The sequence below is a fragment of the Papaver somniferum genome, chromosome 3 (genome assembly GCF_003573695.1).
Source record: "Papaver somniferum cultivar HN1 chromosome 3, ASM357369v1, whole genome shotgun sequence".
In the NCBI taxonomy this organism is placed as follows: Eukaryota; Viridiplantae; Streptophyta; class Magnoliopsida; order Ranunculales; family Papaveraceae; genus Papaver; species Papaver somniferum.
In genome coordinates, this window is record NC_039360.1 from 73,209,187 (window position 1) to 73,281,275 (window position 72,089).

Consider the following 72,089-nt stretch of genomic DNA (forward strand, 5'->3'; position numbering starts at 1 on the left):
TTCTTACTTCACCAAATTCTGCACCCACCACTCCCAAGTCAATTTTCACCCCTACACAAAAGTCCAATCCCCAACCCCCTATAGTTAAAAAACTTTATCAAGAGGACATGGACAAAAGAAGAGCTCAAGGACTCTGCTATAATTGTGATGTTGTCTATAGACCTGAGCACTTTTGTAAGGGCAAGCAGAAGATTTATATGCTACAAATGGATAATTCTGAATCTGCAGATACTGAGGAGTAAGAAGAAATATTTGAAGAAGCTAATGAATCTCCAATTCAGTCTGATGTAGAGATATCTCTCCATGCACTCACAGGCAATGCCACTGGAGAGACAATTAGAATTCCTGGTATCATCAACAAACACAAAGTTTCCATTCGTATTGACACTGGTAGCACCACCAGTTTCATTGACAGCAAGCTAGCAACTTCTCTCAAGTGCCACATTGAACCAAATGCTGCCATGATGGTCACAGTTTCTAATGGTGACAGAACAGTGAGTACTGGCATTTGCTCAAAACTTACCTGGAGCATGCAGGGCCACACTTTTGTGGAAGATCTCATAATTCTGCCACTAGGAGGTTGTGACATAGTTTTTGGAGCTGACTGGCTCAAAACTTTAGGTGACGCGCTCTTCAATTTTTCTACCTTAAGCATTTCTTTTAAATACAAAAATAAGAAGATCACATTACATGGGAGCTCTCCAAAACCTTTAGTGTTTATGACAAGTGGTGTTGCAATTAAGAGGTTCCTCTCTACAACCTCTCATGGCTTGGTGGGTCATTTTTTCTCAATTTCAACAACTATTGCACCACCCACTCCTGAAATAATTCGTCCTTTATTACGAGAATTCTCAGACATATTCCAGAAACCTACTCAACTACTACCCAAAAGAAGCTTGGATCATAAAATCCCCCTACAACCCAACTTCATGCCCATCAACCAAAGAGCTTACAAATGCCCATATGTCCAAAAATGAGTAGTGGAGCAAATTGTCATATAAATGCTTCATTCTGGCATCATTCAGCCAAATCATAACCCTTTTGCTTCACCTATCATTTTAGTCAAGAAAAAAGATAACTCTTGGAGATTTTGTGTTGATTATAGAAAACTCAATAGCATCACAATCAAGGATAAATTTCATATTCCCATTGTTGATGAACTATTAGATGAGCTCAAAGGATTTAAATTCCTCTCCAAGATTGATCTTAGGGCTGGTTACCACCAGATCTGGGTCAGTGATTTGGATATCTTCAAGACAATATTTATAACCCACCAAGGTCACTATGAATTCAAGGTGATGCCATTTGGCCTCACAAATGCCCCTGCTACATTCCAGGCTTTAATGAATGAGATATTTCAGCTATTTTTGAAGAAATTTGTTTTAGTATTCTTTGATGACATCCTCATTTACAGCTCTAGCATGGAGGAACACTTAGAGCATCTAAAAACTGTTTTCTCCTTGCTCAGACAACATCAACTTTTTGCGAAGATGTCAAAATGCAGCTTTGGTCAGTCCTCATTGGAGTATCTGGGTCACATTATTATACCCGAAGGAGTGTGTGCTGGTCCTAGTAAGATTGCTTGCATGCTCTCTTGGCCCTTACCTAAAACTATTAAAGAGTTAAGAGGTTTTTTGGGATTAATTGGGTACTACAGAAAATTTGTGCAAGGATATGGATCCATCAGCAAACCATTAACTGACTTACTTAAAAAGAATGCTTTTTTATGGAATCCAGCTGCTACAGTTGCTTTTAAGGAACTAAAACAAGCCATGAGCAACACTCCTATTTTGGCACTTCCTGACTTCACTAAACAATTTGTGGTGGAAAGTGATGCCAGTGATTCATGTATTGGCGCAGTGTTACTTCAAGAAGACAAGCCTATTGCTTACTTCAACAAGCCTTTAGGCCCTAGAGCAAGAGCTCTTTCTACTTATGAAAAAGAGTTTCTAGCCATTGTCCTACCTGTTGAAAGGTGGAGGCATTATTTACAGGGCAATAAGTTCATCATAAAGACTGACCACCAGAGTATTCAATATTTTCTTCAACAGAAAATAACCACTGCCTTACAACAAAGGTGGCTGATAAAACTATTTGGTTTTGATTATGAGATACAATATAAAAAGGGAGCTGCAAATGTGGTTGCTGATGCTCTTTTTAGAAGATCTCATGACTCAGCAACTTGCAATTCCCTATCTGTCTCCACTCCATCTTGGGTGCAAGAGGTTCTCAACTTCTATGCACATGACCAAACATCAGACTCTCTCATTTCTCAGTTACTTCTTAATGCTGCTAGTATGCCACATTTCACCTACAAGGAAGGCATTCTGAGATACAAAAATAGACTTTACATTGGCACTAGAGGTAATGTCAGACAAAATCTATTGCACTCATTCCATGTTTCATCCGTGGGAGGTCATTATGGCATGAATGCCACTTATGTTAGAGCCAAGAACCAATTTTACTGGCCAGGAATATTAAAAGATATATTACTCTTGGTGTCCCATTGTGACATTTGCCACAAGAACAAAAGTGATCACACCAATGCTGCTGGCTTACTCCAATCACTGCCTATTCCTGCTCAACCATGGCAACACATTACTATGGATTTTATTGATGGTATCCCTGTCAGCAACAGAAAGAGTGTCATTTTGGTCATTGTTGATAGGCTCACAAAGTGAAAAAGCGGGGGTCTAACAACAACACCCAATATTTCGCTTAGCAATCTGTATGGACTAACTCCGAAATACTTTGCTAGAGAATCAACTAGACAGTCAGACTCAATCTAGATAAAAGTATCTCAAGGAGTTAATATCTCTCTCTTGTTTTTGATATTACTCAAGCTAATAGAAATCAGCGAGTCCTAATCAAACACAAGGAATACTTGGACTGTACCAAAGACCAATGTCCAAAGATCAATCAATATCAATCAACAACCAAAGGTCGGATTTCCAATTGATGATCACAAACGCACAACCTGTACTATTTCAATTATATAACAAATATAATACGGAAATAGAAATAACACAGACACCAGAATTTTGTTAACGAGGAAACCGCAAATGCACAAAACCCCCAGGACCCAGTCCAGATTGAATACACACTGTATTAAGCCGCTACGGACACTAGCCTACTCCAAGCTAACTTCGGACTGGACTATAGTTGAACCCCAATCAGTCTCCCACTAATTCAAGGTACAGTTGTACTCCCTACGCCTCTGATCCCAGCAGGATACTACGCACTTGATTCCCTTAGCTGATCTCACCCACAACCAAGAGTTGTTGCAACCCAAAATCGCAGACTTGATAATAAAAAAATCTGTCTCACACAGAAAAGTCTATCAAAGGATAAATCTGTCTCCCACAGAAAAACCCTAGGTTTTTGTTCCGTCTTAAGATATGAAATCAAGGTGAACATGAACCAACTGATAATCCCGTCTTATATTCCCGAAGAACAGCCTAGATTAATCAATCACCTCTCAACAGTCTTACTTGAACACACAAGAGGACGTCGATGAATCACAAACAGTGAGACGAAGATGTTTGTGACTTCTTTATCTTGCCTATCGGAGAACTCTCACGATCTCAAGCCAATCAAATATTGTACTCGTACGATAGAAGATGCAAGATCAGATCACACAAATACGATAAAAGTAGTATCACACAGACGTGTGGGGATTAGTTTTTACCAATGCTAGATGTCTCATATATATAGTCTTCAAATCAGGGTTTTTCCTTAGTTACAAAGAAATCAATATTCACCGTTAGATGAAAACCTGATTTAGATTCAAGCTAATATTTATCAACCATTAGATCGAAAACTTAGCTTGTCACACACACTTGAGATATACGTTTACTGGGTTTGTGAAAACCGTGCCCAAACGTGTATGTGTATGTTAGTTCAACATAGTAACCCAAAAGGTCAACCATATGAGCATTTCATATTAACCTTGTTTTTCTTCACCATAACAAGTTCAATTGACTCAATGAACTAGTTAGAGAGTTGTTCAATTGCTATGAGATCTTATGTAACTACACAAGACACAATTGAAACAAAGATGATTCAATTCGATTGAATCGGCTCATTAACTTTATAGCCACGGTTTGCATACTGCATTCCTTAGTATTTTAAGTTTCATGTTCAGAGCAATCTTTAGATCATAACCCACTCAAGTACGCAAACAAGTTCGCGGACTTAAGACAACCGGCAGAGTTTTCCAAACTCAGCAGAAAATCTCGGCAAGGAGACTTCCGCCAGTTCGCGGACTAAACACGCAAACGACTTTTCGGAAAATCCCAGCAGAAATTCTCGGCAAGAGAACTTCCATCAGTTTGCGGACTTGACAAAGCCAATTCCTCCGATTTCTCTCAATCAACAAAGTTCGCAAACTTCGGATTAAGGAATAGGACTTATGCACATATGTGTTTCCACACAACGCTTATATCCATCATTGGTTATATAGACCTAAACTCTCATTCCAACCACTTAAACATTCTTAGAGGATGTTATATAGTTGTTACACTATTTCTCGTCAAAGCGATTTTCAAAGTGATTGAAACATTATGACTTTCGTCATTAGGTGAAGATAAACCCGATCAAAGCGAAACGCTTTACCAACACATGATTTCGACATATAGATAGGTGAGATATACTCGGCTCGAAATATCAAATGTGTATGATCCAGTCTATATAGCATACGACTTTTGTCTCATAAGAAGTAGGAGATAGAAGAGATAGACTTTTGAGTGATAGATAAGTTCAAGTCTCCACATACCTTTTTGTTGATGAAGTTCCACGGTTCCTTGAGTAGATCTTCGTCGTTGTATGATGAATCGACATGAAGTCCTTGAGCTCAACTACACTTTTCTATCCTAGTCCGAGACTTAGCTATGTAGACTAAAAATCAAGACTCATAGTTTTGATCACTAACATTGACAAACATGCTTGAGATAGCAACGCATGCGAGGCCGACCGAGCTATGCTCTAACAATCTCCCCCTTTGTCAATTTTAGTGACAAAACTATTAACACATATGGAATACAAAAAAAAGATAAACTTTAGTGGCTCCTATTCCATAGTCTAATCTTCAACGTTCCCCGAAATCTTCGTCCTTCCAAGTACTCCAATGATCCCAAAGGTTGTAAGTTTAGTATCACCATTGTTGAAGATTCGTAGCTATAACAATGAGAGAAATCGAGATTCTCGATCATCATTATACAGTGACACAGTATTATTACATAACATCAAAGTCCAATTGCATCACGACTTTAACAATAATACTACGGTGATATGTATCACTCCCCCTTAGTCAATACTCCATCTCACATGGAAACCACTCCCCCTTATACAATGATCCGAAAACCATATGTATATGTAGTAGAACTACACATTAATTCTCCCCCTTTTTTTCAATACAATTGGCAAAGGTACAAGAACGGGTTCCTAATGAAATTTCCGAGAAGAGACGTTTCATAGACTAAAATAAGAAATACATACCAACTTAATTTAGATGCAATCATAAAGCCGAAGCTAAATGCATTCATCAAATAGTTTTAAGATATAAGATAACCCCTATAAAATTCCACAGCCGCGCACCCCGAAAGATATTACCATTAAGCACAAGTTCAAAAGAACTCTCCCCCATTTGATGTCATTCCCGAGAGAACAACAAGAGCGACCTTAATTTCGAAAGAAAAGAAGGATTTTTAATTGGACACCAAAAACCATAGGAAAATTATTTTCTATATCCAAAACTCAATCAAATTAATCACAAGTAAACCCATGATTAATTTAATTGGAATACGCAACTAAATCAAACCACAAAAGTGATCAATTTAATTGATTGTGCTCAACATAGGTAAACTTACGGAGCTACGACTAAGGTAATCATACGGAGATGACTAACTTAATCATTCACATACTCAACATAAGGAAAACTTTACGGAATATACGACTACATCAACCAATAGAACATAGTTAGTATAGCCGTTCATATACTCAACACAAGAACTTGTGGAATATATGAAAACTCAACTAGACTAATTACAAGATAACCCATAATTAATCTAATTGGAATACAAACAACCAAACTAATCACGAAGGTAATCAATTTAATTATAAAAAGTTTTGCTCGACAAAAGAAGACTTTCAGAGCAAATAACTAAATAACCAACCAGATGATTAATTTAGTTCATAATGCTCAACATATAGCATCTTATGAAACAACCAACAAAGCCAATAAGAATAATCGACTTAGTTGTATCGTGCTCAACATAAGACACACAATGGATACTTCACGGTAATACAAAAAAAATGGATCAATAAAGATCAATACCGTGGAATACATACAAGGATCTATTCTATCTTTCCATCACTATATGCATAATGACATAATAGACTTTATCCTTGTCACACAAAAGATTTTACCCTATTTTTCGTCAAATAAATGACTGCAGGCATAACTTTTGTATTTGTCAAAAGTCCATTCGTCCTTTCATCAATACGAATACCAATTTATGAACGACTTTATTTTTGACAACATATGGGACCTTCAAGTTCACGTATGCAAACAATACATATCCCATAAACAATTGCAATATCACAAAATCATAAAGATTAATACTGCAATAACAATCTTTGCTCTCAGAAGGTAGAATCAATCATTTTCGCACGGATTTATACCAAAAGTGGTTACCAAAAGCGTATAAAAATATTTCCTTAAGAAAGAAGAACATACAAAGTCATTGACGACTATGCACCATAGTTCACATGAAATGATTGTGAACACTCAAGAATATATAGCAATGTGAACTACCCATTCTCGAACTTCCTTCTTTGTGATTCACCAACATCACTCTTGTAAAACAAAAAGCTTAGAATAGGATTTCTCCAAGAATCCCAGTGCCCAAGTCCAAGAGAATAGAACAAGTGCAACGAAACGGAGCAAACACTAAAAAACAAGAGACAGGACAAAGACCAATATTAACTCATCCAAATTCAACAATTCTCATTCTTTGTGGGAATTCAATAAGGAAGAGAATGCAAAAAAATGAGGTAAATCCGAGTTCGGACGAAGAAGTTACGGCCAAAACAAGTTTACCGAATATCGACGTCAAGTATGCATACGGGTTTGCGAACTTAAACCCCTGGATTTTGATTTTGAATGTTGTTATGCATACTTGGTATGTGTACCATGTAGTCCAAACATCCCGAACTATTATTTTCAAACCTAAACATTTAAGAACCTTAAACACAGATCAAGTTAGGTAGAAATGAACGATAAGCAAGATTATTATAAGTATTCTAAGCAAATAAAAGTACAAATCTTGCTCAAGTTTATAGACATACCTTTTTAGATGAATCCAATCGAATTCTACCGCCTTACCGAACATAATCGTGTGCCCCAATTCTTGTGCTTCCCTCACCGTATACAAAGCAGGGCATTCCTTGGTGAGGATGCACTTCCAACACAATCAAGTTGCGTTGGGGTGAAAAAGTCTTGCTCACCACAAGTGACCTTTGGATTATCATGAAAGAGATCACTTTTAGAACCTTTCACATCCAATTCCATTTTTCCAAAAAACTTGTTAAGTTCCAACATCATGGATACTGCCTTTTCCATAGTCATGGATTTTCTGGAAGATCATTCCTTTTCACACTCAAAACATATCATTTCTTTCGGTATCCACTTCTGAGTGCGTTTAGGAACAGTGGAACCTTCTTCCCATCACTCTCTTCTAGAATTCTTGGAAGAGAATTGGATTGACTATTCTTTTGCAAGTTAGTCTTTCTCCAATTGGGAGCATCGGATCTTGTCTTCGTCTTTACGAAGTTATCCTTTTGATAACCATTACGATTATGAAAAGGATTCGTACGACGTTTATAGGCAAATCTAGGTCTATCATAGCACTGATTCCTTTGCCTAAAGGTTGGACAATTACAACCTGTAACGTTAAGAGGATCAGTCTTAACGTATGATCTTGGTTTCACAACTTCTTGTGATGCCCAAACAAGAACATCATGAAGTTTCTCATTCCTTATACGGAAACGACATCTCCTTTCCAGGTGACCTTTATTTCCGCAATAGTGGCAAACATAAGGAATGTTCTTACCTCGATCCGTGTGTGTCTTTGGAGGTTGATAAACTTTGCTCTTTTGAACCTTAACTGCAAGGTATTTCACTTTTCCATCAGTGGAAACCTTTTGTTGAGAAGAATCACTAGCCTTGACAAATTTTACCTCTTTGCTAGTACTTGGAGCATCTATTCCCTTATAGCCCAATCCTCGTGTATCACGATGATTTTTACTTGCTCCTAGCATAGTGGTTAATTTGCTTGAACTAGTATTGAACTTTTTCAAGTCATCTTCCAACATCTTGATTTTATCAAGAGCAGCAGCTAAATCAGCCTCAAGGCGTTTTTCTCGAGTGAGATAAGCGCTTTCTCTGTCGTCAAAAAATTTGTTGAGAGTTAAACCTTGCTTCAGATTCTGCAAGTTTCTCTTCCAACAAAAAGTACTTTTGATAAAGATTGTCACATTCAAGTGACTTCATACGTAGGTTTTCCTCATAATTCTTAAGGATCGATTCGCAAGAACGATTCGAAAAATAAACACCTGCGTAACATCTTCTCAATTTCTTGTTTTCTCGACAGAGAGGAATCAGAAGAGGTGAGACATGAGAAGTTGTAATCTTTTTCATTCTCCATGAATCCAAAAACTTAACATACTCCGAGACTTCCTCATATACATCTTTATCAATATCTGAATCACCTTCATCAGAAAGTTCATCCAATTGTTCTTCTAGGAGAGTTTCCCAATCAACAGTTTTTACATCAAGAGAATGTTTAGATATTGACTTAGATGTGACAGTTCTCTCAGTTGAATCCAAGCTTTTAGAATCATCTGGTAATTTCTGAACTGGTACGTTATTAGAGATAGACTAGTCCATAATCAGATCGCTACAAACACAGACTTATAATGTCTTTAACGTGTTTGCCTGCTCTGATACCAATTGAAAAAGTGGGGGTCTAACACCACCACCCAATATTTCGCTTAGCAATCTGTATGGACTAACTCCGAAATACTTTGCTAGAGAATCAACTAGACAGTCAGACTCAATCTAGATAAAAGTATCTCAAGGAGTTAATATCTCTCTCTTGATTTTATTTCTACTCAAGATAAAATCAATAGCGAGTCTTTATCAAATACAAGGAATAACTTGGACGGTACCAAAGACCAATATCCAACGATCAATCAATATCAATCAACAACCAAAGGTTAGATTTCCAATTGATGATCACGAACGCACAAACTGTATTATTTTAATTATATAAAATATAATGCGGAAATAGAAATAACACAGACACCAGAATTTTGTTAACGAGGAAACCGCAAATGCAGAAAAAACATGGGACCTAGTCCAGATTGAATACACATTGTATTAAGCCGCTACAGACACTAGCCTACTCCAAGCTAACTTCGGACTGGATTATAGTTGAACCCCAATCAGTCTCTCACAAATTCAAGGTACAGTTGTACTCCCTACGCCTATGATCCCAGCAGGATACTGCGCACTTGATTCCCTTAGATGATCTCACCCACAACCAAGAGTTGTTGCAACCCAAAATCGCAGACTTGATAATAAACAAATCTGTTTCATACTGAAAAGTCTATCAAAGAATAAATCTGTCTCCCACAGAAAAACCCTAGGTTTTTGTTCCGTCTTAAGATATGAAATCAAGGTGAACAAGAACCAATTGATAATCCGGTCTTATATTCCCGAAGAACAGCCTAGATTAATCAATCACCTCTCAACAGTCTTACTTGAATACACAAGAGGACGTCGAGGAATCACAAACAGTGAGACGAAGATGTTTGTGACTTCTTTATCTTGCCTATCGGAGAACTCTCACGATCTCAATCCAATCAAAGATTGTACTCGTACGATAGAAGATGCAAGATCAGATCACACAACTACGATAAAAGTAGTATCGGTCTGGCTTCACAATCCCAATGAGGTCTTTAAGTCGTTAACCTGGTTTTAGAGAAGAAAACCAAAGGTTAGAGGAGAATCGACTCTAGCGAGCGCACTAGTATCACACAGACGTGTGGGGATTAGTTTTTCCCAATGCTAGATGTCTTCTATATATAGTCTTTAAATTAGGGTTTTGCCTTAGTTACAAAGCAATCAATATTCACTGTTAGATGAAAACCTGATTTAGATTCAAGCTAATATTTCTCAACCGTTAGATCGAAAACTTAGCTTGTCACACACACTTGAGATATATGTTTCCTGGGTTTGTGAAAACCGTGCCCAAACATGTACGTGTATGTTGGTTCAACATAGTAACCCAAAAGGTCAACCATATGAGCATTTCATATTAACCTTGTTCTTATTCACCATAACTAGTTCAATTGACTCAAATGAACTAGTTCGAGAGTTGTTCAATTGCTATGAGATCTTATATAACTACACAAGACACAATTGAAACAAAGATGATTCGATTCATTTGAATCGGCTCATGAACTTTATAGCCACGGTTTGCATACTACATTCCTTAGTAATATAAGTTTCATGTTCAGAGCACATCTTTAGATCATAACCCACTCAAGTACGCAAACAAGTTCGCGGACTTAAGACAACCGGCAGAGTTTTCCAAACTCAGCAGAAAATCTCGGCAATGAGAGTTCCGCCAGTTCACGGACTAGGTTCCCGGACTAAACATGCAAACAAGTTTTGGAAAATCCCAGCAGAAATTCTCGGCAAGAGAACTTCCGTCAGTTCGCGGATTGAGTTCGCAAACTGAGTTCGCGGACTTGGCAAAGCCAATTCCTCCGGTTTCTCTCAATCAACAAAGTTCGCAAACTTCGGATTAAGGAATAAGACTTATGTACATATGTGTTTCCACACAATGCTTATATCCATCATTGGTTATATAGACCTAAACTCTCATTCCAACCATTGAAACATTCTTAGAGGACGTTATATAGTTGTTACACTATTTCTCGTCAAAGAGATTTTCAAAGTGATTGAAACATTATGACTTTCGTCATTAGGTGAAGATAAACCCGATCAAAGCGAAACGCTTTACCAACACATGATTTCGAGATATAGATAGGCGAGATATACTCGGCTCGAAATATCAAATGTGTATGATCCAGTCTATATAGCATACGACTTTTGTCTCATAAGAAGTAGGAGATAGAAGAGATAGACTTTTGAGTGATAGATAAGTTCAAGTCTCCACATACCTTTTTGTTTATGAAGTTCCACGGTTCCTTGAGTAGATCTTCGTCGTTGTATGATGAATCGTCATGAAGTCCTTGAGCTCAACTACACTTTTCTATCCTAGTCCGAGACTTAGTTATGTAGACTAGAAATCAAGACTGATAGTTTTGATCCCTAACATTGACAAACTTGCTTGAGATAGCAACGCATGCGAGGTCGACCGAGCTATGCTCTAACACAAAGTATGCTCATTTCATTGCTCTGCAACACCCTTATACAGCTGCTTCTGTGGCTCAAGCATTCCTCAATACTGTATTCAAGCTGCATGGACTATCATCTTTTATTGTGTCTGACAGAGATAAGGTTTTTACTAGTCATTTCTGGAAGGATTTATTCCAAGATTTGGGCACTTCCTTGAACCTGAGCACTTCCTATCACCCCCAAACAGATGGGAAAACTGAAAGGGTGAATGCATGCCTAGAGAATTACCTGAGATACCTCACTGGCCATAAACCAAGCAACTGGAGTCAATGGATAGTACTAGTTGAATGCTGGTATAACAAAAGCTTTCACAGAGGGTTGAAGATGTCTCCATTTCAAGCCTTGTATGGGTATGTTCCTCCACACATGGCCTTCCCTACTACTGCCACTACTTCTGTAGTTGCAGTGGAAACTTATTTAAAAGACAGAGCCTCTATGCTGGACTTACTGAAAGAATATCTTCAGAAGGCACAAGAAAGAATGAAGTTATATGCTGATGCTTCTAGGGTTGCAGAACATTTGAAGTGGGGGACTTGGTCTACTTGAGGCTCCAACCCTACAGACAGGCCTCTATTGCTTTAAGAAAAAACTTCAAACTCTCGGCTAAGTTCTATGGTCCATTTCCAATACTGCAGAAGGTGGGAAAAGTATCTTACAAATTGGAGTTTCCATCTAACTCTCGCATTCACCCAGTGTTCCATGTTTCTCAGTTAAATAAACACATTGGCCTCAGGTACACTCCTTCCCCTACACTGCATGTTGTTGATCTTACAGGAGACATAATCATGCTGCCAGAAAAGGTGTTGAGCCACAGAACTGTGCTCATTGGGAAAAAACTAGTTCCCCAGGTGCTCATCCAATGGACCAATTCTTCTCCAGAAGACGCTATTTGGGAGGCCATTACAAATATTAAGGCTCACTATCCACGGTTTATCCTTGAGGACAAGGATCCTGTTCAGGGGGAGGCAATGTTGCATTCTCAGCAGTAAGGGTTGTCCTGTTGGTCTGCATGTAGTAACTGTCTGGGTGTATTTAGCAATCCTGATATTGGTTAATATTGTCCACTCGATAAGGGACGTGTGTTCTTCATCCATTAAGTAGAATTAGGGCTAATTATTGGGTATTTATATTGTAAGAGAACCCTGTATTGATCCTATCTGAAATTGAATGAAGTAAACGTATTTGGCTGCGCAGATTTGCATAGAGTTTTAGCCTAAATCTTCGATTCAGGAGGTGTTCAACACCATTTTATCCCCATTTTTCAATGGTATAAAAACTTTATGACTCTTAATTTGGAAAACCTAGCTGCCAACAACAATACCATAGGAGATTTAAATTGGAAGCGTCTGAGCTTAATGTACTTACAATTTGTAAGCATTGCTTGTCATGCCGGATTGATGCATGAAAACGGTATGCTTCTGCATGAGGCTATAATTAGCTATGTTGTCCTAAACTCTGTTATCGAGTAATTGTCTCGACAATTATTTCTGTTTTCGAATAAAAAATAAAGTAAATTAAGATAACATCGCTCATTCGCCTTAAAAGAAAAAAAATAGGCCCGACCTGGTATTGTTGGAACTCCCTTGAAATGATATCTTCCAGGTAAATATATGGTAACGGTTTAGTAGATAAAATTTTCCTCCACCAAATAAAAGAAAGTTGTTTTGTTAGTCACCTCTGGAAAATATCTCTTAGGTTTATTGTGAAGAATAAGCCTAAGAGATATTTTCCAATAGGAAGACTCTATATATGCTGACTTTGTGTCAATGTGAAGTATGATTTTTTTCCAATTTGACACAAAAAGATTGGATTTGGTGTCCATGGTTAATCTTTTTCATTAGATAAAATTGTCCCTCTCTTTTAGTCCAGTTACTATAACTCCTTTAATATAACATATCCAAAAATCCGTGCCTTGGAATTTTACAAATTTTACCTCGTTGGAATGGTTTTAAAAAGATCTACGGAATGAGTACAAATAACAATATCAAATTTAGATTTTTTATGAAAAATTTGGAGTTGTTTATCATTTTAGGCACAATTTTGGAAAATTAAATGTATATTCATTGTGCAAACCACCACAAAGGGTACATGATATGTAGCCATATTTTGGTTTATGCATCAACTTGTTTTCTATTGCAACTAATAAAACGATATACTCTCTCCGTTTTAAGAAAAGTGATAATTTCATTTTAAGGCACAATTTTCGAAAATTGAATGCGTAGTCATATGCAAACCACCACAAATGATGCATATCACATCATGCGGCTATATTTTGGTTTATGCATCGGCTAATTTTCCGTTTCCGGAAAACTGATACTTTCACCCCGTGTGAGGAAAAATGATACTTTCACCCCGTGTGAGGAAAAATGATAATTTCGCAGCGTGTCAGAAAAAATGATACTTTCGCGTCGTGTCAAGAAAAATGATACTTTCACTTCGATTTTTTCGGCCGGCCTTCCCACCGTGGCAGTGGTCATCAAGTGTAAAATGGGAAATTCCATGTGGAGTTTATCTTTGTTTATATAAAATTGACCTATGTTAACTTAAAAAAAGGAGAGGATTCCAATTTTTTTTTTTTGATCGATTAGAGGATTCCAATTTCAGATTGGCCACGGCAAAAAATCAAACATTCATAATTACAAGAGAGGAATCCAGTTGAGAAAAATCTGGTATCCTTGATTTTAAGTTCTTTAGCTAATTTATCTTCTAAAAACTAGTACTCTCTACTATATTTTCATAAAGTATAGAAAAAGTTAACCGCCAAGCTAGTCATGAATATTACTACTCTTTGACAGTTTGTTGCACTACTAACTTTTTAAACCTTTTTTTTTAAAATAATTCGACTTACAGAGATTGTTTGGCTAATCGACTATTTTTGTGGTGGTGAATTCATAGTTAAGAACCCCTGGCTCATGATCACCACGATCGACTATTTTGTGGTTGTGAAATTCATAGTTGATATGCTATATATGTCCTGAATTGTCCATTCTCAAAACTACCACTCAATGAAGACCGGCCCCCCTACCTATTTGCCCGTCTGGGTGGGGCATCTACAACAAAAGAGCACGACTGAAACTTGCAACCAGTAGGTAGAAGAGAGATATATAGTTCATACTCCTTGTTTTCTTGCGACGACCCACTTATGCATCACATCTAGTGAAAAACGTCTCTAGTCTTGCATTGCATGTTCATAAAGTTCACCAACACAACATGAGATATTCTTGATTCCTATGTCCTTTTGTCCTCTAGTTGAATTCAACAAAGTTCAACATGTCAGTGGAACCAAAAAGAGATGCCAAGCGCAGAAAGTCTCGGCCTAGTGCGCTTAGGTGGGTAAAGTAATCAAAAGATTTGCACACTTCTTCGAAGAAAGACCAAAAATGTAGTTGCGTACTTGTGTTTGCATCAGCATTTAGTGCTAGAATAGAAACATATTCTCATTTTATGCCCAAAGCAACATCATTTTAGCATGTTATATTAAAAAGAAAAAGAATCTTCCATGTCATTTAATAAGTCCACTACCAATATCAAGTTTCAACAACATTTCTTCAGAAAACCATGTAAATATTAATCATCCACCAAACAAGATCATAAAGAAAAAACAACTCATATTCCTTGGAACCAGATTTCTACTGAATCAATACTAAAATTCTACACAAAAAAGAAAGAAAACAAAATAAATCTTGATTCAACTTGGGTTGAATCTTCATTGTTCTCTCTATTGTTTAGCCAAGTGTCACAAAACCCACTGCTCTACCATGGATAATGACCCAAATGCTCTACTTCTCTTTTGTTTCTCTCATACAGCTTCTTCTTCTTCATCTTCAACATTACTAACACCCAACCCAAACTCAAAAGTGATATCAAGAAAATAGAGCATAAAAACCAGGAAAAGACTACAACAAAACAAAGGAATAGGACCAAAAATCCACAAAAACAGTGGAAAAGAAAAATAAAATGCTCTTAAACCCAATGACCAGAAATAACTCCCCTTGTTCAAAGCTCTACCCACATAATTAGGCGTTAAATGTGTTGAATTAGCACTCATCTTCGTAAGTGGCACATTGATTAAAATACTTGCATGACTGTAATACCGTATTGATTGGACATTAAACAAAAATGCCAACAAGAAGCACAATAAGATCGAAAAGAACTTTATGGAAAACCCTAATGGACTACTATCACCAAAGATAAAATCTGAAGATTGGTTGCTGTTCTTGTTAGTCATCAGTACTGCTATCAGTGAACTTAACATAATAGCTGTTGATGCTAATAGTGTTGATGCCATTATATTGTTTCTCAATGTTTGGACAGCAAGAACACCATTCTTTGATGTATCCTGCAACAGCAAAAATCAAAGCAGAACAAAACATAATCTTAAGAAACAGATAATAAGTAACACATGCAAACATGGAAAAGAAGAAGATTTGTCTAAGATGATACCTCCATCATGGTCTTGACCCAAATTCTTCGATTGATGGCGTTAACACCGATTACTGTTTTTGTAGGTTGTGTTATGATTCGATAAAGAAGCCAAACATGATAAGAAACCATTAAACCAAGACCTAATGGAACAAGAGTGTAATCAAAGAATTTCTCTCTTCATTGCTGCCAGAAAAGAAAAGTTGTTTGTGTTTGTTTGTTTCTCTCTCGAAAAGGGAAGTTTGTAAATGGGATCTTAGCAGGAGAAGAATATGGGACTATAAATAGCCATGGAAGGTAAAAAGGTAGGAGAGAAATTTCTTCGTTTCCTTCCCAAATTCAGTGTTAAATAGGTTATACTCATGCCCTGATACCTATTACTCCTCTTGCTGGTGCTCTAGAAGAATATCCCATGAGAAATAAAAAGGGCCCAGATAAAAATTGGCCCCCATCCTCATATGATTATCAGCAGGGCTGTGTATCGGGCTCATTTTTTATTATTTTATTTTCAGGGTATCCTTTGTGATCCTTTTTTTTTACGTGTATCTTTTGGAATCTTGTTTTTAAGCATACTCTTTTTTTTAATGCAAATGAAGGATAGATTACTTGAGCACTATCGTGCTGAATATAGTTTAACAAGAATGTTGGAGGACCTCTGCGCCATGTATTAGAAACGCCTTTTTTATGAGTATACCTTGCCAATTCATCAGTACACTTATTGGCTAATCTATTTGCGTGCGTACAAGACAAAAAATATCTTCGACAATGTCTCTATGCTCCCCAAAGAACTTCTGCATCTTCTCCCTGGACTGCATGCACAAGTGGTAGGTAATCTATCTCAATAACAATCTTGTTAATATTCAACTCCAAAGCCATTTTGATAGACTCTAACACTGCCAAGCGCTCCAGTTGCTCTGATCCAGTCGCTCCATTGAAGATCACACTCCTCGAGGCTACATGCGCACCTGCAGAATTTTTAAATATTAGTTCATAGCCTCCAGCATGAGTTATATGACAAAATGACGCATCAACATTAACTTTAACCACATCTAGTTCAAGTGGTTGTCATTTAGGAATGACTGCAGCTCTAACTGAGTTGGTCTTAGGTTTGTAACCAAAGTCATATCATTCAGAAAGTTGTTTATGCTGTGTAGAGTTTGTTGAGGAGAGCTGAGTTTGTTGTTGAAGACTGCAGTGCATCTATCTTTCTACAAATGCCAACAAATCACTGCCATTTTTCCTACCAGAGTTCTGTTAGATCCACGTCGATATCCAATCTTTTGGGGTTTTCCTTTGTATATTAGGTATGATGTAGCCTGCCCCGGACCAAACTTCCATCGTTAACGGACACTCTAAAAGAATGTGCATTGTAGTTTCAGTTTTGACCTTGAACCTGCAACACATGACAGTGTCTTGTGGAATTCTTCTGCTCATTATCTCTTTAGAGTAAATGATGTCTTTAGCACACTTCCAAATGAAAAGCCTTGTTCTTGGAATAACATCAACATCCAGATTTGCTTCCATATATTATTGCTTCTTTTTATTGTCTGAATCTTCCCGTCATGGTATTTGTTGTTGTAGAGGACTTGATAGGCATATCTAACCGTGAATCTACCTCCCTTTGTTTTTGTCCAGATCAACTTATCCTCACTTCTTAGTGGAATTCTCATACTAAGAATCTTTGCCACTGTTTCCTGATCAAATAGTTGAGAGATAATATCATGTTTCCATGATTTCCTGTCTTGATCAATGAGTCCAGAAAGTGTAACTACCAGGATTTACTGCATCACTAGTTGGAGAATGGGGATAGTCAGTATTGAGAATCCACTTATCTTTCCAAATTAAGATTTGCTTTCCATTTCCCACAGACCAGAAACTATATTTATATATGAATCCCAAAGCGGAACCGATGCTCTTCCAAGACCAAATTGAGTATGCCTTTTTAGGGGCGTGAAGAGTATTTAGAGTTTTGAAATACTTAGCTTGAAGGTACCCACCCCATAAGATATTTTTAGCTGTGCAAAGTCTCCAAGCAGATTTTTCCAGAAGAGCTTGATTAAAAAGTCACAAATCCCTGAAGTTTAAGCCTCCATCGGCTATAGTACGATAGTTACCTGACCAAGAGGTTAAGTATAACCCCTTCTTCTATTTCTTATTCCACCAGAAATGCAGCTACAGAGAATTCATTTTGTTAACTGTATCCTATGGAAGCTTGAATGAGCTCATTTGATGCACCAGAATGGTATTGAGAATATTTTTAACCACCACAGACCTCCCTGCTTGAGACTCCATTTTTCCCCTCCAGTTATTTAACCTTCTTTGCATGTTATCCACTAGAAAGTTGAAAGAAACCTTCTTCTTCTTTTTCAAAAATAAAGGAATGGTGAGATATTTCTCATCCTCTGACATTGTTTTAACATTCAGAAGATTAATAATGGCTTGTGCTTCTCATTGGGCAAGGTTTTTACTGAAAGAAATATTGGATTTCTGGTAGTTTAGAAGCTGACCTGATGCTGCACTAAAATCTTGCAGAATGTCTTGTAGATGCTGAATATTATCCAGATTACAAAGATCAAATAATCATCTGCGAATAGTAAGTGACTTATTGGAGGTGTTCTTCTTGCTATCTTGATACCTCTTATCTTCTTTGAGAATTTAGCAGCTACCATAGCTCTTGAGAAAGCCTCCATGGAAATAATGAAGAGATAAGGTGAGATTGGGTCCCCTTGCCTGATCCCTCTTGAAGGGTGAAATGGCGAGCAAGGGGATCCATTAAGAATAACTGATATTTCAGTTGTAGAGATGCACTGAGAGATAAGACCACAAAACTTCTCCCCAAATCCCATTTTCCTCATCACTTCAAGAACAAAGCTCCATTCAAGCCTATCAAAGGCTTTCGACATCTCAAGTTGTAAAGCTAAAAAACCATCACCACGTTTCTTTATTTTTAATGTATGAATGATTTATGTGCAAGTGAGATGTTATCCGAGATGAGTCTCCCTGATACATAAGCAGATTGAAGAGGAAAAATAACTCTATCCAGTCAGCTTTTCATTCTCCTAGCAATAATCTTATAGGAAGTGTTGCATAATGCAATCGTTCTGTAATCAGAAGGTGTACTTGGATTTTTGACTTTAGGGACCATCATGAGTCTTGTTTGATTAATCTTCTTGCTAAGAAAACCACTTTTGAAGAAGTCTTGAATCATACCAACAATATCATCTTTTACAACATCCCACTGTGTTAAGTATAAGCATGGAGGGAACCCATCTGGACCCGGAGCCTTCCATGGATCCATACTTTTAAATGTTGCTAGAATTTCTGCTTCAGAAGGAATGAATGTTAATCTGTCGTTATCTTAGGGAGTAATAACAAGCTTAACATGACTAAGAAAATCTTCATCTAAGTTAGGATTTGAAGTAGTGTTGATCTCATTAAAATGCTCTGTCAAAAGCTTGGATAATGACTCCCTATTCGTACACCATGATCCATTCTTGTCCTGCAAGGCATCTATTCTGTTTCTTGATCTTCTACTGTTGGCATTTGCATAATTGAACTCTGTATTGTTGTCTGCTTCTTTGAAGAAATTATCTTTATTGTTTTGTTGCAAAAATTCATTTTTTATGTCCTCCCATTTATGAATCTCAGCTTCCACCTCCAAGATATTGCTAGTATTATCTTGATGACCAGCTTCCTAATGAAGTATATCAAGTTTTTAGTGGAGCAACTTGATGTTTGTGTCGATCAGTAGTTTAGATCAAAGATTTGTGAACCTGATTGTATACAAAAACTCTTGGATGATCTCAAAAATCAATATCCAAGAAAAACCTAGTATATACTGGAACTGTACAAATACCGAATACAGTTTTAAAAACTTCCTACGTTGAATATCGAATCACTTGTTGTTACTTTAATTATATCAATACAAATAAAATTCGGAAGTAAAAAGTAAAGCAAGACACAGAGAAATTTTGTTAACGAAGAAACCACAATAGCAGAAAAACCCCGGGACCTTTTCCATATTTGAACACAAGTTGTTACACCAAACTCCTAGCAAAACACCAATTCTCTTTAGGAATTCCTCTTGTAAATATTCTAGCAGAACACCAATTCTCTTTATAAGCTACTATCGAAAATCTTCTGGAAGAACACCAATTCTCTTTAGAAGCTACTCTCGAAAATCTTATAGTAGAATACCAATTCACTTTAGAAGCTATACTTGAAAAATCCTCTAGCAAAACGTTAGTTCTCTTTATAAGATGCAATAACACCGTTGATATTTTGCTTTCAGAAAACATCGGTTTGATTTCCCTTTAGATGTGAATCAAGGTTTTGGAAATCTTGTGTTTGCTTTGAGAAAAAAAATTACTAGGTACAAGTAATATCAAGACAAACTTGTAAATTTGGGTTTATTATACTCTTCAAAACTGGAAGAGAAACCTAATTATTCTACAACAAAAACAACTATAGAATAAATCTAGAGATATCTTGTTAAAACTTCTTAAGGAATTTATGAGACACCTTAATTGAAGTTTCCTTTCTAGTCCAGATTTCTACCAACTAATGTCGGTATACGATCGTGAGCTGAAATCTATCAAACCTAGGGTTTATGATCAACAATCCTTGAATGACCTTATATCGGAAGAGAATGACCTTAGAATAAACAAGAATTATTGATTAACCTAGATTACAAGTTGTATAACTATCAAGAAGATTATTACCAACTCGTGCTTTGTGATCCCCAAAACAAAGTCTTATTGTATCACTCTTGTTCACGAAGAACAAAAATAGTGGAAAACAACCTTATGAAGCGCTTACACCAATTTTCCAAGGGATGATTTGTGGAGCTTACACAAACCCTTTATTTATAGTCAAGCGTTGTTTGAAATCTAAACAAGTTCGTGAGCTATTTTCCTTTTTCAAGACTCTCCTTATTTTTAGAGTCTTTCTTAAGTTACAACTTACAACTCTTGTATAAATAATTACTTTAGCATAAATTGTATTTTTATCTAATAAATTATAATTTAACTTAGGAAGGAGTTTAAAACATCATGCACACTTGAATATGGCAATCAATTGTGTATGGAATAATTGATCAAAAACATCTTGCCTAAACAAGGAAACATCAAAAACTTGACCAAAAAAGGCATCTAGTCATGTTTTCACGCTCAAATCCGTGAACCGTTACAAACAGTTCGTGGAGTGTTTCATATTCACGAACTGCAACAACACTTATAAGTGTTACTTTAATAAATCGCTCATAACTTCTTCGTTATAACTCGAAATTGAGCGATTCTTCGCTCGTTGAATTCGTATACTCATTCACTACAACATGGGGACGTTTTCAGGGACAAAGGTTATCATCACTAAAGTCATGGCTCAAATATCCTCGAGTCCATATATAAATACATGTTTACCGTCATAGGAATTGTCCTGTAAAGTGAGCACTTGTTTCGATAGATTAGAAAGGTAGAATTTAACAAGAGTCCAAATGAAATCAGTCACCACATACCTTTGTTAATGAATTCCTCATTGATGTCTTCGTTTGATCTCCAATCTTCAATCTTTGAGGGTTATTCAGTGATGTCTAATACTCAACTAAACACTTCTAATCCTAGTCCGAGATTTGACTTTAGTAGACTAAAAATCAAGATATAATTTTGTTCATCTAACATTAACAACAATCTTGAGATAACAAAACTTGTGGGTTCAATCAAGCATTGCTCTAACAAATTATATTAGCTTTTTAGGCTTATATATTGTTATATGCGTATGAATCACGCTAAATATATGTCAAATGAGGGACCACTCGTGTGTACATGCAGATGACGTCACGATACATTCACATTTTACTTTGACATTAAGTTATTTGCTCGACCTTGACTTTGTATTAGTTCTCGATCTCCAGGCCTTGACTCCTGAAACTCTTGATCTTATCTTCGCTCCTTCTCCAGAACTCAGGTCTTTCACGTGTCACGATATTACTCTTCACATCTCGTTCTTTATTATATTGTTATTTTCAAGTTGCTCGACCTGAAGACTTGTTATCTTTATCTCGATTTGAGCTTTATTTTGACGCTAAGCTCAAGGACCTTACAAATGTCAACTGTTTAGTAGGTGCTATATTTTTTCATCCATATTTTCCCCCAGTTTATTTAAATTATAGTCTTAGATTTAAAATATAGTTTTAGACTGTATATTAATTAAACTTGGTTTGGTCTTTTTGGACTTAAATAGCTCAGCTCCGAGATATGCTTTAACAGCTCCTCAAGATGATATTATATTAAATAATAGATGAACGATATAATCCAGATGTTAAATCTTAAGTTTCTGCTCTGATCGAGGTACAATATATCTCTAATAGAGAATTTCTCTCTCTTTCCGAAAAGAAAGAGTATCTATATCCTCTCCACCTTCTCTAATCATGCAACACTTATCAAAGTTTAATATTAAATAATATTCTTTTAAACACTCATAGTCGTTAATTTTAGGAGAGATAAAAAGTTAACGTTGTTAATTATTACCACGAGTTTCCACATAGGATGTATTCTTCACCCTTCTCGGAAATCAAAGTGTTTAGGTGGAAATTAGTTCTTTGTCATACTACTAAAAGAGTGAGAGATTGAGGGATCATTCTATGATCATAACTCTTTTGCCTTATGCATGATTGGTAACTCATTTGGAAGAAACTAGTTCTTTCCAAAAAAACAAAAATTTTTTTGTCTTCTAACCCTTAATATATAATTAAAGTGGTTGAATTAATTGGTAGGACTATCTGGTACAATCTTAGATTTGTTAGTTTGATTAAACCTCGAGTTTGTTTAAAATTCTCTATTACTTTGTTGTTACTCACTGAAACTCGTCATTCTAGTCGAGACTTCTCTCTATAATGAAACTGATCCATATATTGATGCAAAATCAGACCATCTCATCTCAGTTGGCAATACTGTAATCGATCCGTAAGTAGATTTTCTTCTAAAATAGAAACATAAACCAAAAAGTCCAAATTATTTTTTATACGAATAACATTGTATGTTGAGAGACCCGAAGGCAGTTTTTTCTAGTAAACAACCAGAAACCCATAACCTAGGGAAAATACTCTAAAATAACTATGAGATAATGGTCATTCATGAAAATGATCATAAGTTAGTCGTTACCTCTGAATTTCTCATTTGCAGCTTCTACTCTTCATATGTTTGATTAAAGTCTTCGACAACTAGAACGAAATCCCGTCATTCTGGTAGACTCGATGTGAGCAAATATATAAGAAAAACTACATATCCCATACTATGTGACCAGGCGCTAATTTTTTTTTTTTTTGTTCCTCTATCTGTTGCTATTTATTTGTGTGGGAGCAAGAAGAATCAAAGATTGCAGCTCAGAAGACAATAGAACTAGAAGAGGAGTTGAACTAGCTGTGATCTGGGAAAAGGAGTTGCAGAGAGCTAATATAGACTTCCAAGCTGAAGATGAGGCAACTCTGAAGGAGATAGGAGAGGAACATAAATCTGCGGTCCAAGGAAGGTTCAACCTGGGGTACCATAAAACGAAGGATGTAAATTTTGAAGCGGTTTCTTTTATCCTAAGAAAGTTGATCAACATCACTAAATATCAAAACACTACGGCGGCCAACTTAGCTAGTTTTCATTCCTGCACTAGTCATTTAGACAACTTCATTTGGAAAGATCCGAACATAACAAAACTATTACAATATCTAAGTTCTTTAAATGAGATTGAGCATGACTTCAACACAAAACTGATACATGATGCTGGAGCCAACTCTGCAGGTATGTTATGTAACACCTGAGTAACTACCCCTCCGGTAGAATGCTGGTTTTTTTTTGTTTTAAAAGGTTGCTAAATTTTTTTTAATGTCATATGTAGTGCATCGGATAATTTTTGTAGTGATAACAAGAAGTTTGCAAAAGACTGAAACAAGAACAATATGCCATATGCGTACAACAAAAGTCAAAAGTCATAAATGGAAGCAAACCTTTAACCGTGATTGATTTTGGTGACCAGAAATACCTTTGCTCAATGGGAGTCACTATAACAATCGTAATGGTGGTCCATTTCAACAATATGCATTAAGAGAGCGCATCTTAGTGCTAACTTCACCACATTTGGTATTAGAGTCAAGAAATCAACTAAAGAAAACTGACTCGATAGTTTCCAAGTACGGAATGAAAAGCAAAGTCTTAAGCCAAAAATGAAAAAGAAAAAAAAAAGAAAAAAAGTGGTGGGGACTGTGGAGAGTTCGTTGCAAAGCTCATGGGTTATGATGTATGGTTGTTGCCCACTCCTGGATTTTGCTAGCATTGTTGTTGAATATTGATTATTTTGTCACATGTTATCAAGAGGATCCCAATGAGTTGGGAAAAATCATATACTAAATCTTTCAATTTAGAAGAGAAATTTGCAAGGGTCCCAATTCGAATATGATGCATCTTCTTCGATCTTTATCACTCAAAGTACCCCCCATGCACGTGCAATGATGCAAACATGTCAATATGCGATCTCTTGCCTCTTTAGAACACTAGACAGTGCTGGGTTAAATTTTTTCACTAACAGTCCAGGGCCCAGGCTTATTGAAAGTGAAAATCGACAAATCCAAGATAGAGCTGTTACTGTTTTTGCAACAAATAATTTCACCTCGCCTAGATTTCTTAGATTTGTGATGTTCACTACTCTTTTGACAATTCGCCCTGCGGGATCAACTTTTTTTTCCTTAGTTAGGCTCATGGATTTCCTAGACTTATCTAACCAGTGTGTTTTGTTTGTTTTTAGTAACCCCGGTCATCGTTGGCGTCTATATAACGAATAGATATATGCCATCCAAACGGGGATTTTGCAAACGCAACACCTTCTGCGCTAATAGCACGTATTTTGTGGCATGTATTAGGGCTGCACACAAACCGCACCGAAACCGCACTAATCGCACCGAAACCGCACCGAACCGATGATCCAACGGTCGGTCACGGTTTTCATTTTAATAACCGTTAGATTTACGGTTCGGTGAACGGTTCCACCCATAACCGCACACTAACCGCACCGAACAACCGATTAATAGGGACTGTCGATTAGTTTTTATCCTGATTAATCCTAGCCGTCTAGATTAAAGCCTCCACCATATATATATTTTGAAACCCTAATCTCTACGACATTTCTCTTCTTCGTTTCTCTTTCTCTTCCTCTCCCTCTTCATTTTCTCTTCAGCCTTCACCTGAATCACCTCAGTCGCCTCCACCACCAGTAGACAGCAGACCACCACCACCTCCATCAAGAGCACCACCGCCTCTATGGCTCTATCTAGTAAGTAAATAGGTCACGGGTTTCGATTGATTTGTTTGTTTTTCAATTTCTAGGGTTTTTTTTTTAATTATTCTTCTGTTAGGACTTAGGGTTTGTTTTATCGAAATCGTTTGCTTGTTGTTTTGTGTTTATCAATCAATTTCTTTTGTCAAATCTTATTTTTCTGATTACAGTCATGGGTTTTTTATTTTAGGTTTTGGTTGAGTTAAGGAGAGGAACTCAAGGAAGGAGTCTGAAAGATTTCTTAAGGAAGGAGTCTGATTACAGGTAATCTATCTCTCTTGTTCAATCTTCATTTTGACTTGTTCTGGTTTTGATGTAAAATGTTTTGAAAAAGGTTTGTTGATTAATGATCTGTGACTGTGTGAAAAGGGTTTAATTTTTGCTTAAGATTTTGCTTGTGTAATTTTTTGTGTTTAAAGATAAAGATGTATCTAAACATACTCTATAAGGTCTGTTCATACTTGACACTTCAAATCAAACTGATAAGTTTATTAGGTAGGCTTCTGATTTGTGTTTCTTTTTGAATTTGGGTATAACTCCATTAAACCCTTATTAGGGGAGTTTCTAGCTCTAAGTGGAGTGTATCTTAGGAGTTAGGATAACTGTTTAGGTTTATTTAAAGCCTACCCTGTGCCACAACTTTATTTTTGTTTTCAAGTTTTACATAGAAAATTCCTTACTCCTTAGAGCATATGAACTGTTTTATTTAGTTAGGTAGCAAATGACTAACTTGTTTACCTTTGGCAGAACTAACTTGCTTGTTTTAAGAAATAAGTGTGCTTGTATATGAACTGTTTTAAGAAAATTCCTTAGAGCATATGAACTGTTTTAAAGTTCAGAATCAGAACTAACTTGCTTGTTTTAAGAAATATGTGTGCTTGTATTAAGAAGTAAGAACTAACTTGTTTACCTTTGGCAGGGCAATGATTGGATCAAGTTCAGCTTCATTATCAAGCTGCAAGATGGCAAATGCATCTCCCTTTCCATCCACTGCAACTGGTTCTACTGATGTGACACTATCTATAACACCTCAAGTTGATGCTACTCAAGAAACACAAGCTACACAGCATGCTACACCTACACAGGACCCTGCACCTGAAGTTGTACCTAAGAAGAAGGGGAAAACTAGATCAAAAGTTTGGAATGACTTTACAAGGATCAACGAAGAAAAAGCACAATGTAAGCATTGTCACAAGAAATTGCAAGCACATAGTAGAGGAAATGGAACTTCCAGCATGAAGACACATTTAGCCACATGTCCAGAGAATCCCAACAAGAAGCTCAAGGGACAAAAGAGTTTGGTGTTTCCACCACCAAGGCCTGGACAGTCATCACAGCTGGTTGCTGTAAGTTATGACAAGGATATGTGTAGAAGAAGATTGACTGAGTTTGTCGTCATAGATGAACTGCCATTTAGAATTGTAGAAGGAGAAGGGTTTAGAAGATATAATGAACAGCTTGAACCTAGATTCAAGGTGCCAAGCAGGATGACCATTTACAGAGATCTTTTAATTATGTACAAAGATGAGAAAGAGAAGTTGAAGAAATACTTCAAGGAAAGTAAACAAAGAGTCTCTCTTACAACTGATACATGGACCTCTCCAAACAACTTCAATTATATGTGTGTGACAGTGCACTTTATTGATATCCATTGGAAACTTCAAAAGAGGATCATCCTGTTTTGCTTGATCAAGGGTCATACTGGAGAGGAGATTGGGAAAATGCTTGAGAAATGTTTGCTGGATTGGGGGTCTAGAAGATCTTTTTGGTGTGACTTTGGACAATGTCAGTGCAAATACTGTCGCAATTGAGTATCTTCAAACCAGTGTCATCAATTGGACATGAGCAGTAGTGAGAGCTCAATACATGCAGGTATGATTACTTTTCTTAGCTCTATTGCTATGCTTATTCTATACTTCTTTGTGCTTGTTACTGATTTTTTGATGATATTTCCTTGTTCCATTCTTATCAGGTAAGGTGTGCTGCGCATATTCTTGCGCTTGTTGTCAAAGATGCTGTGTTGTTGTATCACAAGTCAGTTGGAAGGATCAGATCAGTTATCAAGTTTGTTACCGGTTCTCCCTCTAGGTTGGACAAATTCAAAAAATGTGCTGCTCTCGAGAAGATTGATTGTAAGAAGATGGTTTTCCTTGATGTGAAGACCAGGTGGAATGCTACGTATCTGATGCTTGAAGCTGCCATTCCATATGAAAAGGTATTTAAGAGGTTAGAAAGGGAGGACAAGAGCTTTCGTTCTAAGTATATTTTCAAAGAATCTGAAAGTGAAGTTTTACCTAATACCGATGATGATATTGTTGTAATTGATAATGAAGATTATTATCTTAGTTCATCTAGTGAATCTGAATGTGAGGTAGATGTATCTAGAAAGAATAATATTAAGAAAAAGAACAATCCCCGTCATCATGCTCCCTATGCTGCAGACTGGTCATATGCTAGGTGTCTTGTTAAGTGTTTAAAAATATTCTTTGATGTTACTGTTAAGTTCTCGGCTTCAGTTCAGGTTACTTCACATGAATTTCTATGGCAGCTGGCATTGATCCATGAACAGTTGGTTCGTCTTAGAGCTATAGGAAACCGAGATCCTCATATTTCTAGGATGGCAGAAATAATGTTTCGGAAGTATAACGCATATTGGGGGGATTATGAAGATATGAACTCTGTTATGTATTTTGCTAGGTTGCTTGATCCTCGGGAAAAAGAATCTGGTTTGAAATTTGATCTGGAATGTTTGTATGAGCAAGATGATTTCAGGGTTACAACTATTTTGAAGGCTGTGAAACAAGATATGGGAAGACTTTATGATGAGTACACCAGCATGTATTCAAATGCCAATGCAGAGGAAGGTGAAATCATTACTTACCATTGATCATCATTAGTTCATTACTTAATATTGCTTATCTGCTTTTTATCATTACTTACTATTGATTTTTCTGATGTCTTAGGTATTGGGTCAACAGCTGCTGCTGGTGTTGATGACATGGTTGTTTCTGTGCAAGAAGAGAACATTGAGGATATGCTTGAATCAAGGAAGAAAAGGCGAAGAATGAATGTTCATAGTACTCATCCAAAGTCAGAACTTTAAAGGTATTTGCTTGATGACTGTGAAGCGTCTACCAGGGAGTTTGATATTCTGGCATGGTGGCAGGCTAATAGTACCAAGTACAAGGTGCTATCACTTATGGCGAAGGATATTTTGGCAATACCAGTGTCTTCTGTTGCATCAAAATCTGCATTCAGTACCGGAAAGCGCATTCTTACCCCATGGAGAAGCTCGCTATCTGCCAGGACAGTTGAAGCACTTCTCTGTACGCAAAGCTGGTTGCAGAAACCTATCTCTCTTGATTTTCTGTGTGACTATGTACCAGATGACAATTCCAACATTGAAGATGGTAATAGAATCTCTTCTCTTTTGACTTGAAATTTGAATGAATGTTATCTTCTTTTATCTGTTAGATGCAGACTTCATTGAATATATTTGAATATTTCTTCTTTGCATTCTTGTTGCAGACATTTTGGGAAAGGATGAAGATTAAGGGGATGATTGGCTTGAGAGATGGATGGACTGCAATCTTTTACTGGTCTGCTACTTGAGAAATGAAGATCAAATGGATGGCTCTTTTTCTTTTACTGGCAACTGTTTATGCTACTTTCTTTTTAACTTTGGTTTCACTTTCATCAGACTTTTTGGTTAATCTTTAGACTTAATCTTTGGTCAACTTGTTTGTGAACTTCAACTCTGTTTTTAATCTGTAGACTATGGTTATCTTGTCAAGACTTAAGTATGGAATGTAGTATCAGTTTATTAGAAATTCAGAAATTCAGAATGTATTTATGTACAGGTGCAGGGTATAGGTGAAAACCGAACCGAACCGAACCGTAACCGAATAGTATCGGTGCGGTTAAAAACCGAACCGAATACTAAACAGTTCGGCTGCGGTTTTAATTGTGATAACCGCACCGAACACAGTTAGGTGAACGGTTTAGCTATAACCGCACCGAACCGAACCGTGTGCAGGCCTAGCCTGTATAGGATTGATGCAAAATTGCAAACCATGCTAGTTGCCCTGTTAGGCGGAAACATCTTATTCGCAGAAAAACTATCTTTGAGTGAGTGAAACTTCACCAAATTATCGTGCCGTGCGTTTTGGAGAAAGCTGAAACTCTTTTTCTTTTTGCAAGTGGTGAAACTCCTACAACACTTAAATGCACGATAAATTCCCCACAAGTTTATGTCCCACCAAAATTCCCTGAACACCTCATAACCGCAAGATATTCTGAGACAGACAATAATATTAATGTATCAACGGTAAACATCGCATCACATTGATTCATTTGAAACAACAACATATACTTTTGTTGACATACCATAAAAGAGAGAAAAATCAACACATACATTCGACATGGGAAGAGACTTGTTTTGTTTCTCTTGTCATCTTCACAACAAAAACCCATCTCCTCCTCCTCCTCCTCCTCCTCCTCCTCCTCCTCCTTCATAATCATCACACTACCGTTACAGCACATCTCTTAAATTAGGGTTTTGAAATCTGATTAATATCATGTTAATATAAAGAGAGAGAAAGTGAAAGAGGCGTTTTAATTGGTACTTACTTTCCTTGTATTTTCATTAGTCATAAGAGCAGGAGTAAAATTCATGTGCTGCTGGGTTTTATCTCTCTCATTGTTTTTGTGATCTTCTCCTTTTCTTTTCCTTCTGCTGGTGGTGCTGGTGGTGGTGAGTATTTGAGAGATTGAGAGATAGAGAGAGATCCATAATCCATCCATTGAGATGGAGGAAGGGAAATTGTTTCAGTGGAGTGTATTTCGTTCACTGCTTGCAATTCTTCAATGGTGGGGTTTTAATGTCACTGTTATTATCATGAACAAATGGATCTTTCAGGTATTCTTCTCTTTTTGTTCTTCTTCTTCTATTTTTCAGCTTCCGATCTAGTTTTTTTTTTCTTCTTTTTGCTGCTTTTGGATGCTGTTTTTGTTTTTTCTTCTCAGTCTTCATGTGTGTATTTGTGGCAAGAATTTGAAGAATCCAAATTCAAATTTTGTTTTTTGTTCATTGATTTATGCAAAGACATTATAGGTGAAAAGGCTGATCTTAATTCTTTAGTTTGATTTGTTTGCATGAAGGTGTGAATTATGTCTTAGGGTTCTTTGAATTCTATTATTTGAGCTGAATTCTGCAATGCGCTATGCATAATTCAATTTGTTTATCTGATGTAAATTTTGTATGTATATATATTTATTTATTTTTGTAAATTCTGAAGTATGAATTTCAACTCCATTAAGTACTTAACAAGCATAGTACTCCCTAGTGTATGTTTTGAGGATCTAAAAAAGTGTAGGATTAGTGGATTACACAATGACCAGCTCATTTAGGTGTCAACACTATGTCCCTATATCCTATTAACACCTTAATACCTTTGTCCTATTAACACCTTAATACCTAGATGGAGAATGGATTAATCAATACCAAAAATGGTCTCCGATTCATACCTCAGAGAAGTAACCACCTGCCTAGAAGGTCAGATCCCACACGGTGCATCCTTTACTCAATGAATAGTAGGAAAAAGTATTCTCATTCTGTCAAAATAATTTAGAGAATGATAATAGAGAGGGAAGTTGAATATTAAGCAAGAAGACTTTTCCTGGAGGAAGACAGAGAGTTGACTTGTATAATTACTATCATGCACTTTTAAATGGATGAGTGACAAAGGGTGCTTTAACCACATTATAGGTCATTAAGTTCTTGACAGGAATCCCTTGGTTATTTTTTTTCTTTAATGAGCCGGTGGCAGCTGTTGGTCGTGTTCCCTTTGTTGCGCAAGGACTGATAGTCATTTTACCCCAATGAATGTGGCACCAACTTTGTCCCTTTCTATGTCAATTCCATGACATGATATATGGTCTTTGGTTGATCTATGGTGCTGGTATATGGTCTTCGGTTGATCTATGGTGCTGGTGCCTTCAGATCTTGTTCATGTCCTCAAACGGATCTGTTAAACATAGCTTGTAGTGCATATAATCTAACAGGACAGTCAGCGTTCCTCTCATATTGTGGCTTGTTGTTTTCAGATCTTAGAGAAACTGCAAAATTTTCTATACGATCTTGATTGGTAAGGGATGGCTGTAACTTGTAAAAGGCATTATGGTAGTTTAACACTTACTGAAGGAGTAGGCCACTGGTCGTGGCACTGGGATTCGTATCAGTGGACAGTGGAAAATATTTATCTTTAATATGCCAAGCTCATAATTTTTTCTCTTTAACTTGACTGTAAACCTGCTCTGTATTTACTAGAATCCTGTGATAACCATGGTGCTGAAACGATGTATTACTTTGAAGATGTTAATCTCCTTTGTAATTGTTTATCTTGTCTTCCATTTTTTCTTCTGCTGAAACAAATATTTAGAGACCCCCATTAACTGGAAATGTGGTGTAATTGAAAAAAGTACTGTGCTTAATTCACTTTATCTTGCTGTTCCTTTTGTTGTTTATCTTTATGTGGAAAATATTTATCTTTAATATGCCAAGCTCATAATTTTTTCTCTTTAACTTGACTGTAAACCTGCTCTGTATTTACTAGAATCCTGTGATAACCATGGTGCTGAAACGATATATTACTTTGAAGATGTTAATCTCCTTTGTAATTGTTTATCTTGTCTTCCATTTTTTCTTCTGCTGAAACAAATATTTAGAGACCCCCATTAACTGGAAATGTGGTGTAATTGAAAAAAGTACTGTGCTTAATTCACTTTATCTTGCTGTTCCTTTTGTTGTTTACAGAAACTGGATTTTAAATTCCCGTTATCAGTTTCTTGCGTTCACTTCATATGCTCAGCTATTGGAGCATACATTGCCATCAAGATCCTGAAGATCAAGCCGCTGATTGTGGTTGAATCTGAAGACCTCTGGAGAAGGATATTCCCAATGTCATTTGTGTTCTGTATCAACATAGTATTGGGAAATGTAAGCTTACGATACATTCCTGTCTCTTTTATGCAGACAATAAAATCATTCACTCCTGCAACTACAGGTTAGAATTATATTATACTACTTTCAATGTCCTAATCTTATTCGCTACTATTTAGACATCCTTGTTTACACTCATTTTTTGTGTAAATAACTAAAGAAAAAATATTCTACGAAACAGTTGTTCTGCAGTGGCTAATTTGGAGGAAATTCTTTGACTGGCGGATTTGGTCTTCCTTGGTACCCATTGTGGGAGGAATTCTTCTCACTTCTGTTACTGAACTCAGTTTTAATGTATTTGGATTTTGTGCTGCATTGTTTGGATGTCTGGCTACATCCACAAAAACTATTTTGGCAGAGTCTCTGCTGCATGGATTTAAATTTGATAGGTATGTTGGTTTTCGCCTGCTCTTTTATTTGCTATTAGAGCTCAGTTAGTTTTAGTTGTGTTTTTGCTTTTGTGGATATCTATCTAATGTGTCCTTTGTTTGTCTGGGAGAGGTTCATTCTAAGCAGCTCATTTGTCCGTATTTTGTATCTACGAGATCCTGTCTCCCTCCTTACAAGATTTGATTGCCCTAGAATTTTAGGCACGTAAAGTGTGCTTTCCTTGATGGGTTTTCTACTCTAAACCCCAACCCTTTGCTGCTTGTTAAAACCATGTCTATATCCGTGTCTATGAAATTAGTGATTGTATGTGTCTATCAAAGTACATTCACTGTGTAATGCAAGTTTAGACCACCAATCCACTTATTCCTGGTCTGAACCATTTCCCCCCTGCATTCCCTTTCAAACTCATCAATCACACTTGGTATTTGTGTTGTTTTTAAGTATGGATGGTTCTTTTGTTCGAAACTAGAGGTTGTTGATGCTTGGTGATTAGATAATGATACTTAGTGAAAAATTGTAATTATCTATTTTCTTCTCAAACTTGAGCAAGTTCTGATTTTAAGCTCACACTTTTGGCACCGAAGTATAACAAGTAATTGGTACTGGAATATCATTCTTGATACATGTGGTCGTGCCACTTTCTCCAGTTCTAAAGACCAGGCCAGTTGAGAAGTTATAAAGCTTCAGCCCACACTTGAACTATACTTGACGAAGTGCAATCAAACGTGTAGGGCTCAAGTAGAGTTGTTGAGTCAGTACATAAACTGATAGCCTACTGTTTATAAATCCCAGAATCACTTGATATTATGTGATGTCTCTTATCTTATGGAACTAAAGTTATTTGGAACCAATACACTCATTGACAAATAACTCATATCCACCTGTTTAAGCACACCCGTAGTATCCAATGATGGCCAGTGACATAATGTTTATACTTGCTAGTTACTATTAATGGTGACTGTATATACTTTACCTTCGATTGATTGGTTGGTATCAGACATTCATTTGAAGTGTAAATTTCCATTGCTTTACCATTTTTTGTTTCTTTATTCATGAATTATTATTGGAACTTATGCCGTTCTATGCTTTCCATTTTGTGTAGTATAAATACTGTGTACTACATGGCACCATTTGCAACCATGATCTTGGCTGTGCCAGCACTGCTACTGGAAGGGGCTGGGGTGGTGGACTGGTTTCAAACACATGACAATATTATTTCGGCCCTTATCATCATTATCAGCTCTGGTGTATTGGCCTTCTGCCTCAATTTCTCCATCTTTTATGTCATCCATTCCACAACTGCGGTCACTTTTAATGTTGCTGGTAATCTTAAGGTAAGAGAGATGGAATAAGATTTTTATTCTATCTGCCTAGCATTATTACGCACTATTGTTGCTAATAGTATCTTAGAGTATGAGTTAGAAGACATTTACCTGTACTCTTCCTTCCTTCTTGGTCATGGAGGCCGAATTAGTGAAGTTCGGTTTCTGTTTTCTTTTCCATTTTATATGTTAAGTTCTATCAGACACTTGGTGAATACGTAGAGGTGTTGATCTATTCATTTATATTTGGATCCTTCGGAAAGAAGCGCATTTATGAAATTAGGAATTTGGATTTTGCCCATGGAAATATCTGCCTGTCAGTTGGCCTTGTTAGATGCAGGTGTCTTGTAAAATATTCTCGATAGTGTCTGACGCAATTCCACACCTTGGGTCATAGATGAAAATTGAAAACTTAAAATTTCAAGTTTTACTTTATATTATGCTGCTAAATTTCCACCAATTTTGTTTGTGGGTTCAAAGCTTTTGAACAATCTGAATATGAAGAGGCTTGCTATAGTTTCTATGATTCAGCTTGACACCTATAATATTGATGTGGTTGTCTGTTCTACAGGTTGCAGTGGCCGTACTGGCGTCCTGGCTGGTATTTAAAAATCCTATACCGGCTATGAACGCTTTGGGATGTGCGATAACGCTGATTGGATGTACGTTTTACGGGTACGTTAGGCACAAACTCTCCCAAATACCAGCACCACCGGGTACCCCTCGAACTCCGCGAACACCTCGAAGCCGGATGGAGATGAGTCCTCTTGTAAATGATAAATTAGATGATAAGGTCTAGCTGCTTAATAAGTTATAGAAGATCACATGATGCATGCTTGTTGTGATGCCCTTACCCCCACAGCCAGCAAAGGGTTAAAAGAGAGGATAGAAAGACTGACTAAATTATAGTCTCACCATATTTTGTCTTTGTAAACTTGCTTTAATGAATTTTAGTATTTTTAAGATTCTCCTTATCACCTCATCTAAAGTTCAGTGCTGAACTATTGATACTTTTTTTTTTCTTTAACATAGATCAATAGAGGGAACCTTATCCCAAATGGTTTTATCATGGGTCAAACCATACTGCTGTTGTTGATAGATCTCAGAGATGCAAATTGAAATGCTGTTAGTAGGGCTGTTCATGGTCGGTTTTGGTTCGGTTTTTAGCCAAACCAAAACCGAAACCAATACTATCGGTTTCTTAAAATATGAACCAAACCAATCCATTAACCATTGGTTCGGTTTCTTAATGGTTCTAGCCGGTTTCGGTTTATTCCAGCGGTTTATCGGTTAACCGGCTGCTATGTCAGTTTCAAGAAACTGACAGTTCAAATCTAAGAAAAAAAAAACATGGTTTAAAGATTTTCAAACCTACCTACAGGCTACATACATTCCCATTCCATACACAATCCAAATTCATAACATTCTTAAACACAATTCAAAAGATAAAGATTAGTAATTCAAAAGATCCACAGTCTCCATAACATCTGAACAACATCGACACTTTCCAGCTATGCATCCACAAAATCAACTGATAGCTTCAGACTTTCCAGGGTTGCTGACTGCATGTATATGAAAATGGCAAGCAACTGGTAGTTAGAATCTAATTCACGTATATTTCCACTAATCATGATGGCAAACAATACATGAAAATGCTAACAGTGAAAAGACGTGACATGTAAACACACCATCAGGAGGACAATGTATCTTTCTTTGCTAACTGAACAGGTAATAACTTAACAGGTTTAAGAGGCACTAAATTAGCACATTAAGACTTTAAATTAAATCCAAAGAAAACATGCTTCCAATTGGTGAGATGAATTACCTTGGTACTCCTTAGTCCTCAACATCATCATCTGTTATGTTTACGAACATGGATTTAGAGAGAGAGTCCAAAAATTCTGCAATGAACAAATGCACGATCAGTAGTATACAGTGAGTTGAAAGAGAAAAAATTGAAGATTGTTTAGGATTTTCTGAAATTCAATTAGGGAAGAAATTAATGATGATGCTGAGATGATTGTTAAATTTAATCAAAGTAAAAGAGAAACTGAATTCAATTGTTTGGCTAGAACTAATTCAGAAGTAGAAGATTTATCTCTCAATAGCATACAACAGAGTTACAGTTCTTGCAACTTAAATCCCCCAACCCAATTTTGACTGTTTAGATCCAGCCTCTAAATCTTAGGAGCATGATAGACATTTCAAAATGGTGAAATAAGCACTAGGACCAACTGCCAAGTGCAGAACTGCCACACCCATTCCAGGGTCTGAAACTACCAAGGGAAATGAAGCTCATAAATTAGCTTCACTTGGCTAGTCAAAACCTGATTACTTTCAGATTGACGAATTGATCAAGACAAAAAAAGACAGATAAAAGTGATTTTTAGTCCAATACTTTCAATAAACCTTGTCAAGACCACAAACCACAAAAGCACTAATTAAGACACAAGGACACCTTAGAGTAAGGTTGGATAACCAAAAACTAAACGATAGATACAAGTAAAAAAGGGAGACGAATCTTATCATGTGCCTGCAGTTATAACACTCTTAATCCTAGCATAAAGCAAATTTTAGAATCCTATTTTTCTAATTCTTGAGGAAAAATATCTTACTGGTGTTGATCCTGATTCCTCCATAGTTGAATCAAAGAAATCAACTTAATCCTGCAAAAAAACAAAACATGCAAAATCAAATCATTTTAGTAAACCCTAGATTAAATATAAATCATGTAAATCAAGTAACCCAAGTTACATAAATGATAAATATGATACCTCTTAAAAGAAATTAGATGTTCACTTGTTTATTTCGTCTGAAGAATGAAGATGATACCTTCTACTAGTGAACCCTAGATAACACTGACAGGTTACAATTACAAACTCATATGAACAGATTTCGCCTGAAAAGAAGGAGGAGGAGAAGGAGAAGAAGAAGAAGAAGAATGAGGGGAGGGGATGATTAGATTCTACTAGAGTTTAGAGAATCGCAACCATGACATCTCAACTTTCTGTTCTATGAACTGAAGAGTGAAGAAGGAGGCGAAGATGTGAAGTGAAAATTAGGTCGACGAATGTATACTTGGGTTATAACTTAAGAAATATGAAGGGTGTGGATTGAATCTATCTGATATTAATCAACGGTCTATATTTATCGGTTTTCCAATGGTTTTTGGTTCGGTTTTCAGGCCAAACCAAAACCAAACCAATACTGTCGGTTTTTCAAAATTTTTTACCAAACCAATCCAAATCTAAATGGTTTGGTTCGGTTTCTTGCTTATTGGTCTGGTTCGGTCGGTTTCCAACGGTTAACCGACACCATGTTCAGCCCTAGCTGTTAGTCCTCTACTTTTTTTTTTTTCAGATTTTCTTTTTCTTTTTCATTTTATCAGATGATGATTTCTTTTCAGAAGTTCTTTCACAGACCAGAAATCAGCCCGTGGTCCACCAGAATTCCATTCTAGATGATCCATGTATTTAGCTCATCTTTTTCATTTTTTCAGATGATGATTTCTTTTCAGAAGTTCTTTCACAGACCAGAAATCAGCCCATGGTCCCCCAGAACTCCACTCTAGATAGTCCATGTATTTAGCTGATTGATGTCAGAATTCAGATCTAATAAGGAAAATGGTTGGTTTGCATAAATGGGGGATTGTACACCATCTTGATTTGAATGCACACAAAAGTTAACAAATGCAACACTAGTGGATAATCAATGATGCATTCCATTACTACAAGTCAAGAATGCTTCAAACATAAGAAACTTACATTTTACTACATTAACTAAAGTTAATATTATGATGTAGTCATGGTTAAGGAACTGATAATTTTACAGAGAAAATAGAGATGATGATGAAGAATCCTAATATTACATATTTTCTCTCAAACACCCTCTACTTGAATTTATTATCAAGATAGTAATAGTAATAACTCAGGCCAAAAGCCAGAAATTCTTTTGCCATCTAGTACTGATGAGATATCCCCCCATTCCTTTGCTCTGTTTCCTCACACCCAAAGTCAAGCAATCTACATTGTTGATGCAATACTCCACAAAATCTTCACTGCTGCTGATGCCACAGAAACTGCACCATGAAAACCAGAAAACCAAAATGTCGAAAACTCAATTTTTCTTAGATCAAAAACAAATGTCATTTTTATGGAGGGGGTTGGGTAAAAGTAAAATCAGTACTCACCAGCTAATGAGAGAAGCAGTAGGCTTCTTCTGAGCCAAAACCAGAACAGAGACTTCAAGCTTCTTAACTTGGCTCATTACTGTACCTATCTTTGGTCCTTGTACCACTAATGCCTCAACTTCCACCTACACAACAAAACACAATTACCAAGACATTAAACAAACTTACTTGGTAGTTGGCACACACTAAACAAGACATTTTCATAAAGAATATTCAATGAATCAACTAATAGAGAGAGAAAGGATAATATGACAAGATAATGCAGAATTGATTACCTCAGGCTTACAAGCTTTGCAAAGTGTAGCAAGAGAATTAGCAAGGTAATTAGGAGAAGAATAGTAATGATAATCAGAATCACCATCAGAAGTAGCAGAGATGACCCTTTGATCAGGAGTTTTGTTGAGATCCTCTTCATCACTGTGATGATAATTGAGAGGAGGTATAATGTGAAGCAAAGTAAGCACATCTCCTTTGTTAGCAACATGTGTTAGTGCCCACATCATAGCATGCTTTGAACTTGATGATTGATCTACAACAACCATTACTCTTTTCCTAGCAATTATCATCCCACCATTTCCATTGTTAAACCCTTCCATCTGTTTCAAATTATTCATTCTCTTCTTATTCCATCTCTTTGATGTTGATGATGAATTCCATGCTTCTTTCCCACTGAGTTGTCTCAGAATTGATCCTGCTGTTGGACTTCCCATTTTAGATCTCTAGGTGTTTGGTTGGTTTCAGAGAATAACAGTATATATGGTTCACTCACTACTCACTAGCTCTTGTGATCAAGATAGAAATGAAAGGGAACAGTTTCAGGGTACTTGGTCTTTTATAGAGCTAGTCCCTGTGAAGTGTGAGGTACTAGAGGATGTTTGGAGTGTTCAGCATTTGTTGCTGTAAAACATGTCTAACCAATGAAACAGTGACACATAGGTGTTCTGATACTGGGACCCATATGGATCCTTTAAAAATACAGGTGGGTGGTTGTGATTGGGTGAGAAGTAGGACCAGATGTTAATGGATGAGTGTAGGTTGTTAGAATGGTGAGTAGAAAAGAGACAAAAAGAGTAATAGGAAATGAAATGTGTGAAGTTTTGATGCTGCTTTACATATATTTCAGATCTGTTTTGTTTTGTTTTATATTTTGGTTTTGTTTGTTGGCCTATGCCCTATGTAATAAGTAATTAGAGTCACGGGCATGTAAAGTGATAGGGGGTTTTGTTTAAGTGAGGGGATCAGACTATTATTAGTTACAGGACCATTATAGGTCATGCATGTATGGATGCAGGACTCAATGTATATTGTGTGGGTGCAGCAGGGCTGTACTCTGTCCGTGCTGGTGTTTTGATGATGGAAGTGAGGAAGGATTCTCTTTTCTTTTTTTCTTATAGATATCCTTCACTTTCTCACTCTCCTCCCTTATTTCTTTTCTTTATTTATTTTGATCTTTCTTTCTTTCTCTTTCTTTTTTAAGTTGACAGTGATTGACCAGAACCGTTGAATGATAGGTTGATGCCCCACACGCCACATGGCTGTGATATCAGAGAATTTATTCATTTTAAATGAAATCTGATTTCTTTTCTTTCGAGTACTAGAGCTATAGCAGTATTTGGTAAGCCTTTATGTAGCAGGATTGGGAATCAGGGTACAATTATTCGAGTTACATACCGAGCTGACTCAGTCTTACCAGCTCCTGTATTGCCATGGACTATGCCATTATGGTTTTGTTGGATATTTTCAGTAACATAGAAAATAAAATTGTTTCGTTTTTGGTTTGCCTCTACGATGGGAGTGTCATGTGCCGAATAGATGCAATGGACTTTTGTTGGAGATGAAAAGGCATCTCCAAAGGATATGATGGTTCACAAGAGACACATCCATTCCCATTCGACACTGTTGGTGTCTTTTGAGAATGAAGAGGCATCTCCAACGGACATGAGTCCCTTATAAGTAGTGATGATTTGTTTCCATTCAAGTATGGAAAAACACGTCAAAATCTCTGTTTTCTTTTCTCTCTAAGCATCAACAGAATCCATAAACTGTGTGTTCTTGGTTGGGTCAAGGGAGTACAACTCTTGAACCCGACAACGTTGTTAGGGTTTCATTGTATCCTGAAAGCAATATTTCGCTGACCGATTGTACTCGCCAATTATTTAGCAATGGTCAAAATAATCGCTGAAAATAATCGCAAGGCCTTGAAGCTTTAGTGATACAACATTCTTTTCGTTCTCTGATTTTCCACCCTCTTTTGCCCAAATTTTCCAACAGGTTTCCGGAAATGTTAGGTTTAGCAGGAATAAACCCCGAAAAAAAATCGGATAGACAGTAGCTGGACTACCTTTTACCTGTATCCCAATACCAAAGAGGCTGTCGGGGTGCCTTTTGGATCTTCTATCGGTATTTTTTTCCAGGAGTTCTCGGATTAAGTCTGGCATCACTCCTATGGTTTTACTTCTTTTTTGTTCAATGCAACATGCAAATTTGCAAGTTTGTAGAAGCTTGAAGTTGCATAGGCATTTTGGGCTTTGAAGTACAGACGTGAGAAAAAAAAATTGCCAACTGACCAGATGTAATAGGATAAGATTGCAAGATTTGCGAGCATGTAATTTAATCTTTCATACTCTGTAATTAAGAATATGTGCTTGCTGTACGAGGAGACTTTTCTCTCTTATCTTTTTACCAAGTGACTCTCATGAGTCACGAGTAAGACTTTTATATCGGAGGCAGTCCCATGCTTATTGATAATAGATAGAAAAAAAAGTCAAGATCACGCTAGTAAGCTGAAGCATGTAATGTCTGTGGTGGTGCCCTTTCACTGAGGTTTTAATGGAAGATTTAAAGATGGAGACTTAAGTCGTTAATCACCAGATTATGGAGTTGAACTGAGTAGAATTAAGGTATTTCAGGTGACACTACGGATAAGGCAAAAAGTGATCATTAAACTTTACCAGGTATAGAAAGAATAATTAAGAACCACAAAACAGATTTCAAGGTCTGCTGCGGCTTACTTAAATATGCAGCACATTATAGCTCCAACCTACCGGTACTAGTTAATAACTTACAGCATTGTCGCATAATTTATGATCGTCCAGCCAACCTGTTAGCTATTTAGTAAATTTTAGTTAATGCTTCCAGCTCTCGTGTCTGGATCTGTGCAAGGTACAGACCTATTTTTGATACAATATTTTTCTTTTTTTTTTCTACTCTAAATTTGGGCGTGATGATTCATAGTTGCGTTAGTTTTGCTTATGAATTGGATTATCATCCCACGGACCTAATAATTGGATCATCATGCTGTGGAGCCAGCAATCCAAGCAGTGACGGAATCAAACAAAATGCATAATAGGAGAATGCCGCAATCTGATTATCACGAATCACATAACCAAATTAGATGTGCATTTATTGACAGCAACGGCAAATGATTTTCTGAATGGTAAAAAGTAACTGTAAATTATGTTGAGGTTATTCAACTCCCTACTTTATGCAACAAGAGAAAGCCATGTATAGCGATTGTTTGTTTGGCTGGAGTGAAGATTTTCTTGCCAGAAAAAAGTTTTTTTTTTTTTTTTTTTCCGAGGAGAACACAGAACCCCCAGGGAAAGGACTGTTGAAGCCAGTATGCTGATGGACAAAGACAACCACTACGTTCACAATAGTATCATGGCAAAATTTGTGTAAGGACAATCGGAGATTATTCAGTAGTACAAAATCCTTGTTCGATCATCCAAATAAAAGACCACTTTCGCTGATAAAAAGAAAAAGCTAGTGAAAAGATAAAAAGGACTTTATATTCGGTACTGCAAAGACATCTTCAAGAATCAAGAATACTTCTATGAAAGAAAGACTGTATCTTTTGTAATATGATTCACGACTTCAAGTACATTTTCTTGAATTCTCTCAACAGTTTTGATCATGCAAGATTTTGAGTACATCAACAACAGTTTGATCTGAACTGGTTCCGGTTAGCATTTTGCATCTGTTCATCTCTTCCAAAAGAACTACACTATTCTACACAGAAGATATATCGGGGACCATGAGACATGGGCAAATGGCTCATAGATTAAACAAGTGTTTTCTCAGTCGGATGGAGCAGCGAATAATTCGGGAGCAGTTATTTGATATCAAAGTACGACTTCAGAAAACGTTCTACGGAACCCCGTTTTCGAGGTACTAACTTTGGCCTAGACGCTAGACCTATTCTTTGATTTTTCTATCTTTAATTATGACGTTGTCAGGAATCAAGATTCTACTATTTCCCTCCCTGTGAAGTGTAAAGATGGGAAAGCTGACACTTCAATGACCAAACAAAGAGAGAAACAACAGCGAAAATAATCATTCATAGATTGATATATCTATCCAGTTTTTAACTTTACTCTTGTCTTTGGTCTTCGAATAGTGTGGCTCGTTATGGTCAGGCAGAATTTAGTGTGAGGATTTCTTTTTTATTTAGTTGGAACTTGGGATGGACTAATAATGGATTAGTTGGTATAAGAACTAACGAGGTTTGATTAAAAAAATTAGATAGATAATGTACTTTAGTTTATTATTAGTTCGTACAGTTTGATTAATAAAATTGTCAAGGATGGCATAGGATTAGTTGTACAAATCAGACTAATCACATTCTTTGGTATAAACATGTAGTGCAGCACACAGACATCTGCAGATGAGTAACTGTGTACCATCCAGCAATTTTTTTTTGGAAATGTTGGAATTATAGGTGCGGTTGCTTATAATGTAGGATTTACACATTTGTTTTTTTTGTTTTTTTTCCCGGAAGCATGTATATATTAAAGAAACTAGGAGAAAATTACACGAGGGTATCTGGTACCCAAGGAGTCACTGAGTACAATTTGATTAATGAAACTTGGAATTGTATGCTCCCAAATTTTGGTTTCCAGATTTTTGGATTCCATCCGCTGCATGATTAGCAAGGCCGTCCGCCTCTTGGTTTCCTTCTCTGTAGTTGTGCTTAATGGCTTTGTGTGGTATCTGATTAATACGGTGCTTTATTTCTTTTATCATTGTCTTTGAATACCAAGACGGTGTTGTAGGAGATGTAACAAAGTGCAGAAGAGTTTCAGAATCTGTCTCGAAAAGAACTTTCATCCATTGCCTATCTGTCGCGGTTCTTGTGGCCAGCAGCAGGGACCAGGTTTTTGCTATTAAAGCAGTCGTAATTCCAAGAGGTTGTGCAAGAGCCATGATGACTTTTGCTTCTGAGTCTCTGCAAATGAATCCCGCCCCTGCGATTCCTGGATGTCCTCTGGCAGCTCCGTCCGTGTTGATTTTTATCCAATCCGAGCTGGGATAAGACCATCCTACCAAAATTGTTGTCGTTGTTCGGTTCACTCTGGATGGAGTGAAAGTCGGTAAGTCGCATGGAAGAGTAGGGGGTAAGGATTCTTGAGCCCGTATGTATTCTTGTTGTTGCTTTAGGGTTGAAATTAAAATGTCATTTGATGTTGCTTGCTTTTGGCGATAGACAAATTCATTTCTAGTCAACCAGAATGACCAGAAGAGATAACAGAAAGAAGTGATGACTATGGAAGGGGCTTGTTGTTGTAGAAGTTGGGAGATGGTTGTTTGAGGTGTTATTGCATTTGGGATGGTAGTGAAGGTATTTTGGGTGCTTGTGAGTTGATTGAGTAAAGTGTTCCAGGTTGTACTCGCTATCGGAAAGCGTAGAAGTAAGTGATCGGCTGATTCTGTTTCGGAATTACAGTGAGGGCATAGATTGGAGTTGACGAGATTGATTCGGTTTAGGATAGTGAAGGTTGGTAGTCCTTCATTAGTTGCTTTCCACAAGAAAAGCTTAATTTTAGGTGGACATGGCAATGTCCAAAGAAATTTGGTTGCTGGTAGGGGGTTCTGCTGAGGATGAGTTACTCCTTGGGTTACGCATTTGTAACCTGAGGCCGTAGTGTATTTTCCATATTTGGAATGTGGGCAGATGATCTTATCCTCGGTGTCGCTAAGAGGAAGGTGAATGTTTCTAATTCTTTGGGAAGCAAGTGGAGATAGGTTGTTTATTATGTCATGGTTCCAGTTATGATAGATAGGATCAATGATATCTGCTACCATTTGGATTGGGTATCATTGTGTTGGATCTAGGGTTGTGAAGTGTGGGATCCAGTTAGCTTCAATAGGGGTTGTCAAACCATTTCCTATTTGGTGGAAAGTATGTTTCTGGAAGGTCGGTATGAGTGAAGCTAGTTGTTTCCAATGTGGGCTAGCTGAAGGTGCAATGGTGATGGTTCCCTGAAGAATTGGCTGATTATTGAGGTATTTCTCGTTACATATACTTGTGTAGATGGAATCTTCCTGATCATGTAAACTCCATATCATTTTCATGAGTAGAGCTTTATTGTGTTCACTACTTTTATTTATGCCCAACCCTCCCTCAGCTATTGGTTTGGTTAATTTATCACCACCCAAAGTATGAAGTTTTCTAATTGAGGAGTCATGCCCCCAAAAGAAGTTTCTGGTGATCCGGTCTATTTGCTGGTGTACATTTGTGGGGAGGAGTTGAGTTTGCATAATATGGTTTGCGGTTGGTGTGAGAGAAGTTTTGATGAGTACTAACCTTCCGGCATCTGTTAGGCATTTGGTCATCCATCCTTTCGCTTTTCGCGCTAGCGTTGAAGAAGGAGGTCAAAAATATGACGAGAAGCTCTTCCCATCTTGCATTGGACTCCTAGATAAATTGGGGGTTCTGATGTGGTTGGCATTTGATGGTTTTTCAAATAGTGATTGTAGTTGAAGTGGTAAAATGGATTCGTATCAGACTTGTGAAGAAAACAATTTTTAGATTTAAATTTAAACAGGCAAATAAAAAGAGTTGTTCTAAGTTAAAGAGAAAAACACCAAGACTAGGATTCCACTAATGACCATTTTAATAGTAAACTCTAAATAGTTCTTATGCAATTTTATCTTTAAAATCAATTCTAATATTTGCCTCAAATAAGTTTTTGAAGTAATAATTGTAATTAAAAAGTATAAAACATCAAAAGTTACTAAAACCCAGCATGCTTCATCAAGTCAATTCACAATTACTCAATAAAAACTATTAATTCAATTTTAATTCGTGCAAATAATCAAATAATAATATTGCAAATAAATGTAAAAGTTAGAATTATACCAATAAATTTTGTGCCAATGGCTTCCTCCGTCGTCTCGGCTAATGGGTTTAGCTCCTCATCCCAAAAACACACTCACAAGATAAATTCATGGCTAAAATAGGTGTTTTTATTGATGATTATATGATGAAATAGGAATTAGCAACGCTGTAAAAGTGTTACAGCGTCACTGTTACAAATGGTGTAAGTGCTGAGAAGAAACGATAGAACTAAAGTGCTGTAAATAGCGACACAGGGTGTAAACTGATGGAAAGAACGATACAAGCAAGCCGTGTGCTGTAAACAGCGACACAGCGTGTTCTGGTTTTAAGACTGATGAAGAACGACTGCCTTAGCAGGTCTGTTCTTCCTCTTCTTCTTCCTCCTTGAACAGCAGCAGCAACAATCAATGGTATCTTCCTCGTTTCGGCTCTGAACTCTCTCCTATTTGTATCTAAACTTTTCTAACCCTTCTATGACAAAAACCCAACTATATATAGCCTTCAGATTCCCTAGAAACTCGATCAAATTCGAGAATAAATCTCTTATTCTTCACGTGCAGTTTTAACAATAATTCCATCTGTCAATCTTTGTATGCGTCTGTTAGCTATTCTATTGCTCCCAAAATTTTCTCTGACTTGAACTCAACTGTTTTGAAGTATATCCCACGCAAGAATCTCTCCCAAATCTTTCAAACCAATTCAAAACCCTAAACAGGGACCGTGTGCACTGTCTTGACTTTGTGTGGATTTTCTGACTTATCCAGCCCAATTAGATGGGTCTAATCACTTCTAACAGGTCCCTTATGTCTTGTAGAGTCCTTGGGTACCAAATTTGCCCATTGAATCGCCTGCTAGGTCGCTCAAATCCTTGATCCAAAACTGTTGACGCTGCTGCCTTTTTTCCCGCCAAAATCCAGTTTTGAAACTTTGAAGATGACCTCCCCCTATCCAGTTCCGGTCTCCCTTTAGCAGATGCCTGGAAATGGGTCACCCCTTAGTAATTAGGTTACCCCTTATCCAAAATGAGAGTCCGTATAGTAATTTTCTCCCACGGGCGCAAAAACCATTTTTTAGCCAATTTCGCCGCAAAAGCTTTATTCTTCCAAAAACACCTACAAATACATAAAATAACCGAATAAGTACAATATCGAGTACTAACAATATATACAAATGAGCTATATTAGACACATAAATGCGTCTATCAAATACCCCCAAACTTATTATTTGCTAGTCCCGAGCAAATCAAAACTACAAAATAAAATCCTAACTCACTGTCGCAGGCATCGTCGATTGCATTTAGCGTATGCAATAAGCCTTTAAACCCCTAGGTGGCCCTAGTGGCCGAGTTATAGTCTCGGGAGGGCTTACCAGAGATATACCCACAAAACCTGTACTCCAGACCTTAGCTATCTACGCAGAACCTTGGAAGGCACTAAAGAATCTCCTTGGTTGGCATACTTATTGACTACAGGAAGAAGTACCCTGATGCGAAATTCCAATTGTGTACACGAGTTTGCACTCAAGCATACTAAAATTCATATAAAGTGACAGAGCTCTACTCAGATAGTTGCACTATGGACATCATATTCGGAGTCAAAACTAATCACATGGATAGATCAAGAAGATGGATATAGAAAAACATGTATGGTTTTGATGTTTACTAAGTGAACGGCGTTTCCCATATCTGTCTGAAGGCCTCCGCCAAAATGAACCTATCCTAATGGATTGAGATACTAGTCTGACTAATATCAACACACTGGCATATACAAGGGTACCAGTGGTCGATAACCTAACTCTAGGTCAACACAACTGGCATATACAAGGGTACCAGTGGTCGACTTTATTGAATTTATTCCTTTTGGTCAAATGGTCTGGTCTCAATTTTTTTTTTTTTTTTTTTTTTTTTCAACTTTTTTTTTTTTTTTTTTTGGTATCTCAATCACTCTAATTCACCCTAGCATTGGTAACAACTTGAATCGTGGGCCCCACCTATCACTTAGAGAAACATAGTTTAAAAACAAAATAAAATAAAAATAGAAGTGAAAAGGACTCAACGAGATATGGTGAAACTATCATGTTATTTCTAACACCTGAGCTCTGTGCTTTTATGAATAGACTCTTTAGATGTTTCCATCTAATCAGATTGGTTCCTCAAACTCCTACAATCAAAATGCTTCCATCCACTTAGATTAGTTAGTGCAATCCTCAATAGGCATAAATTTCTAGGCTCTGGAGTTTATTTATTGCAACTAAAAGCTAACAAAAAGTTTCTTCCCCACCCCCAAACTTAAATCTAACATTGTCCTCAATGTTTCTCATGAAAGAACAGTACCAAGAATATAAGTAACATGAGGAAATAGTAAAGAGAGAGTTCGGAAAGATAGTACCTGAGTGAAGTGAAACCAAAAACTGAATACAAAAATTATACAACATACAAATCGCCTCGATGGTCAATCAAGGGTAAACAGGGTCCTCCAGAGGGACCTCCTCAACATCACCTGTAGGAAAAGGCTCTAAAAAGGGCTTCAATCGCTGACCGTTAACCTTTGAAGAACTACTACCATCCAGTGTCTCGATCTCAACAGCTCCATGAGGAAAAACAGTACGGACCACAAAAGGACCGGTCCACCGAGAGCGCAGTTTCCCGGGGAATAGATGCAAACGAGTGTCATACAGAAGAACTTTTTGACCTGGAGAAAATGACTTCCGTAATATGTTTCTATCATGCACAAGTTTCATTTTGTTCTTATACTCCTTCGCACTATCGTAAGCATCTATACGAATCTCGTCCAACTCATTGAGCTGGAGTTTCCTATGGGCTCCTGCCTTGTCAAGTGAAAAATTTAGCTGCTTAACAGCCCAATAAGCTCTGTGTTCTAACTCAACAGGTAAGTGACATGCCTTGCCATAAACAAGCCGATAAGGCGACATTCCAATGGGGTCTTAAACGCAGTACGGTAAGCCCATAAGGCATCAGTAAGCCTAGACGACCAGTCTTTCCGATTAGGATTAACTGTTTTCTCTAATATACGTTTTATCTCCCTATTGGAAACCTCTACCTGACCACTAGTCTGTGGATGATACGGGGTAGCTACCTTATGTGTAATACCATATTTCTTCATCAGAAGTCTAAAAGTCCCATTACAAAAGTGCGACCCTCCATCACTAATTATAGCTCGCGGTGTACCAAAACGTGTAAGTATATTATTTTTCAAGAACTCAATCACAACCCTATGGTCATTGGTTTTACACGCAACCGCCTCAATCCACTTAGAGACATAGTCTACGGCGACAAGGATGTATAGGTTACCAAAAGAATTAGGAAACGGACCCATAAAGTCAATACCCCACACATCAAAGACCTCAACAATTAAAATAGGGTTCAAGGGCATCATGTTCCTACGGGAAATGGTTCCTAATTTCTGGCATCGTTCACAAGTAACGCAGTAACTGTGGGAGTCTTTAAACAACGAAGGCCAATAGAATCCACACTGCAATATCTTAGCAGCAGTTTTCTTAGCACTAAAGTGACCCCCACAAGCATGATCATGACAAAAGGAAATAATACTGGACTGGTCACTCTCAGGTATACATCTCCTAATAATCTGGTCTGGGCAATACTTAAACAAATAAGGATCATCCCAAAAAAGTGCTTAACCTCAGCTAAAAATCTAGAACGATCTTGTTTACCCCAATGTTGGGGCATTCGACCAGTAACAAGATAGTTCACTATATTCGCATACCAAGGTAATTGGGTAACAAAGAACAATTGTTCATCAGGAAAGCTATCCCTTATAGGAAGGGAATCATCTGGGGAACTAACAACTAGCCTAGACAAGTGATCTGCTACAACATTTTCGGCACCCTTTTTGTCTCTAATGTCTGGAGAAAACTCTTGCAACAACAGAATCCACCTAATCAATCTAGGTTTAGTATCCTTCTTAGACAAAAGATATTTTAAAGCAGCATGATCAGTATATATGATGATCTTAGAACCTAAGAGATAGGGTCTAAACTTGTCTAAGGCAAACACAATGGCTAATAGTTCCTTCTCGGTAGTGGTATAGTTCAACTGGGCATCATTCAGAGTTTTGCTAGCATAGTAAATCACATGAAGTAACTTATTTTCTCGCTGACCTAGCACAACACCAATAGCATAATCTGAAGCATCACACATGATCTCAAAGGGTAGGTTCCAGTTGGGTGCCTGGACTATGGGGGCGGTAGTGAGTAATGACTTAAGCTTCTCAAAAGCCTCTAAACAAGCATCATCAAAACAAACTTAACATCTTTTGCAAGCAAATTGCAAAGAGGTCTAGACATCAAGCTAAAATCCTTAATGAAACGACGATAAAAACCAGCATGTCCTAAGAATGACCTAATATCTCTTACGGTTTTTGGGACCGGTAAAGTTTTAATAAGGTCAACTTTGCTCTATCCACCTCTATACCCTTTGAAGATACAATATGCCCTAGAACAATTCCTGAACGAACCATAAAGTGACATTTCTCCCAATTAAGCACTAAATTCTTTTCCTTACACCTAGTCAAAACTAATGACAAATGATGCAAGCACTCATCGAAAGACGAACCAAACACTGAAAAATCATCCATAAAGACCTCTAAGAACCGTTCTACCATGTCAGAAAATATGCTCATCATGCAACGCTGAAAAGTCGCAGGGGCATTACATAGCCCGAAAGGCATGCGTCTATACGCAAAGGTACCAAAGGGACAGGTAAAAGTGGTTTTCTCCTGGTCTTCTGGGGCAATAACGATCTGATTATATCCAGAGTAGCCATCTAAAAAGCAGTAGTGACTATGTCCAGCTAATCTCTCTAGCATCTGGTCGATGAAGGGAAGGGGAAAGTGGTCCTTCCTAGTGACCTTGTTCAATTTCCTATAGTCAATACAAACACGCCAACCCGTGGTCATTCGGGTCGGGATTAACTCATTGTTATTATTCTGGACTACAGTAATACCAGATTTCTTGGGAACAACCTGAACGGGGCTGACCCACTTACTGTCTGAAATAGGGTAGATATGCCTGCATCTAATAGCTTAAGAACCTCAGTTCGAACTACTTCTTTCATATTAGGGTTTAGTCGACGTTGCATCTCCCTAGAAGGTTTGGTGTCTTCCTCTAAATAGATCTGATGCATACAAACAGTAGGACTTATACCCTTAATGTCTGCTATGGTCCACCCTAAAGCTTCCTTGTTGTTTTGAAGGACGGTTACTAGCCTACTTTCCTGATCTATCCAAGTCGGAAGAAACAATCACAGGTAAAGTCTCAGACGGGCCTAAAAACATACTTCAGGGTATCTGGCAATGGTTTTAGGTCCAACTTAGGAGGCTCTTCTAAAGAAGGAACTAGGGTAGACTTAGAAACTGGTAGTGGTTCGAACTTAGGTTTCCATCCATTACTAGTATCTAACAAAGGGGTTGAATCTAACAAAGCATTCACCTCATTAATTACATTATCATCATCAAAATCAATCCCAAAGTGAGCTAGGCATTTTTCTAATGGATCTTCTAACAAAGTGTTTGGTAATGACTCCTCGACTAATGTTCCTATCATGTTCACCTCTTCTATATTCGAGTCATCTAGTTCAGAGGGTAGCTTACTAATATTAAAAATGTTCAGCTCAATAGTCATATTACCAAAAGACAAATTCATAATACCATTTCGACAGTTAATGATCGCATTGGATGTAGCTAAAAACGGGCGACCTAAAATCACTGGTATTTGGTTCTCTGGGTCAGGGACAGGTTGGGTATCTAGGATAACAAAATCCACTGGATAAATAAACTTGTCAACCTCTATGAGAACATCCTCGATCACACCACGAGGAATTTTAACGGACCTATCAGCTAATTGAAGTGTTATCTGGGTAGGTTTCATCTCACCAAGTCCTAGCTTAAGGTACACATGATATGGAAGTAAATTCACACTGGCTCCTAAGTCAAGCAAAGCTTTCTCAACACGGTACTTACCTATTGTACAAGCAATGGTAGGGGACCCTGGGTCTTTATACTTAGGAGTAGTGGTATTCTGAATAATAGAACTCACATGACTAGCTATGAAGGCTTTCTTCTGGACACTGAGCTTACGCTTTCGCGTACACAAGTCCTTAAGGAACTTGGCATAAGAGGGAATCTGCCTAATTGCATCTAATAATGGAAGGTTGATATTAACCTGCTTAAAAACCTCCAATATATCATTAAAGTTGGACTCCCTCTTAGTCGGAACTAGCAGCTGGGGAAACGGGGCTCTGGGAATAAAGCCGGGCTCAATAGGACCCTCATTGGTCTCCTTGGAGACTCTATCAGTCTCCTCATTTTCTGGCTCAGCAGGGTGAACTACAGCATGTTCACTATCAGGCATGGCAACCTTGTTGTCAACTTTCTTTCCACTCCTAAGGGTTGTGACAGCATTCACATGATTGTACGATTTGTCTCCTTTTGGGTTAGGATCAGTACGACTAGGGAACCTTCCATCTTCTCTCTCATTGATAAACTTAGCTATTTGGCCGACTTGAAGCTCTAATTTAGCAAAAGACTGGGCATTATTCTTAAAATTCTGTTTGGTTTCCTCTTGAAAATTACCCTGGCTTTTTACTAACATTTCCTGGCTTTGTGATAGCATCTCCTGGCTCTTCCTTAATATATTAAGGGTTTCCTCTAAGCTAGCTATTCTATTCTCAGATGGGTTCTGGGTCTGACCTGAAGAGTTCTTAGTATAACCAAAACCTGGGGGAGGCTGAGAATTACTAGACTGGCCTTGATTCTGGCCCTTAGACCAAGAGAAATTAGGATGGTTTCTCCAACCAGGGTTGTAGGTTTCTGAGTATGGGTCAAACTTCTGACGGTTCTCAAACCTAGAGTTGTTATAGACAACATGGGCTTGTTCTTCACTAACTTGACCTTCCCAAAATGAATTATCGGGCTCTATTCCACAACTAGAGACTTGAGAGGCTCTATTAGGTTCAACAAGGGACCTATTTTTAGACTGACCCATTTCTAAAGCTTCTAACCTTCTGGACAAAGCAGCAAACTTAGCATCTGATGCAAAACTCGTATCTACCATATTGGTGCTACTTCTATTGACCAAGAGTCTTTTAGGGGGTTCAACACAAGATTCCCACTGTTGGGATTTTTCAGCGATAGCTCCTAAGAAGGTAAAAGCATCATCAGCATTTTTACTAGTGAACTCACCAGCGCACATAGACTCAACCATGGCTTTGGTCGAATAATCTAAACCATCATAAATAATCTGTACAAGTTTCATATTATCAAATCCATGGTGAGGACACTGAGATAGGAGATCATTGAATCGCTCTAAAAACCTATAAAGAGACTCTCCCTCTTGTTGTACACTAGCACTAATTTTCTGCCTAACAGCTGCAGTTTTATGCTTAGGGTAGAATTTCATATAGAAGGCAGCGATAAGTTCCTGCCATGTTTCTATGGATTCAGACGGTAGGTTGTTCAGCCAGGTCTTGGCTTTGTCTCTCAAGGAAAAGGGAAACATCTTAAGTTTCAAGACTTCATCGGTAAGGTCCTTTATCCTAATTGTCCCACAGATTTCCTCAAAGTCCCTAATATGAAAATAAGGGTTCTCATCATCTTTTCCTAAGAATATAGGGATCATCTGAAGAATACTAGGTTTTATCTCAAAATTAGCCGTAGTGGCTGGCAATTTAATGCATGAAGCTCGGTTGGTCCTAGTTGGGAACATGTAATCTTTCAAAGTTGCCATCGCTGGCACAACAGAAGTACTAGGGGTACTTTCCTCACGAAGAGACAGATTCTCAAAACTGAAGTTTCCAAAAACAGGGCTCTCCAAAGAAGAGTCTTCGAGCTCCCTGCTTAAATCAGAAGAACTACTAGGTTTTTCGCTAATCAATCGACCTAGAGTATCTCTTTTCCAAGCCCTATTAACAAAATCGGGCATACACTAAAAAGAATTCAAAAACAAATAAAAAAAAATCCTAACAGGAAGGTTCTAGCAATCACACAGCAGGCTGACTCGAATTTACCACAGCAAACCTAAAGATTTCTAGCAAACAACAAGCATGATGGCTCCACTTAGATTGTTTCTAGACCAGCTTCTAATCCTTCGAAAGGGAATTCGTTACAATTTGAGCAAACCCCTCTGGAATCAATCCGAGTTTAAGCAAGTTGAATCGAGGCGAGGGAAGCTCAGTGGAGCTTTGATACCCAAAACCTCACCGATCCAATGCGGCGCAGTCACGCATTCAACTCGCAGAAACCGTCAAGAACTTCGAGGTGTGCTTAAAAGAGTAACCAATATTTTTCGAATGATTGTCCTGTTAAGCTCGATACCCTATAGGTCTCTTTCTAGTCCAAATTTTAGGCTTAGGTTCGCTTTAGGTTTCGTTTTCCTAAGGTGGGCAAGAAGGGAGCGGTGATGAAATCCGAACCCTTATCTTATATGGTCTAGTCCTTGCCCTTTACTAGGAATTTAAAAACAGTCCATATTCAAGTCCTCAGCATATATTCACCTTAAGGAGTCCAGTAACCCGCTTGCAGGAGATTCGCGGGTGTTTAGAATTTTACCTCCCGTACCAGACGGGCGAAGAACCGATGAAGTCGACTCGGGCCACGACTCCTATGCCGTGTGCGAACCCGAGGGGCCGAGACGATATTGTAATCGTCGTCCTTCCCTGCAAACAGTGATATTTAACTACCCTTCCGTAGGGTTTAAAAATAAATAAAAATAAAGAGTCCAAATGTCCAAAGTTCACAGTCCAAAAATAAAGTGCAAAAACAAAAAATGAAAGCCTAAAAAAAAAAAAAACTAATAATAATAAAAAATCTCTCTCTTTTTTTTTTTTTCTCTTTTACAAGATAAAGAAAATCTTCTTCTTTCGCTCCTTTAGCTTTGCTTTTCGCTCCCAAACTTTAAGTAAATAACCACAAGCTTTGGCAAAATTGTCTTTCGCTCCAATCTTCAAAAATCTGCAAGGAAACAAAAAAAACCCAAAAACGTAAAGAAGAACAAAAATAATAAAAAAAAAATGCTAACTAAACACAGGTCCGCGTCGGCGGCGCCAAAAATTTGATGGTTTTTCAAATAGTGATTGTAGTTGAAGTGGTAAAATGGATTCGTATCAGACTTGTGAAGAAAACAATTTTTAGATTTAAATTTAAACAGGCAAATAAAAAGAGTTGTTCTAAGTTAAAGAGAAAAACACCAAGACTAGGATTCCACCAATGACCATTTTAATAGTAAACTCTAAATAGTTCTTATGCAATTTTATCTTTAAAATCAATTCTAATATTTGCCTCAAATAAGTTTTTGAAGTAATAATTGTAATTAAAAAGTATAAAACATCAAAAGTTACTAAAACCCAGCATGCTTCATCAAGTCAATTCACAATTACTCAATAAAAACTATTAGTTCAATTTTAATTCGTGCAAATAATCAAATAATAATATTGCAAATAAATGTAAAAGTTAGAATTATACCAATAAATTTTGTGCCAATGGCTTCCTCCGTCGTCTCGGCTAATGGGTTTAGCTCCTCATCCCAAAAACACACTCACAAGATAAATTCATGGCTAAAATAGGTGTTTTTATTGATGATTATATGATGAAATAGGAATTAGCAACGCTGTAAAAGTGTTACAGCGTCACTGTTACAAATGGTGTAAGTGCTGAGAAGAAACGATAGAACTAAAGTGCTGTAAATAGCGACACAGGGTGTAAACTGCTGGAAAGAACGATACAAGCCGTGTGCTGTAAACAGCGACACAGCGTGTTCTGGTTTTAAGACTGATGAAGAACGACTGCCTTAGCAGGTCTGTTCTTCCTCTTCTTCTTCCTCCTTGAACAGCAGCAGCAACAATCAATGGTATCTTCCTCGTTTCGGCTCTGAACTCTCTCCTATTTGTATCTAAACTTTTCTAACCCTTCTATGACAAAAACCCAACTATATATAGCCTTCAGATTCCCTAGAAACTCGATCAAATTCGAGAATAAATCTCTTATTCTTCACGTGCAGTTTTAACAATAATTCCATCTGTCAATCTTTGTATGCGTTTGTTAGCTATTCTATTGCTCCCAAAATCTTCTCTGACTTGAACTCAACTGTTTTGAAGTATATCCCACGCAAGAATCTCTCCCAAATCTTTCAAACCAATTCAAAACCCTAAACAGGGACCGTGTGCACTGTCTTGACTTTGTGTGGATTTTCTGACTTATCCAACCCAATTAGATGGGTCTAATCGCTTCTAACAGGTCCCTTATGTCTTGTAGAGTCCGTGGGTACCAAATTTGCCCATTGAATCGCCTACTAGGTCGCTCAAATCCTTGATCCAAAACTGTTGACGCTGCTGCCTTTTTTCCCGCCAAAATCCAGTTTTGAAACTTTGAAGATGACCTCCCCCTATCCAGTTCCGGTCTCCCTTTAGCAGATGCCTGGAAATGGGTCACCCCTTAGTAATTAGGTTACCCCTTATCCAAAATGAGAGTCCGTATAGTAATTTTCTCCCACGGGCGCAAAAACCATTTTTTAGCCAATTTCGCCGCAAAAGCTTTATTCTTCCAAAAACACCTACAAATACATAAAATAACCGAATAAGTACAATATCGAGTACTAACAATATATACAAATGAGCTATATTAGACACATAAATGCGTCTATCAGCATTCCGAAAAGTTGTTGAAGATTGTCTACTTTATGTTGCTCCAATCTTGGATGGTGAATAATTATTGATTTTGAAGTATTAATCACTTTCCTTGCGGATGAACTATAGGATTGTAGAAAATTCTTTAGATGATTGCTACTTTTCATAGAATCCTTAAACGTAATGAGGAGGTCGTCTGCATACATCAGATGCAGAACTGGCGGAGCCTTTTGAGAAATGCGTAGTCCCCTTATACTTTTGCGGAGTTCTAGGTTCCCCAGGTTGGTGGAAAGAATTTCCGCACAAATTATGAAAACATAGGAGGAGAGGGGGTCTCCCTATCTAATGCCTCTTGTTGGAGAAATATATCCATGCGGTGTGTCGTTGATGTTGATTGAGTATGTGACTGTGGTGATGCATAACATGATGTACTCCACAAAAATTGTTAGGAATCCGAGCCTGGTGAGTGCCTTTTTGATGAACCCCCGTCCAAACTGTCATAAGCCTTCTGAATATCCAATTTTAGTGATATTTTTGGGTCCTTTGTGCGGGTTGAAGTTCTGATATGGTGAAATAATTCTCCCGCGATTGCAATGTTATAGTGTATTGATCTTTTGGGGACAAAAGCACTCTGTTATGGGCTTACCAAAAAAGGAATCAACGGTCTAATTCGATTGACTAAAATTTTGGCAATGATCTTATATGTGACGTTATAAAGTCTGATAGGTCTGAATTGTGATGGTTTTAAAGGGTGTTTTACTTTTGGGATTAAAGTAATATTTGTATGATTCATGAGTGGGTGAATGTTGAGAGAGTTGAAAAAACTGCGGACAATAGCAATCAATTGTGTATGTGTAGTTTCCCAAAAAGTTTTGAAGAACTTACTAGTATAACCATCAGGTCCATGGGCACTTTCCGAATTTATAGAAAAGAGTGCTTGTTTGATTTCTGTTTCGGTTACTTCTGCAGTGAGAGCATCACATTGCCTAGATGTCAGTCTGGGATTGATTGCCGCAAAGATGTCTTCATCAATTATTGTGTTGGGAGCTGTATATAGGTCGGTGTAGTGATTTAGTATGAGTTGTACCACTTCATCCTTGTTGTTAATCCAGTTATCTTGTGACTTGTAATTGTTGGATGTTGTTGCGACTCCGATGAATTCTGGATCTTTGCTGCCAATAAGTTGCACGACATTAGAGCAGGGTTGTGTGTTGATTCCTGAGTTGATTTTCTTGTTGCAACCAGTAAGAAAGCTCATTTCCCTGACTAATTGCACATTGATGTTGCGCAAGTTTTATTTGTGATGTTGATTTTTTTTATTATTGTGGGGAGGTGGCCGTATGTTTGCTTATTCCAATCCGAAAGTGTTTGACTGGTTGTGATAAGCTTTAGTTGAAGGTCAAGAGAAGGTTCAGTATCATGTTGTTGGATCCATGCAGATTCTACCACTTGTATGAGTTGAGGGTGAGTTAGCCATAAATGCTCGAATTTGTAGTTTTTTGTACCCTGCCAATCCACTTCTTTAATTCGTAGCAGAATCGGCGCATGATCTGAAGCGATTCTTGGTAGGTGAGTAACTCCAGCATGAGAGTTTGCAGTCCGCGAATGTTGAGTTTCTAAGGCTCTATCTAGGCGCTCCATAATGTTATCTTTCCCCATCTGATTGTTGGTCCAGGTGTATGTGTCGCCTCGAAATCCCATGTCTATAAATCCCATTTGGTCTATCATTATGAGGAAAGGTTGGGTTTGAGCATAAGTGACTTGCCTACCTCCCTTTGTTTTTGATTGATCCATTATGTAGTTGAAATCTTCCATCAAAAGCCAAGGAGTAGTCGGGGTTATGTTCAGGAATGTTGATGGGAAAATCTGCCAGAAGTCTGTTCTAGCTGTCGCGTGTGGTGGTCCATAAATGCCAGAAAATATCCAAGGTTGATCGGGAGCTGGTGGGGTGATAATTACGTGTATGTAGCTCTGGGTATGTAGAATTACTTGGGCGTTAATGTTGTTGCTCTACATTAGGCATAAACCTCCTCGTCTGCCGATTTTAGGAACAATACAGTGGTGTTGGAATTGTAGTGATTGTGCAAGGCCCATCATATGATTTCTGTTTGCTAATGTTTCAGAGAGGAACAAGATATCGGGTTTATGCAGAGCTACTAGATTTCTGAGGTGTTGTATTGTTGTAGGTTGTGAAAAAACGAGGGTATAACAACCACACCCAATATTTCGATTAGCAATCTGTATGGACTAACTCCAATATACTTTCTAGAGAATCAACTAGACAGTCAGACTCAATCTAGAGAAAAGTATATCGAGGGGTTAGTATCTCTCTCACTTGATTTGATCTTTACTCAAGCAAATAGAAATCCGAGAGTCTTTATCAAATACAAGGATAATAACTTGGATGGTACCAAATACCAATATCCAAGGATCAATCAATTTCCAATCAACAACCAAAGGTTGGATTTCACAATTGATCGATACAAACGCACAACCTGTGATATTTCAATTATATAACAGAATATAATGCGGAATAGAAATAACACAGACACCAGAAATTTTGTTAACGAGGAAACCGCAAATGCAGAAAAACCCCGGGACCTAGTCCAGATTGAACACTACACTATATTAAGCCGCTACAGACACTAGCCTACTACAAACTAACTTCGGTCTGGACTGTAGTTGAACCCTAATCAATCTCACACTAATTCAAGGTACAGTTGCGCTCCTTATGTCTCTGATCCCTGCGGGATACTACGTACTTGATTCCCTTAACTGATCTCACCCACAACTAAGAGTTTCTACGACCCAAAGTCGAAGACTTCAATAAACAAATCTGTATCACACAGAAAAGTCTATAATAATAGATAAATCTGTCTCCCACAGATAAACCTATGATTTTTGTTCCGTCTTTTGATAAATCAAGGTGAACAGGAACTAATTGATAACCCGAACTTATATTCCCGAAGAACAACCTAGTATTATCACCTCACAATAATCTAAATCGTATGGTAGCGAAACTAGATATTGTGGAATCACAAACGATGAGACGAAGATGTTTGTGATTTCTTTTTATCTTGCCCTATCGAAGATATAATCTCAAGTCAATTATTCAATTTAACTCGTACGATAGAAAATGGCAAGATCATATCGCTCAACTACAAGAAAGTAGTTTCGTCTGGATTCACAATCCCAATGAAGTCTTTCAGCCGTTAACCTACAGGGTCTCGAGAAGAAACCTAAGGTTAAAGGAGAATCGACTCTAGCAAAACCAACTAGTATCACATAGGAGGTGTGAGGATTAGTTTTTCCAATTGCTAGATGTCTTCTTTATATAGTTTTAAAATCAGGGTTTGCAATCCAAGTTACCTTGGTAACAAAGCATTCAATAATCACCATTAGATGAAAAACCTGATTCAACCAAGCTAATATCTTTCAACCATTAGATCGAAACTTAGCTTGTCACACACAAATGAAATGTATTAATTTAGGTTTGAGTAATCGCACCTAAACGGTACACTTAGTTGGTTCACAAATAGTTAACCAATGGTTAGCCATATGAGAACTTTCATATTAACCGTATTCATCTTTCTCATAACTAGTTCAAATGACTCATAAGAACTAGTTGAAGAGTTGTTCAATTGCTTAGGTCTTTCTTCATAGACACAATTGAAACAAAATCGGTTTGATTCACTTGAATCAATTCATGAACAATATAGCCACGATTTGCAAAGATTGCATTCCTTATAATTTATTGTTTTAAGCTCATGAACTACCGATTTGAGAAATAACCAGTTTGGGTACGCGTACGGGTATGCGTACCTTAGCTACCAGATTTGAGTTTACAAACTCAGCAGAAATTTTCAGTTCGAAAACTTCCGTGGGTACGCGTACGGGTATGCGTACCTAAGGCGACTGGTTTACTAGTTTGCAAACTTACAAACTCAGCAGAAAGTTTCGGTTCGAAAACTTCCGCAGGTACGCGTACTCAACTTGTCTCCTTCACCAATACCGCATGCACACATATGCACGCACTTGGTTTCCAACACATGGATTTATACACTAATGTGCGAACACATTATATGTGCTTTTATCCATAGTTGGTAATCTCAAATCTACATTTCAATCATTGAAACATTCTTCTATAGTGTTATAACAATCGTTATTCACGACTATCGTCATCAAAACTATTTTCAAGATTGAAACGTCATCATGACTTTCGTCACGGGTAAAGATGAAAATGGTTAAAGCAAAAGCTCACCAACACATATTTCGAGAAAAAAGATACGAGAGTAAACTCGGCTCGAAATAGCAAATGTGTATGTGAGACTCCAAACTGTTTTTCGGGTTTAACTAAACCCATTGTCCGAATTCTGATCTGAGAATGTGTAGAACTCTGATATCAAGTATTTCCAACACTATTTAGGTTGCCTCAATGATAAAGGTTGGTGTCTAAATAGAGAGTCTGCCTTAACCAAATTATTGGGTGCTAGAATAGTGAGCCATGCAGTGAAGCACGTGTCACAACGAGACGGTGAGAATGAGGGCAACACATTTATAGTTTGAGAAGGAAGGAAAATCTTGTTTTCTTTTTCATCTCCCCATCTTCCTCCATTTATAACCTAACAACAAAATTGTAGAGAGGGAGGGTAGAACAGAAAAGAAAGGGGGGAAAACGGTTCTCATATTGTTCTCCAATCTTAATTTTCATATTCATCCTATTATGCATGAATTTGGTTCTGTCTTTAGTGAAAGTTGCATTAGCTTCTATTGTTATTGGGAAGAAACTGAGCTCGAAATCAGCAAAGTATTTTTGATGTCAAGTTATGGAATTAGATTTCAAGAGAAGGTAATGAGGCTTTTCCTCAATGTTTTCGTTTAAATGGTGATAATGATGATTTGAATTTGATTTCATCCCTAATACAAAATCTTAGAATTAGGGTTCTTGTTAGGATCTTGGGGATTTGTGTTATTATTCATGTTGTTATACAAATTGAAGAAATGGGTATTTTGTAATCATGATGATTTGTTATAATATGGTTTGATTGAAACAACTTACTTCATTATCGATTCTTGTTTGAAAATCCCGTATGTCTTGTGCACCCTAAAATGCAGAATTTTATTTTGCTTATATCTTAAAATCTAACCGTTGGAATCGGCTAAAAAAATTTAGTATGTTGTGCTCCATTAGACCATAATACTACTGTAAAATTGAGAACGATCAGACATGGGAAAGAATGAAAAGTATTCAATATACCTTGACTGTATTCTGCTGAATTGCAGCCTTGGAAAGTCGACAAATCAGTGAGATATTATCCATAAGAAGTTATGTATGACGCAACAAAACGATTGTGAATAAACATTCAATGAAATAATAGTTGCGAGATTATTCATATCAAAACAAGATCATGATGTGCGAAACTTTCGCAGAGATAATCATAGAACAATGACATAAAAGAAAGGGGCAAACCTTTATGGCGTACACCCTAGTTCGCGAATAACATTTCGCAAGAGGCAAATGTAAGACCTAAAGTACGTCATATAATGGGGTACATGTTGCATGACTCAGGGAAAAGGTTACACCGCCCCTGGAACCCGAGTCATGGAGATTTGGGGTTAATAAAGCCCATCCGGGAGAGGCACCTTGGATTCTCAGCTTAAGCATATGACTTAGGTTGGGCGACTGAGGTAATAAGGACTCTCCTAAGGAGTGCAGAATCTGATCAAGGCGCCGAGGTACACGGTTGAGTCAAGAGTGCCAGGGGCGTCTGGAGCGTGCCTTGCCATTCTTGACAAGTCTTGGCTTATACTGCACTCAGACCGAAGAAAACCGCACTTAGGGTGCAGTCTCGTAACCATAAGCCTTATAGGCAAAAGGGATAAGAGGCTGCGAAAACAACTGGTTGTTGTTAAGACCGGATGGGAGGATCCAACCTTGTATGGTAGAGGTACGTCTCCTTGAAGGGCCAACCAGGGGGAAGATAAGGGTGGCACCCTCCATTAGGGAGCTGATAAGTGTCTTAAGACGCAAATGTCATGAGGCTTTTTACTCGCAAGGGTATTAAGGCTTGTCATATTTGTGCGACAATCCTGAAGAGGCAATAATACAAAAGAGAGAGATAAGACGAGATCAATGGGTTTTCGATGAAAGTGCAAAGACGTCTTGCGATTTCGTCGCACGACGGCAATGTCATGGGGATTTATTTTCGCAAGAATATTTAGGCCTGTCATATTGTCGCAACAATCCTGAAGAGGCAATAATACAAAAGAAAAAGTTAAGGAAAGATCAATGGGTTTTTGCATGAAAATGCACGGACGTCCTGCGATTTTGTCGCAATGACAAGAGGTGGCATAATAAGACCTTTAATTAGGAAGGCAAAATAAGACCACATGACAAAACAAAATATTTATAAGTATTCATAACAGATCATTTCTCACAAGAAAGATATGAGAGGCGAGTATGGGAATCAGTAAACAATAGGCATTATCTTTCTCGCCAGCAAAATACTAAAAGAGAAAATTAATTCCAAAGTTGGTTGAAGAATATTATTCGCAAGAAATAATAAAGATGAAACAGTTCAAGAAAATAGAACTAGATAAGAAGCTCATGCTTCAGTATTAATTCCAGTAGAAGGAAACAATGGACGCTCTTCGCCAATGTTCTCATTATCGCCAGCCTTTTCTTCATTTCGATTCTGATCTTCACCAACAATAATTTCTTTGAGAGGGACTTCTTTTTCGCCGCCATCTTGATTATCGCCAGCAATTACTTCTTTAGAAGGGATTTATTTTTTGCTTTCATCTTGAATAGCACCAGCAGTTGCTTCCTTAGAAGAGATCTCTTCTTCATTTTCCAAAAGACTATTCTCTCCACCACTTTCATAATCATAATCACTGTCAGCAGGACGAGGAATTTCATCATCATCTACTTCCAAAGGTTTGATTGATGTAGGAGGAAGAGATTTGGACAATAAAATATCATTCACAAGAACTTCAGCCCGGAGATGAACTTGACGAAGAAGTGCTCTCTGATGATTCCTATCTTGAATATCCTTAAAGTAAGCAAGATAATCAAGTCTTTTTTCTGCTCGGTCGCGAGAACCAGTAAGGACAGAGACGAGTAGTGCATTTTCTTTGCGAATTTTGGCATATTTAGCCTCCAAAACAGAAATGGAGGAATGAAGATTTTTCTCAGACTCTGCGAAAAGTAGAATACAAAATTTCAGTAAGATGAAGAACTCAAAAAGGTATGACAAAGAAAAGATAGTTAAGGCAGTCAAACTGTTATGACTACCTTCCTTTTGCGAAATAAGGCGTTGAATCAAGGTCAGACAACTATTCTCCCAACGGTCCATCGCATCATCAAATTTATCTCCAACTAAACCTTTAAGTCGAGACTGAAGATTTTTTTCTTTAGAAATAAGAAAAGCATTTTTCTTCGCAAGTGAAGAATAAGATTCTTCTAATTTGGAATATTGTTCTTTAAGTTGGTTCGCCTTTACACTTAAAGCTATTCTACCTTGAATGAGTGTATCTCTTTCAGGGATAGATGACTTTGTTACTTCTTTAAGTTCATTTCTCAAAGAGCGAAGAGATTGTTCTTGGTCATCACATACTTTCTGAAGAATGCTAAGTTGTTGCGAAGATATCGCCATCTTGTCTAAACAAGTTCGCTTCTCTTGAGATAGAGTTTTATTCTCATCTGCTAAAGTTTCCATCCCTAGATTAGCTTTAGTTAAAGAATAAGAGAGGCGAGATATTTCATTACTTAATAAATTTTGCCTCTGAACTAATTGGGTATTTTCATTGGTAAGATTATTTATATGATCAACAGAGTATGAATAGAGGTTATCTAATTGGTTATATTGATCCGTCAAAATCTCTTTATCAACACGGTCTTTTTCAACAGCAGATTCAAATTGATATCTCTCCATTATTCGTTTCTGGTTTAAGGCTTAACATGCGAAAAAGGGATTTCAAGGACAATTAAATATGGAAAGGATAAAATCATCAGAAAGGCAAATTGAAGACACAGATAAGGAAATCATACCTCTCAGTTCATCATTCTTCTTGCGAAGATTGTCGCGATCCAGCGAAACATTCTGGAGCTTTTGATTTTCGATACGAATAGCATTACACTCTAAAGTCATCATTTGGAGATTCTTATTCAAGGTTTCAACCTCTTTTTCCAAAGCTGTTTGCGAAGCAGCTTTGTCAGAGCCAAAATACTTACTCAGAATTTCGCAAACACCAGACTTGACAGGATCAATGGGAGACTTCTTAACATCATCCAGGACCTCAAACAAAACTTTGAAAGCAATATCTATTCCTTCCACAGTTTATTTCGAAAAAGGAAGAGGCTCAGGTAGAGAACTGGCAATGATAGAAGGTTGGGAAACATTATCAATAGGAGGAGAAGAAGTTTCATTCACAGAAAGATTAATAAGGGGGGTTTCAATCATTGAAAGGCCAGTTGAAGGGATGAAATCTGAGGTAACCTTTTCGCGAATTGGAGATAATGGTTTAACTTGCGAAGATGTCGCATGAGATTTTGAAGGGATAAGTAAGTGAAATGGAACAGAGGTTTCAACGGTTTTGAGGTGGCGAGATTTCTTGAGAGGTTTGTTGGCATCCTTATCACCCTACGAATCACAATCCAGATAAGAAACAGAGGCAACAATATTGTTATTAGAAAAGAATAATGTTTCTTACTACCTTATGATCCGCAGACTTTCTTTTGTTTACAACAACCTTATGATGCGATTTGGGAAGATTAGGGTTCTGAACCGTAAATTTGGTGTTAGAGGCGTTTTTACTGAAATAACAACAGTATGAGAATCACATAAACAGCATCAAATAAGGCAGTAAACAAGATCAATTTCAGCAAAACCCATGAGAAAGAAAAAAGAAAACTAACCTCGATGAATCCATGGAAAACACCAGCAGGAAGATTAATTCGTAAAAATTAAAAAGGAAGAAAGTTACGAACAGTGAAGATCTACAGAGGGAACAATATGGAGATGAAGAAGAAATTAAAAAGATTGAAAGAAGAAGAAAGAAGAAAAAGTTGCAATGGCGGAATTTGCAGAAGAACAATGAAGTTGCAGTGATGATGAAGGGAAAGTAAAAAAAAAAAGGACTAGAAGAATATATATAGAAAAAGTTTCCCAAGAAGGTAACCACATTTAATGTGAAGAGAAGACGTGAACGGTTAAGAAATAACAGTTGCAAAGACGTGTCAAAAAATAAACGGAAGGAAAGATACGTGTAAAAGATTCATCATAGAAGAATGCGAGAAGATGAGTAGCTGCGAAATTTCTCATATCATTTTCTCCTTCGCAGAGAAGACATGAGAAGAGGTAAGATGTAGGATCAGAATCTCACAACAACAGTATGAATGCGAAACTATTAACAACATATTGCGAAAACATCGCAGAATGATCTCAGAAACGACATAACAGATAATGTCATCTTCAAATTAAGAAAGGTATGACGATTTTGCGAAGATTAAAAGACTTGTGAAATCAACATTTGTAAGCTCGCGAAAGTGCCGCAAGACAAATCCGAAAATAAAGGATGGATTAGCTGTCATCCACTATGAAAAACTCTATATAAAGAGCCGATCATCTATAAGGAAGAGAGAGATTTTTTTAGAGAGAGGAATAAAAAACAATTAGGAGAGATAAAATCAAGAGTGGTTGTTGTTCTTAATCCCTTTATCTTTTCTTGTAAGATTGTTCAAAGATTCATCAATAAAATTAAGATTGTTAATCCAAAAATGAGTTGAATGTTAATGAAATCTTGTGAGGGGTGTAATGTAGGATTTCCTTTAACTACATGTATATTTAACTTACTATATAATTTTCAAGAGTTTCCAATCACTTTAGGTACCTAAAATCATGAGAAAATCTTGACTAAATTTTGTATACCGGCAGAGAAAGCAGCTAGGTTGTGAAGTGTATATCTTTTTAATGGGCCGTTGAAATATTCTGATTTTTGAATATGCTATTGTACCCTAAGCTACTTGGCTACTGTAAGGATTTTAATACAATCGGGAAAGACTGCATAATGTAAAACTTGAATAAACTGGGACTGCATTCTGTAAATCGAGAATCCTTTACTGCCCACTCATCTTTACGAGGACTTGTATTACATTTCTTGTCTATTATAGAATTTTGTTGACTACTTTGATTAGGAGAAAGTTTATCTATAAGTTTTTTGGTATCTTTTGTGGTTTATGTGGTATGTGTAAATAGTCAATTGTTTGACGAGATTTTGATTTATGGCCTGATATGGAGGTTGGAGTCTTGGATATTTATGGGTTTTGAATTCAATCCAAACCTCTGAAGTGTACATGTTTCCTAAGATTTTAAGATATAATCGTTGCCTAGTAAGATAAGGTGATTGAAGTTGTTTTGATATCGACGATGTCAGCCTATTTTTGCTTTTGCTGTTTTGGGTATTTCTCAGTATAATTCTCTTGTTGTGTTAAGTTGCTAAAAATGATTAAGGGGTTTTCGGTTTACCAATTCTTATGGATGGGTGGTACTGCACCAGTATATATATTTTGTTGGTCTCATTCATATAGGCTATGGGTTTACCAGGATCTCATTTCGATCTCTTTTTCACATTTGTGTATGTATGTGAATGTTTCATTATGCGAAGGTGTCATTTCTAGCTTATGCCCATGAAATGTTCATTTTAAATTTGGAATCCTAGGTTCTGTATAAACATCTTATACTTGAGAAATTAATATGGGCTTTGTGCAAATTATACTTACATGGGATTTTAAGCGACCACCGTTTGGTTCATTGCATAAACGGATTGATAAAAGGATTTGGATTGCAATCTATGAATTGTCGCGTTATGACTTAAATTGCTTCTGGTATATAGTTTTATCTTCGTGGTGTTCTTGATTTCATTTTTAAAGTGGTTGTGATGTTCCAATTTCTAGTAGTGTTATTTACTGTAGGGCTACTTAGTCCAAACGGATAGCTGCCTTAATATCCTTTTTATTATTTTGTAGTTAGTTTGCAGATGAGGTTTAAAGCTCATTGATATGAAATATGGATTTTGGGGTTTTATGAAATTGATGACAGAGGTGCATTGCGAACCATCTAGGTTGACATTTAACATGCTGATTGGTGTGTCAGAACTGAAAGGTAGGGATTAATCTTATCTTTATATTGTCCCTAAATCCATTTAATTTAGCACTCAGAGCTTTTAGATCCACAATATTCTTGTTATGAGCACTTCATGGTCAAGGTTCATGAACATAACTAGAGAAATTATTGGCACTTTGAATTTTATAATTTCCCTTATGAACTGTTGAAATTCTATTGGATGGATTTAATTCATGTAGAAGACCCTGACCATAATTGTGGAGTTTGAACAATCTTATTACCATGGACAGCTAAGCTAATGGCAGTGTAATTGTGTTAACTGTGTATGAGATTGGTGCTTGTTAGGCTAATTCAAGATGTGCCTCCACTTGTGTTTGTCTACTGCCGGGAGTTTCAGTTTTGAATCCATAGCACCTTTGGTTTGTATGGTAAGCGATTGGTGTGAATTGCATATTTAATTGTTAATATTTCACCATACTTTAAAAATATAGAAATGAAATGAAATGATTAAATGGATAATTGTTTGGGTACCTATCAAGTGTTCGTCAAAAATGTCTTTATGACCATTAGACTGTCAGATTCATTAAACTGAAGTGTTTTCCCATTCAGGTTCGGACTAGTTTGATACTCATTTTGTTGTCTAAATGCCAATGTATATGAATGCCCAGGGATTGATTTGGATTTTTACTATATAGGTCATGTTGTTATTTCCTCTATAAATATTAATGTCTTTAGCTTTTTAATTTGTATGATAGTTCTCCGCTCTATGAAACAGAAAGCAGTGTCGATTAACTGCAAATGTGCTTCTCACTTTTTGGCTTTGAATCGTCCCCTAACTAGTTCAATGGGTAAGTGGATTTGAATTTTCGTCCTCATTTCGGTGGTTTAGTCCATTGTTGTCTCATTAGGATTTCATGACTCGAGCTGGCTAATGGTATATACCACATATGAAATATTTAGTTCTAGTGGAGATGCACAATAATAGATACTTGGAAATTGTCGACTTGATTAAGTGAGTTCCTTATCCGTCTACGTTCGTTCTCCTTGGCAATGATGTCTTGTATTGGATAAAGGTGGAGTATAAGAAGTGGAGGTTTGATTTCTTTTTTTTTTTGTTTTATTTTGTGAACTGTAATTCGAGTATATCGTATATCACTGGATCCGATGTTTTGCTCTAGTGGACTGTTTGCTTATTATTGTTTGAGACATCTGTATACTTAGGTATCTTAGGCTTACTTACTCAGAATAGTGCCTTACTCGTAATTCATTGTGTATGCTGCAACTGGGATAAGTTTACTTGATAATCCTTTTTAGAGATAATTGCTACTATTGAGGTAGTTCATATTATCTAAATAAATATGATGAACTACGGTCGTGCTTGATCCCTTCGAGCAACGGAGAGGGTACGTAGGCAGTCGCTATGCGGTTCAGCACAACTCGACAAGGTTGTTCATATCATTTGAAAAAAGTTGATTGCTGCTTCGCAGTTCACACCATCTATTCAGAGATGAATGCAACCTTGACATCGGCAACTGGCCGCATAAATTACTGGGGTTGGCAACTGGCCTTCACCCATTTTTGGCAACTGGCCATATATAGAATCGTCAACTAACCGTATAAAATACTGAGGTTGGCAACTGGCCTTCTCCTATTTTTGGCAACTGGCCATACATATAATCGACAATAGGCCGTATAAAGTACTGGGGTTGGCAACTAGCCTTCTCCCATTTTGGCAACTGGCCATATCTGGAATTGACAACCGGCCGTATAAAGTACTGGGGTTGGCAACTGGCCTTCTCCCATTTTTGGCAACTGGCCATATCTGGAATTGACAACCGGCCGTATAAAGTACTGGGGTTGGCAACTGGCCTTCTCCCATTTTTGGCAACTGGCCATATTTAGAATCGGCAACTGGCCGTATAAAGTACTGGGGTTGGCAACTGGCCTTCTCCCATTTTTGGCAACTGGCCATATTTAGAATCGGCAACTGGCCGTATAAAGTATTGGGGTTGGCAACTGACCTTCTCCCATCTTTGGCAACTGGCGTATAAAGTATTGGGTTGGCAACTGGCTATATTTTACTTTTGGCAATTGGCCGACTCTTATTCTTTATAAATTGGAACCCTCGTGGAATTTTATGGGTATTATGGTATGGGACATATGCTCATAGAATTCCAACCTTGAGACCAATGAGATTTCTGTTTAGCAGGATCTCAAGTTTGTTGTTCTTAGGATTATTCAATGAACATTTTGCAGGTTAAATTCGAATTGATTCCTAAGAATTTGAAAGTTCGGGTTCTTGAGTGGTGTATCAGGGAGTCGGAGCTTGCCAAGTGGGCAGAAACTCGGTTCCTTGGAAGTCCAGATTATCCAATCCGCCACAGTTGGTATCAGAGCAGTTCCGGTTCAAACGGGACTGTGCGTTTTGGAACTCACCCGTGTTCTGCTCGTGCGATGACTACAGGTAATTCTCTTTTCCTCTATTTTTGTTTTGAAGTTCGGTACAAAGTTCTTTTTAAGGATTGATGTGTGAGACTCCAAACTGTTTTTCGGGTTTAACTAAACCCATTGTCCGAATTCTGATATGAGAATGCGTAAAACTCTGATACCAAGTATTTCCAACACTATTTAGGTTGCCTTAATGATAAGGGTTGGTGTCTAAATAGAGATTCTGCCTTAACCAAATTATTTGGTGCTATAATAGTGAGCCATGCAGTAAAGCACGTGTCACAACGAGACGGTGAGAACGAGGGCAACACATTTATAGTTTGGGAAGGAAGGAAAATCCTGGGGTTTTCTTTTTCATCTCCCCATCTTCCTCCATTTTTAACCTAAAAACAAAACTGTAGAGAGGGAGGGTAAAACAGAAAAGAAAGGGGGAAAACGGTTCTCATATTGTTCTCCAATCTTAATTTTCATATTCATCCTATTATGCATGAGTTTGGTTTTGACTTTGGTGAAAGTTGCATTAGCTTCTATTGTTATTGGAAAGAAACTGAGCTCGAAATCAGCAAAGTAGTTTTGATGTCAAGTTATGGAATTAGATTTCAAGAGAATGTAAGGAGGCTTTTCCTCAATGTTTTCGTTTAAATAGTGATAATGATGATTTGAATTTGATTTCATCCCTAATACAAAATCTTAGAATTAGGGTTCTTGTTAGGATCTTGGGGATTTGTGTTATTATTCATTTTGTTATACAAATTGAAGAAATGGGTATTTTCTAATCATGATGATTTGTTATAATATGGTTTCATTGAAACAATTTACTTCATTATCGATTCTTGTTTGAAAATCCCGTATGTCTTATGCACCCTAAAATGCAGAATTTTATTTTGCTTATGTCTTAAAATCTAACCGTTGGAATCGGCTAAAAAATTTTAGTATGTTGTGCTCCATTAGACCATAATACTACTGTAAAATTGAGAACGATTAGACATGGGAAAGAATGAAAAGTATTCAATATACCATGACTGTATTCTGCTGAATTGCAGCCTTGGAAAGTCGACAAATCAGTGAGATTCTCATTACCTGTATATCGTATAAAGCTAAATTTTAGCATGTTATCTAGAACTGTATATTTAACTTACTGTATAATTTTCAAAAGTTTCCAATTACTTTAGGTACCTCAAATCATGAGAAAATCTTGACTAAATTTTGTATACCGGCAGAAAAAGCAGCTAGGTTTTGAGGTGTATATCTTTTTAATGGGCCGTTGAAATATTCTGATTTTTGAATATGCTATAGTACCTAAGCTACTTGGCTACTGTAAGGATTTTAAGACAATCGGGAAAGACTGCATAATGTAAAACTTGAATAAACTGGGACTGCATTCCGTAAATCGAGAATCCTTTACTGCCCACTCATCTTTACGAGGAGTTGTATTACATTTCTTGTCTATTATAGAATTTTGTTGACTACTTTGATTAGGAGAAAGTTCATCTATAAGTGTTTTGGTATCTTTTGTGCTTTATGTGGTCTGTGTAAATAGTCAACTGTTTGACGAGATTTTGATTTATGGCCTGATATGGAGGTTGGAGTCTTGGATATTTATGGGTTTTGAATTCAATCCAAACCTCTGAAGTGTACATGTTTCCTAAGATTTTAAGATACAATAGTAGCCTAGTAAGATAAGGTGATTGAAGCTGTTTTGATATCGAGGATGTCAGCCTACTTTGGCTTTTGCTGTTTTGGGTATTTCTCAGTATAATTCTCTTGTTGTGTTAAGTTGCTAAAAATGATTAAGGCGTTTTTGGTTTACCAATTCTTATGGATGGGTGGTACTGCACCAGTAGATATATTTTGTTGGTCTCATTCATATAGGCTATGGGTTTACCAGGATCTCATTTCGATCTCTTTTTCACATTTGTGTATGTATGTGAATGTTTCATTATGCGAAGGTGTCATTTCTACCTTATGCCCATGAAATGTTCATTTTAAATTTGGAATCTTAGGTACTGTATAAACATCTTATACTTGAGAAACTAATATGGGCTTTGTGCAAATTATACTTACATGGGATTCTAAGCGACCACTGTTTGGTTGATTGCATAAACGGATTGACAAAAGGATTTGGATTGCAGTCTATGAATTGTCGCGTTATGACTTAAATTGCTTCTGGTATATAGTTTTATCTTCGTGGTGTTCTTGATTTCATTTTAAAAGTGGTTGTGATGTTCCAATTTCTAGTAGTGTTACTGTGGGGCTACTTAGTCCAAACGGATAGCTGCCTTAATATCCTTTTTATTATTTTGTAGTTAGTCATTGATATGAAATATGAATTTTTGGGTTTTATGAAATTGATGACAGAGGTGCATTGTGAACCAGCTAGGTTTGCATTTAACATGCTGATTGGTGGGTCAGAACTGAAAGGTAGGGATTAATCTTATCTTTATATTGTCCCTAAATCCATTTAGTTTAGCACTCAGAGCTTTTAGATCCACAATATTCTTGTTATGAGCACTTCATGGTCAAGGTTCATGAATATAACTAGAGAAATTATTGGCACTTTGAATTTTATAATTTCCCTTATGAACTGTTGAAACTCTATTGGATGGATTTAATTCATG

At 37.2% G+C, this 72,089-nt stretch overlaps 3 protein-coding genes and 1 long non-coding RNA gene across 4 annotated transcripts; 1 reads left to right on the plus strand and 3 right to left on the minus strand.

Moving 5' to 3' along the window:
• Positions 1 to 15,000: 15,000 nt before the first annotated feature.
• On the minus strand, positions 15,001 to 16,258 carry LOC113361359. Its single transcript, XM_026604624.1, has 2 exons — positions 15,932 to 16,258; positions 15,001 to 15,827 (listed from the first exon to the last, which is right to left on the minus strand). Exons 1-2 carry the CDS (start codon positions 16,040 to 16,042, stop codon positions 15,288 to 15,290), a joined length of 651 nt encoding a protein of 216 aa, XP_026460409.1. The 5' UTR covers positions 16,043 to 16,258; the 3' UTR covers positions 15,001 to 15,287.
• A 13,381-nt stretch (positions 16,259 to 29,639) lies between these two features.
• On the plus strand, positions 29,640 to 35,004 carry LOC113356487 (UDP-galactose transporter 1). Its single transcript, XM_026599638.1, has 5 exons — positions 29,640 to 30,143; positions 32,040 to 32,289; positions 32,407 to 32,614; positions 33,718 to 33,949; positions 34,509 to 35,004. The coding sequence occupies exons 1-5, from the start codon at positions 30,033 to 30,035 to the stop codon at positions 34,734 to 34,736; spliced, it is 1,029 nt and encodes a 342-aa protein (XP_026455423.1). The 5' UTR covers positions 29,640 to 30,032; the 3' UTR covers positions 34,737 to 35,004.
• A 287-nt stretch (positions 35,005 to 35,291) lies between these two features.
• On the minus strand, positions 35,292 to 35,839 carry LOC113361360. Its single transcript, XR_003365093.1, has 2 exons — positions 35,763 to 35,839; positions 35,292 to 35,499 (listed from the first exon to the last, which is right to left on the minus strand). It is a non-coding gene; the product is annotated as an uncharacterized LOC113361360 (long non-coding RNA).
• Positions 35,840 to 37,637: 1,798 nt separating this feature from the next.
• Positions 37,638 to 38,914, minus strand: LOC113361361. The gene is made up of 3 exons (XM_026604625.1): positions 38,402 to 38,914; positions 38,127 to 38,251; positions 37,638 to 38,015 (listed from the first exon to the last, which is right to left on the minus strand). The coding sequence occupies exons 1-3, from the start codon at positions 38,834 to 38,836 to the stop codon at positions 37,865 to 37,867; spliced, it is 711 nt and encodes a 236-aa protein (XP_026460410.1). The 5' UTR covers positions 38,837 to 38,914; the 3' UTR covers positions 37,638 to 37,864.
• Between the last annotated feature and the right edge of the window lie 33,175 nt (positions 38,915 to 72,089).

Bases quoted from the DNA above. Each gene is read 5' to 3' on its own strand.
- LOC113361359 (XM_026604624.1), bottom strand. From the start codon at position 16,042: ATGGTTTCTTATCATGTTTGGCTTCTTTATCGAATCATAACACAACCT. The intron at 15,828-15,931 runs GTATCATCTTAG...TTGCTGTTGCAG, and splicing joins GGGTCAAGACCATGATGGAG to GATACATCAAAGAATGGTGT.
- LOC113356487 (XM_026599638.1), top strand. From the start codon at position 30,033: ATGGAGGAAGGGAAATTGTTTCAGTGGAGTGTATTTCGTTCACTGCTT. The intron at 32,290-32,406 runs GTTAGAATTATA...TCTACGAAACAG, and splicing joins ATTCACTCCTGCAACTACAG to TTGTTCTGCAGTGGCTAATT. The intron at 32,615-33,717 runs GTATGTTGGTTT...CATTTTGTGTAG, and splicing joins CATGGATTTAAATTTGATAG to TATAAATACTGTGTACTACA.
- LOC113361361 (XM_026604625.1), bottom strand. From the start codon at position 38,836: ATGGGAAGTCCAACAGCAGGATCAATTCTGAGACAACTCAGTGGGAAA. The intron at 38,252-38,401 runs GTAATCAATTCT...TTTGTTGTGTAG, and splicing joins GCAAAGCTTGTAAGCCTGAG to GTGGAAGTTGAGGCATTAGT. The intron at 38,016-38,126 runs GTGAGTACTGAT...TTCATGGTGCAG, and splicing joins ACTGCTTCTCTCATTAGCTG to TTTCTGTGGCATCAGCAGCA.